At 33.7% G+C, this 72,089-nt stretch overlaps 2 protein-coding genes across 2 annotated transcripts; both read right to left on the reverse strand.

The window, feature by feature from the left end:
• Positions 1-2,601: 2,601 nt before the first annotated feature.
• On the reverse strand, positions 2,602-10,792 carry LOC149421709 (uncharacterized). The gene is made up of 5 exons (XM_089635024.1): positions 10,264-10,792; positions 7,357-7,608; positions 6,613-6,745; positions 5,195-5,352; positions 2,602-3,283 (listed from the first exon to the last, which is right to left on the reverse strand). Exons 1-5 carry the CDS (start codon positions 10,378-10,380, stop codon positions 3,047-3,049), a joined length of 897 nt encoding a protein of 298 aa, XP_089491150.1. The 5' UTR covers positions 10,381-10,792; the 3' UTR covers positions 2,602-3,046.
• Positions 10,793-11,342: 550 nt separating this feature from the next.
• Positions 11,343-27,216, reverse strand: TwdlE (TweedleE). Its single transcript, XM_089635025.1, has 4 exons — positions 27,150-27,216; positions 16,420-16,619; positions 13,362-13,596; positions 11,343-11,901 (listed from the first exon to the last, which is right to left on the reverse strand). The coding sequence occupies exons 1-4, from the start codon at positions 27,162-27,164 to the stop codon at positions 11,791-11,793; spliced, it is 561 nt and encodes a 186-aa protein (XP_089491151.1). The 5' UTR covers positions 27,165-27,216; the 3' UTR covers positions 11,343-11,790.
• Positions 27,217-72,089: the final 44,873 nt, after the last annotated feature.

A 72,089-nucleotide genomic window follows, 5' to 3' on the forward strand; every position in this document is an offset into this window, starting at 1 on the left:
GATCTAACCTTCACAATGCGTCAATTGATTATGATTTATTATTATTGTTATGAATTCTGATCACAATCAAAGATTGCCACAGCTGCACTAAAAACTTGTTTATCAGGGGTTGGTTGCATTAAACGGTTTTTTACATTCATTATTTTAAACATAATTATATTAATCACAATACAGTAGAACCTCGTTAATTCGAAATCCACGGGACATCAAAAATCAAATTTCGAATTAACGAATTCCCACGTAATTCGAAATTTTATGAAAAAAAAAATTTAAAAAATACGCCGAAAATCGATTTTCTCGGCCGCCTCTTCAAATCCGGATGGTATTTTAGTTGTAAATTCGTATTAATACCAATTATTTCTTTATTTTCGCGGCCGATTACCGTAGCGGCGGGCCCTTTAAATTCAGAAATTCGCAATAAATTCGTAAAAATGCTATATATTTACGCGTAAATCGAGATTTCGCTGCCGATTTCGGTCGCAGCCTACCCTTTAAATTGAGATATTCGTAAAAATACGATATATTTCCGCGTAAATCGAGATTTCGCGGTAATTTTCCGTCGCTGCCGGCCTTTTATTTCAAATATATGAATTTAAATTCGTAAAAATACGATATATTTCCGCGTAAAACGAGAATTCGCGGCCGTATTCTGCCGCGGCCGGCTCTTTAAATTCGGATATTCGAAATAAATTCGCAAAAATACGATATATTTCCGCGTAAAACGAGAATTCGCGGCCGTATTCCGTCGCGGCCGACCCTTTAAATTCAGATATTTGATGTAAATTCGTACAAATATGATATATTTTCGCGTAAATCGAATTTTATCGGCACGTTTTCGTCGCGGCCGGCCTTTTAAGTTCAGATATTTGAAGTAAATTCGTAAAAATATGTCATATTTCGGCGTGAATCGAAATTTTTCGGCCGATTTCCGTCGCGCCGTATTTTTTTAACTCGGATATTCGAAGTAGGTACAATTAGTAAAAATACGATATATTTCCGCTTAAATTGAAATATCGCGTCTGATTTCCGTTGCGGCGGGCCCTTTAAAATTCAGATATTCGAAATAAATTCGTAAAAATACGATATATTTACGCGTAAATCGAGATTTCACGGCCGATTTCCGTCGCAGCGGGCCATTTAAATTCAAATATTCGAAATAAATTCGTAAATATATGATACATTTACGCGTAAATCGAAATTTCGCGGTCGAGTTTCGTCGCGGCCGACCCTTTAAATTCAGATATTTGGTGTAAACTCGTAAAACTACGACATATATCCGCGTAAAACGTATTTTCTCGGCCCTTCAAACTCGGATATTCGAAATAAATTTGAAAAAGTACGACATTCCAGTGTAAATCGATTCAGATTTACAAAATAATAATACTAATTAGGACGACGTATAAATACATTTTTCGGCGTTTTACCGCCACGGCTGACTTTTAGATTCAGATTTACGAAATATTATGATTTATTTTCGCAAAAATCAAATTTTTTCGAATTACACGAACAAATTTTCGCGCGCGGACAAAAATAAATTTCGAATTACGAATTAACGAATTTCGAATTAAAAAAAATTTTGTATGAAAAAATTTTTCAGCGGAAATTTTTTTGGCGAAAATTTCGAATTACGCGTTTTTTCGAATTATCGGGGTTCGAATTAACGGGGTTCTACTGTATTATGTAACACTTATATTGTACAAATTTATTTATATTTTGTAAATGAACATCATTGATTTCAAATATAGTTATAAAACTTTAACTTTCGTATGAATGGCAAGTCATTTCTTATGGTTTAAAATTGTTAATATTTATGAAGAAAAGCAAAAAAGAACTAAATCTTATAGCCATAGTGAAATTTGTACGCGCATACTATGTTGAAAAGTTGTTAAAAAAAGGCAATTATTTTTAAATGCTGCAAAACTACCTAGTAGTAAATTGATAACCATAAAGATGGTCGATATTCTGGAGGGAGGGTAAGGCGGGTGATTTCAAAATTCAAAGCGGGTAGGTACCGACTTACTCCCCTTTCAAGGCGTGCTTATTGAATAGGTCTAAACCAGGTACCGACTTACTCCCCTTTCAAGGCATGCTTATTGAATAGGTCAAAAACAAGGTACCGACTTACTGCCCTTTCAAGGCATGCTTATTGAATAGGTATAAACCTGGTACCGACTTACTCCCCTTTCAAGGCATGCTTATTGAATAGGTCTAAACCAGGTACCGACTTACTGCCCTTTCAAGGCATGTTTATTGAATAGGTCTAAACCAGGTACCGACTTACTCCCCTTTCAAGGCATGCTTATTGAATAGGTCTAAACCTGGTACCGACTTACTCCCCTTTCAAGGCATGCTTATTGAATTGGTCTAAACCAGGTACCCACTTACTGCCCTTTCAAGGCATGCTTATTGAATTGGTCTAAACCAGGTACCGACTTACTGCCCTTTCAAGGCCTGCTTATTGAATAGGTCTGAACCATAAATCGATATTCTTTTTCCTCAAAAAGAAAAACGAAATCAACGAATTTGTATAATCGCGAAGTAGAAATTAATCCAGGTATATCGAAAAAATATACCTATAAAGATAAAAGTTTAAATCAGTTTAAGAGAAAGTTGTTTGACAGATTTACATTTATAGATTACAAACATTGTCTAAATTCGAGCATTAGTACCATGTTTAATAATTTTACATTTGGAGGATCTTCAAAAGGGTTTTTAGAACTAACCAAACAGGGACTCCTCAAATATTTAAAATGACGCTGATCATTGAAATGTGACGATTTCAAAAGCAGATCAAACTGGCCATATGTGTTTACAACACATAATTAAATGTCAATTAATAAAGAAGAAAAAAAAACATTAACAAATTAATAACAGTCATCTTGAAGTCAATGGAAGCCAAAAAGCATATTTTTGGAAGTTAATTTGTACTAATATGTAGTTAGCGCAAGACGAATTCATTTTGCTCAACATATTTGGGGAAAGCGTTAAAAACTATGCAGTCTTTACATAATATACAAAGGGTAGATACAGGGAACAGCGTTGATTATTAGACGTCGATGCGACAAAGTGAGCCGTCGTTTCCGGCGATAAAGACTTGCCCCTGTTTCCCCACACAGATCTTATTGACGCACTGCCCAAAATCTACGTCGCCTTTTAACTCTATCTTGCCGCTCTCGTCAATGCTCCACACCTTCACCACCTTGTCCCAAGCACCGCTGATCAGCACCACTGAACCATCGGGCCGCTTTTGAGAAGCCAGAGAGTTGATTATCATATTGTGAGCCTGAAAAAATAAAATAATTTTTATAAGCAATAATTATTAGCTTGAAACACTGGTTGGCGTCATCTTTTATCAGGAGATTTTTCAATGTGGATGATTGTTTCAAGCTAATAATTATTGCTTATAAAAATAATTGTTACCCTTTGTGCTATGCATAAAAAATCTTGTCTTAAACATTTTAAACAGAGGTTTTATACTCTTTTTTTCATATTTTGCATGCATTTGCGACGCCCCCCCCCCCCCCCCCATGGGTACGTTACCTAATAACAATAATTTTTTATTAGAAAATAAAGAACACAACAATAAAAACAAAAATGGAAGCAAACAAAAAAGATAAAAAAGATTTTTTTTTCTTTGGTATTAATGAGAAGGATGTGCTTGATTTTCTAAGCATAGTTTCTCAAAACGAGGTTGAAGTTTCAAAATCGCTACTCTCGTCTCTGCCTCTAAATTTATTTTTGATCTGTACTTATTCTTAATTACTGCAACTGCACACGCTGCAGTGCTGATGGAACGATATTCTTGATAAACTGAGCTCCAAAATTCAAATAGCTTATCCTTATTATATTGCAGCTTAAGGCTTGAGTCACAGGATAATTCTATTAAGGACGGGTTGTTTCGGAGAACTTGAACAATTCTTCAAATTTCAAAGTTAATTTTCAAGTTCTGTGAAAGATATTTTTAAGTTCTGTTTTTATTTCAGTTCTGTCAAGCAACTAGCCTATAATGATATAATAACAGAATTTGAATAGGACTTTCACAGAACCCGTAAATGAACGTTGAAATTTGATGAATTGTTCAAATTCTCCGAAACAACCCGTCCTAACTGTTTTTCTTAAAGATTGCCTCACGACGCCCCTGGGATGATCCCGCGGCGCCCCGAGGCGTCGCGACTCACAGTTAGGGAAGCCCTGTCTTATACAATTAAAAATATGTTCTTTTCTATTAAATAATACAACATGTTTAGAAAAATCTCATAATATTTAGTAGAAACTTCCTTGGCGTCGCCTTGTTTGTTCCAACAGAAGTGGTCACTCCGGCTTCATTTATAATTTTCATCTTTCGCACTCCTGACGAGTGCAACTACTTCATACATTTTCTGCTGTTTTCCAGGGAAATGTGTGAATTGCTTTAAAAGCTGTTAATTTTTAGATAATAATTTTAAAAAACTCTTGTGTAAATAATAATTTGACCACCCATTGTAGATATAGTAAAGAAACAAGGAGATGCGTCATGAACCATTATTAGTAAATTAAAACTGGGGCCAACATTGTTCATCCTTACTTCACCATAGCGGCACTCTGTCATTGTTTCTACCTATGTACAATGCAAGCAGCTCAATTATAAAACCTACAAATATGGGATAAATATTGAAATATGGGTAAATTAATAGGCTTTAAACCACAGTGAGTTTACATGTTACCATACTAATATTCGGAGGTATGATTCTTCGAATAAGTGCGGACGAATTCAAAATCGAATCAAATATTTAATTTTACTGGACAGTTAGGGTCGGGGTGAGGGAACAGATTTTTTTTTTTTTAAAAAAAAAAACAAAAAATTTCACCGGTCACCAAAATTTCATTTAGGTATATACATTTTTTACTCCAAATAATGACAAGAATTACTGGTAGGTGTGTCTGATAATACCCTGTATATTATGTGACATGTGGATATAACAGGTTTATTATTATCCAATTACAGCTATAAAACAATCGGATGAACAGACAAAGGAGTGCCAGGAGAATATGTGACCCAAATATGAATGATAGAAGTCGGGGACATCCAAAGAATACCCGTCCAGAGAAACAGCGTGTTAATAAAATTAGGTTTGGCAACACTTCTCCGTGACGTTGAACGATAATTCCGCACATTATCAAGAACAACTCAATTAGCATGCAAAAATTTTCTTACCTCAACCTCGCCCAACAACTTGAATTTGTCGTCTTTATTATTATGATGACAAACAATATTCTTCCCACATCGACTAGCGAAGCAGAGCTTGTCTCCGGCTAATGTTATTGGTGATTTTCCCACCAAGGTCTGTCGAGTCATGTATCGGGTACTCTCTTCTAAAATATAAATATAGTAACAAAATTATTACAAACCTTCCGGTCGGATCAGCTCAAAAATTAAATGGGTGCCATTTTGAAAGGTTATAAAACAAAGCAAAGAATCTGTCATATCTTTGACGGCCTCTGTGGTAGAGAGGTAAGGCTCTCAACTAGCAAGCTGGAGGCCGCGGGTTCATATCCCGGCGTGTGCAAGTAAATTTTAATTGATTAATTTGTGTTATTTCACAAATTACTCATTTAAAATAATTTATTGTATATGTGCGGAATGTTCCAGAGTGGAAGATACTCTCAGTATCGCCCTGGCCAGATCTGAATAGCCAGGTACTTCCCCACCTTTCTCTTCCCCAACTCTTACCCCTCCCCACTACCTCACAACATACCTCAATTAGAGTTGCCAAGTCTCACTAGCTCCAGGGAGTTGGGAGCAGTTGGGACTCTTTTGCGGCTTCACATTAAAAAATGTATACATATATACATTGCTTTATATTGCCTTATATTATACAAACGTAGAAAAATCACTGATGAGTTATTCTTATATAAAATTGTCTTGTTGATTCATCAGATCTGTTAAAAAGAATTGCATTACGTTGCCCTGAAAGCCACACTAAATCTAACGATTTATTTAGCATACCACATTGTGAAGTATGAGCAAAATTCATTAATTGATGATTCAATCCAATATTGTATCGATATTAGTTTCTTGAAAGAATTGAGTTTTTATGTACATAAAATTATTTACACATATTCATATTCCGTGTCTTCACACCTGCCCACAATTAATCTTAATATTTTAAAGCATAACGTGCAAAAAGTTTTAACCTAAAATATATAAAGTTTGAATTATGATTGTGAAGATTATAAATTTTGTTATGTGCCAACTGATTTATCGTATGTACATTTGTTTTATAATAAATATCAGTATATTACATAAATTTATTTTCTAATTACCTTACGAGTAAATTATATTTAGCTATTTTATCCATGTATTATGTTACACGTAGATACATATACTGTCAATTTACTATGTAAAAGCCCGACAGGGCGTTAATGAATAATAAATAATAAATAAATAATGTAATTATCACATTATAATATATTATTTGATTCCTAAATATAACAATGGATAAATAAATTAAATTTGATCCATGGATAATGGGGGGAAAAGATACAAATTTTCAAAGTTACAAAATTTAGTATGAATTAATCTTAATGCAATGTAAACTGTAATGATGATTTAATAAATGAAAATATGATTACCTGACATAAATTCTGTGATGACAAGATCCACATCTCTAACTGTATACATCAGGTTTTCATCAACAACCAGATCTTTGATTTCCTCTAATAGATTGAATATTAATTTAAGTTTATCGTTGACAAAAACACCAACCTGAAAACAGAAATAATATTGTAATGACAGTTCAATAATATAATACTTGTAAGGGGCAAAAGTCAAACTTGAAGAGAAATCACTAAGGCTGGGAATACACGGACTGCTACAAGCAGTCGATAAGGACAGCATCGTTTTAGAGATGTGATATGGCACAATGTGCATACATGTCTTTTAGTCAGGGATGCTATATGATGCAACAGACAGGGAAGTCAAGTTTTGTATTGTAATAGTACATAGCCTGTCTATTCGTGTCACAAGAACACTTACATAGTTGATAGTGCCGGTTCCATGATATTTCATCAAAATGATAAATAATAAACACACCTTTAAAAAGTGATATAGAGTCATTAAAAGTGATGAATCAAAAACTAGGTTAAATAGTTACCTATGTAACCTAGTTTTTGTAAATCTGTTTAACTGTCATTTTGGTGAGATACCCGGTCACCGATAGTGCCACATGTCACATCTAAAGACTAGAGATGATTTACATTTCTTATTACTGATTTTCACCGAATTCACAAAACACAAGTGTCATGTGACAAAATCATCACGAACCTGTTTTCCCCGGCAAGTGTCTGTCAATGAGTTAAAAAAAAAGTTCCACTTACACTTCCTTTATCGTCTCCGGCATACAATGTCCCTTTATTAACATACAGAACCTGTACTTCGTTCTCGTAGTTGATCAGGTCTTTCTTGAAAGCCCCCGTATCGGCGCACCATGCTTTTATGGTCCCGTCATTGGAGGAAGAGTACAAGGTGGCAGTACTGCCTTCGCCAGTCGGGGGGGCCACGGCCAGGCTGTACACGTTGACAGGATGAGCGGATATCTCTGTGATCAGCTTAAGATCTTCATCCCAGATCTGAAATGTGCATCAATAATAGAGATAGATTAATTCAAGTAAGCATTCGGCATTTCCAGTAAATCACTAACCTCTTTTCTTAGAAGAAGTTATCCCAAATGGACACCCCGGTGGTCACAATGAGATATTTAAGGACCGGATTAAATAAATCATTTTATGGATATTTATATTACTTTACAATATAAGATGTGCATGAACGAGGTCTTTTTTCTATCTTATAAAGAAGTTACTATTATTTGTTGCTTCCGTTAATAAAGCTTCTGCCTTGAAACAAGGTTTCTACATATTGTAGAGAGAGATCCATGTTCTGGGATTCATAAGGAAGGAACGAAAGCTCCATGGCTTTTCTTAAACCATCTCGTCCAAAGTTATTTTGATTCAAACCGACCACAGCAACTGAATAAATTTTTGTACGAATTTGTTCTTTATTGATCTAGTAAAATGCCTAAACTTTTTGTTTTTGTATATATTTAGGATCTTTTTTTTTTCCCGGCCAGGAGCACTCATGTCCCGGTGCGACCGGTACACCAGGGGGCACTGATTTGCTAGGACTTGGAACACGTGCTTTGAGGATGGGAAGGAAGTTGGAGTTTAATCGTGGCAACCTATTGAGCCAATATTGGAATTTAGGATGAGCAAAAATAAAGGAATTGATTGAGCGTTATTTTTCCTTCTTTTTTTATGTCTTATTTCTTCTTGCCTATTTTTGCTTCTTCTTGTCTCTTCTTGCCTCTTCTTATCTTTTCTCGCCCCGTCTTGGCTCTCTTGGTTTTTCTTACATCTTGTTGCGGAGTCTTGGATCTTCGTTGACTATTTCAGTCTCTCCTAGCCTCTTGCCTTATTTCTACTAGCCGCTTCTAGAGTCTTCTTGGTTCTTCCGGCTTCATCTTGCTTTTTCTGTCTTCTTTTCGTTTCTTCTTGGCTATTGTTGGCTCTCCTGGTCTCCGCTTGCATATTCTTACTTACTAGCTTCTTCTTGGTTCTTCCGGCTTCATCTTGCTTTTTCTGTCTTCTTTTCGTTTCTTCTTGGCTATTGTTGGCTCTCCTAGTCTCCGCTTGCATATTCTTACTTACTAGCTTCTTCTTGGTTCTTCTGGCTTCAACTTACTTTTTTTGCTTCTTCTTGGCTCTTCTAGACTCTGTTAACATCTTCTTTGTTCTTCTTGGCTTTCCCAGTCGCTGCAGGCATCTTCTTACTTCTTCTTGACCTTTCTTGCCTTGTCGTGACCTTTCTTGTCTCTTCTTGCTTCTTCTTTCTTCTTCCTGCTTTCTCTTTGTTATTCTAACTTCTCATTGCCTATTCTTGCTTTGTCTTAACTCTTATTGGATTTTCTTGTTTCTTATTGTTACTTCTTGTTTCTTCTAGCCTCTTATTTCTTCTTCTTGAATATTCGAATCAAATAGAGAAAAAGGGAAACTCTTCCGAAGTGCGATGGGTAAAAAAGATCTTCTCTCACATATTGTGCACATTGGTAAGACGGCAATGCATTCTAATATTCACGTAAAATAAACATTCTGTAGAGTGATATAAATTATGGCCGCTCAGAGGAACGCCTTCTAAGATAGCGGCCAAAAATTGTTGCCACTCGGAGGGAATGGGTTAGTACTTATACGAGAACTCTTAGGCTGGGTGCACAAGACAACCAAAATTTGGAGGAATCAATGCTTGCAGCCAGTATAGCAGCCAATATCAATAGTTTATTTACATCTTGGACCAAAGCGGAAAAAATAAACATTATTTAATTCACCCGCCATAACATAGGGTCATCCTTAGCAAGGAGGGTGAAATATCACAAAAAACCACATGTACTCTCTATGTATCAATAAAATAAAATAAAATAAATTGGATTCACCCCCTGCTTCTTGAGCAGCACTGAGGTGTATTTAAAAGTAACATAAGATCATAAAAAAATACCTGGAATCTTTCTTTAACTGTGCAAAAATATTAGTGCTGTCGTTTAACAAGCCGTTGTATACTGTTCGAGAATCAATCATGGGATTTTCCATCACTCTTATAAAACCCTCAGTGTCAAAAGTCATCGTAAAATTTGTCACAGAACACGAAAAAACTACCGCCTGCCACAACAAGCATGTTAGGACTTAGGCAACCACATACATTTTAGCTAGTCGTACTGCCCGCAGCCACGGCTGTTTGCGAAATCGCTAAGTATCAACCGGCCCCCGCAGCTGGCTTTGGCTGTCTAATGCTATGATACATTTTAATACAAATTTGAAGATCATGTTGGCTGCGCGCCCATCCTTAGTATCGACTCGTTTTGACAACAAATATTATTTTGAATTAATGTTCCGTTCACTTGAAGCTGGGATACTTCATTTGATCCGACCTAATCACACAGAGCAGTACTTACTAATGGAGTACTCATTGAGAAGGATTCTTCCATTGAAGATTAGAGGGTAGGTACCAGAAAGTCTGCTAAACTGGGCAGCTGAGCATTCTGTGTACATTAGATTATTATCTGGTTCAAACCGAATACAGAAGTCACCCCATTGAACAAGTACAGTAGTTGGTTTCCCATGGATGATCAGTTCGGTTTGAGATGAATTATGTTAACTAACACAATGAAAAAGAATAAAGTTGGTATTTTTGATGGATATAATTCTGTATTTACTTGAATCTTGACACATCAGGCTTACTTTTATTTTGCCGTCATCTGCCCCGCTGTAGACTTTTCCATCGTAATACGCCAACGCCACAACGTCATTTGTATGTTTGTCTTCTTCTGACACATTGACTGATATCTTGATTGACATATTGAAGGATGTCGTGGACTGCTACTTTTCACTGGCTTTTTCAAATATTACACTATCGACTTGACACAATCAATACATAGGATAAAAACAATCTAAAACCCTCGAAAATATGATTTTTTGGTGAATTGTTTTACTTTGAAGGGTTTGAAAAGTATTTGGCGATGTTTTTGTAGTTACGAACGGGCAGACTGACAGATGCCTCACCGCGGGATAGCGCGCGTCTCGACCGACTCGACTGGACTCGACTGATCGGGATAATTTACAATTTGCTGTACTTTACTGCCGGATTTGTGACATATTCCCGCGTCACAAATAGAAATAGCCGGATATTTTGGTTACGGACGACGCTCAGTTCTACCGTGAATTGAAATAACATTTATCCAAACGGAAAATCATTAGAGAACCACCCATACAGAAAATAATCGGCCTTTTGGCGAAGTTTTCAGGCCGCTCGATGTACGGTTTTCATTTTCTGATTTGGATTAACCGAGACTGAGTAAAAAGATACTACTATTATAATACTGACATATAATATGCCCCAGACACAGGTTAGACTTTTTTACTTAGTGACTACGATGAAAATGTGGTTCGATTAATTCCCGTGCGGTAAATTTGAAAGCGCCGCGTCGGGTTTAAAATAATTATTATACGTACATACGTACATACTAGGTATCGCAGGAAATTTTGCATAAAATGCTCTAAACTACAAACTTTTAAAAAAGTTTGGTTTTTAAACAGTTGTAGGCAGTTATATCGTTGTAAGTAAAGGTCTTAATTCCTACCACATAATGTGCTTTTCTTAGTCTGGCTTAGTTATTGAAGTAAAATAATGTTTTACATCATTATATACTTGTTTTCGAACTATTTTTTTTGACACGGAAATAATATTGAGGATAGCAGGTTGCAAGTAAGAAAACATATTTTTGTAAAGCATATTTATTACAAAATTTAAAAAAGTCGATCACATCAATTTGATGCACTTCATAAAAAAAAATATAATTAAAATGTATATTTACACATGAAAATAATAAATAATAATACGGCTACGGATTTTACAAACATAATGTTATAATAGTCACTAAGAGTTCTCAAATTTCTTCCTGAAACTATTATTTGTTGTCATAAAATTTCTTAAAAATGTTTGTGTTTTGTAAAATTTATATATAATTTTATTGGTTTAGCTCGGCCACATTTTTAACAGTGTTACCATGTTCTGTGATATTTTTGTAGGTAAGTAATATTTACCGACGGGCAACACTTAACATGTAAAAAAATGTTTACGTAGTTCAAAATGTGCTACTTCGATTAATGTCGTCGAAAGCTTCGTATATTTTACTTATTGTTTAAAATATATGAATTTTGATTGTTTGTGGTGATGAATTGTTGGTGAGGTGCAGACACGAAATTCACTCAGTAAGGTCCTTCGGCATTTCCTGATGGAGAGGATCCGAAGTCGGTGCTTGGGGGAGGACCGTATTCCTCCGAAGTATGAACCGCCGGTGGATAACCGCCTTCCTGCTTCTAAAAAATAATAAAAAAAGACGTTGATACAAAATTAAGTTTTTTTCAATCACAAAAAATCTTCAAAACACGTCAAATACTCAAAAGAACTCAGCGACAGTAGGTACCTACCTATAGATTTATTTACCTTTGTAACTGTAATAATAATATTGTTGTGTATGTGTTGCAAACAAACAAACATTTAGATATACATAGATATCGCGGGAAGGGTATGTACGTCGACAAATATGACATTGTGTTTCGACATATATAAATAATGTTCTAAAAATCTAGTCTAGTCATACCACAATATTTTAATACAATAATTGTCTTGTTGTAAAGTGGTGTGGTGATATTATCACAACTCGAGTGAAGAATGCTTATTATGACACATAAGTACCTACTGTTGAGAATTGAGGTAACACTACTAAACTCGTAGATTGAATTATTTCAACGCCGTTACAATGGAGTACTCTCGGAATAAATTATATTTATGTTACTTTCGATCTCGATTCTCTCTACGTGTTGAGTGATTATTAGATACTTGATACATGTATTAAGCGGGAAACAAGCGTAATGATCGTTTAACACCTGCACAATAACAGGCAACCGTGTGAAGGTGTCACATTAAATAGTTTTGTATTAGCGCCAATGAGTTTTTATGTGACAGTGCTAAAGACACGAGAAAGTTGTGAAGTACCCTACCAATAATTAAAAAAAAAATTCTGATACCTCTTCACTTGTTTTGTCAATAAATGGTAATTCTATTACTGTAAAGTTTACATCGAACAGTTTGTAACTTCTGGCATTTATTTCAGCGATAGTGTCATTTTCAGTGAAAACGCTGTGAAGTTGGAGTGTAACATTTTTTTTGATTTGGTATAATTATGCATAGTGTATTAACCACTATTATTATAAAATATTCTTAATTTAGTAAGAATGTAAAGTATGTCCTAATAACCATCTAATCAGCATGTATTTTTTATAATTCTATGGATTCGTTCGTAATCTACAAACAATCTAGGGTTTGTTCAATTACCCTTTATTGTGCATATCAAACTTATTACTACAACCATCCAGTAGCCTAGGTAGGTGATCACTGTAATCAATAATATTGGGATGATTTGTATTTTGTGTAGCGCCGTTTTCATGTAAAATAATCTCGCCGCCCTACGGTTGATGGATGTATTTAATTGACCGAATTCAATTTATATTGGTGCGTTCTCGGGAAAAGTGTCAAAACTCAAATTGGCGTCTTAAAATGACCTTTTACCCCACGGTAGTGTTTTAGCTAGTGTCAAGTAGATGATGATAAGAAATACTCTAGAATAGAGAATATAATATACCTACTTCTAGGACATTTGATGATCACTATCATGGAAATAATATTATGCGAAATGAAATTGGATAGATCGGTAGGTTCTTATTACGATAATACTAGTTGTAAAGTAAGGTTAGTATTTTTTGGGTTGGTACCATACCTGTGTCTTGTATCTGATGAAGTAGACCTCTGGTTTTGAGGGCTGAGTTGGCTGTGGTGTTGGGATGATAATGTCGGGCTGCTCCTCTGGCTTCTTGACCAGCACATAAATGAGGGTCTTCTGCTCGTCCTGAGGCTGCAGTGGGATGATGGGGGCGGTGGGTGTGGGAGGGGTGGGTGCCTTGATGAACACTATCTTGTAGTGCTTCTGTGGGGGAGCAACGTGGATGGGCTTCCTAATGAAACAAGGAAAAACATATTAATCCCCTGTAACAATGCTTACACCCTATGAAATTTGACAGGATACGAATATAGCACAGGCACCTACCCACTTCTTTTAAGAAAAAAAGGAGTTGGTACCAACATATTACAAAAAAATTAAAATGCGGAAAATTGAATTCAGATCTGTATTCTTGATCCACCTAGTTGAGCTATAGTTTATCTGTAATGTTGCAATAGCGAATTTCTAAAATAGGTTCGTACTAAAAAGGACACCTAGACATTGCTAGGATAGCATATTAGTAAGAGTCCCATGTCATATTTGGGGATGCTGTGTGGAGGGTATTTATGAGGAGAGGAAGGAGTGAAAACGGGTCTTGAAGAGTCCCTTTTGGTAATAGGAAGGAAACACGAAGGCTATAAACATATTATAGCCGTCTTCCCAAGATAACATTTATAGTTGTTATGTCTTAATATTATATCTTGATCATATCAAACTTATTTCCTAACACTCTTTAAGACCTGCCTGATCTCCTGATATGACCTCCAAGTCATATTAAGTCGCTATTTCGTGAAATTGACTCATTTCCAACTCAATAAAATTATCAGAACAATCTCAAACATGGCGCGGAACCAAACAGATTTGATATTTCCTAATGTGCCTTGCAATTTCTCAGCTCAGCTACAAATTATGCAGTCATTTGCCGCGAAGCTGTCACGCAAATTCATAGTTCACGCATGGCATGCAGAGAGATGTGCCGGTATTAGCTAATAAATATAGGTGTAGGAACCTACTTTATAATAATTTAGATAAGAACTCTAAGAACTACATACTATAATGTCGTGAGGCCAGAAAAGTTGTCACTCAACATCTACATGAAAATTATAGAGAAAACGGAAACCACTGGAACAGCATCTAAAACTGAAAGTTCGAGATTGCAAGAAGATACCATCTATTTTTACATGCAATAAATATATATAAAGAAACATGATTTAAGTAGATAATTTTCCTCGTTTATTTTACGGCATTTTAGGTTCTAGACAATGAAAACGAAACAGCCGAAAAAATCACTCAGAATACAATAGGCACACATTTAAATAACATGATTTTATCTTTTGATTTCTCTGTGGTTTCGTGAAACATTTTTGAATCATATCGAATGTTTTAAATTTGTTAGAAGTCGGTACTGGTTTTTTTATTGTGTATTCCCATCTCCTAACGCAGCGTCCTAGATGTTTCAGACCTGGTACCTACTTGTTTAGGAAATAATTGAATTGTTTCCACAGAAGGTAGTTATGTAGTCCAATCTAAAATTATGACGTCAGATTGCCTTTCAACGCCCTTAAATGACTTGGCACTAATTTCCTTTCGCATTACGTTATTTCACGACACAGTTACGTGCTTAAAGTGCATTCACGTTTTACTTTTTTGTATCACGTTGAATAATTTACGGACAGTGGCATCTTCGACCTCGCAGTTCATTCAATTATTAGGTAAGTCGAGTCGCTATTTGTCATGAGCTCCTGTCGTGAATAAGCAGAGTTCATTAGGACTGGGCGAAAGTGAAATGTTATGCAATTGACAGGTGACACTGTGAATAATCGCCACATTCATTAAGCTTTACCGCCCAGGAATTTAAATGATTTTACCGATACATAGATGTTGTGTTGCCTCGTTTACGCTGAAAAAATAGCACTAGACCTTGGAATCAACAAAAAAATCAGTCAGCTGAGCTAAATGGGACAATTGCGTCAGTTTTCAGGCTTCTTCCTTCAATCTATGAAACATTTTGTAAAAAGTTCCATCTAGTTCCATTGAGTTTCATTTTCCGTTTACTAGATCTAGTGCATGGAAAATGGAACACATTACTTTTTTCTACATTACAGTGACGAAGCTTGAATAATTGAAGCGATTATTCCGTAGGACGCATCTATCCCGACTGTCCACAGATCGATTTATAACTCGTTTCTCATTAACTCTGTAAGTTTTTAAGTTACAAAAAAATGTTATTTTTGGAGATAATATCTACACTTGTTATGCCAAAACGTTAATTGTATGAATAGATAATATCCCTCGATAGAAAAAAAATCGCAAAGTAAGTTCCGATTATTATTTAAAACACGTTTTGTTCTGTTATTTAATATGTTATAGCCATGAAAAAAGCACAGTTTATTTATGAGATAAATGTAACAAAGCATTTTTTGAGAGATTTTTGCTCTATTTAAAACGAGTCGTGTTTTATTAAATATTTTCAGCATTTTAGCTTAATTATTATCGTTTTTTTAATAAAAGCGCGCTCCCTCTAACATTCGTATTTACATATCTCCCTTTCAAACCATCTGTTAACGCTTACTACGGGGCCTTAAGGTTTTTTCCTAAATTTTAAATGATTAATAGGTTTTAGCACTACATGCAAGGAGTAAAACGAGTTTTACTAATTTATTTAAATTATCGTAATCCAGTTAAAACGGATGACTGAATTGATGGGTTTCCTGATTAACTTTTAGTAAAATACGAATGTATTACCACGATGTCGGAACACGTGTTCATAAAAATCCTAATATTTTCGCATTGCTTCATTATATTAGGTGCATGAACACGTGTTCTAATATATTAGGAATTTACTAAAAGTTTATCAGGAAACGGCCTGCAATCCCGTTTCTAACCGGATTACCAATAATTTGAAGAGACTCTTATAAATTAGAAATACTCATTTTTCTCCGTTTAATCACTGTATTAACGGTGTGATTGTAATTATTTCATGTAATTAATCCCCTTTCAAACAACTTATTGGGCAAACATTCAACATGTTAAATAAGTTTATTTAAGGTCTTCTTACCTGGGAGCACTGTATTCTGGCTCTGGTGGTGGTACATGGACATAAACGTGTTTGTGGATGATGGGACCCTGGCTAGGGGGGCCATACACGGGCGACGGGGGCCCGTACAGGGAGGACGGGGGACCTCCTCTAGGCGGGGCATAGCCTGACGGGGGCTCGGGCCTCGCGCACACTGACGCTAACAACGCAGCGGATACCACCTGGAAATAAACCACGGATTAGCAGGAAATCGTAATAAAGACATTTTGTTGATACTCACAGATCCTTTGTTACTTATCTTTCTAGTAAACGACGCAACTCCTTCCCAACTCCTGGAGTCAGTGGAACTACGGCATCTCCGATTTTGGGAATAGTGTAAGACTGAAGGAAGCGGATATATTAGGGAGATAGATAAGGGGGAGATAGGTGCGCTCCTGCCTGCGCTCATGTCAAGAAACTGCGTGTCGATTCTGAATGGCGGTCAGTCCCAAGGGCGATATTGGGAATATTTACCACTCTGGTTTGTATGCATGTAACAGAAATGGAGGTACCTACACATTAGCCCGTCTAGCGGAGCTCTCAGTTGCAGGAATATATTTGTATCTATCCTTTTACACGTGAAAACTCATCGGACTATTTGATAATCAAGAAAAAAAACCCTAATGTGGCAGAATTCAAGGGATTATAATCGTCTTAATTTATATCTTGTTAGAAAAGCTCACAAACTCAGGAAGAGCTTTTAAATTCGTATTGAATATAAGCCATTTGTTTGCACCTTCAATCCAATTTCTTGAGACGATATACGAGTATGTAGTGTATCTTATTTTGGTCAATTATATACCTTCGCAGTATTGCGATTGCGTCAGTACGTTTTGACCATTAACATGTTTAATTTTAATGAGCGTAGTTGATCGTTTGCAGAAGAATTAGACTTTCAACGGTTGCGAAAAGTTTACTCAATGTACATTAAGCGGAGTTCGTAGATTACCGCACTTGATATTTGACGAAGAGTTAGTATTAATTGCATTGCGCAACACAACGGGAAGATATACGGATTTAGCGCAACTTTACGCAAGACTAATAATTGGGGCCACATTTTGAAATTCAATGCGCTATAAATAATAACACAAACAATCGATTTTAATGCATGTCCAGATATGAAAAGTGAAGGTGAAAACACTAAGAAATAATATATCATGAAAAAGCTGTTCTTTTCTGTAGCTACAATTGCAATGCGCAATTTATAAACATAGGACTACTCATTGTACTTATTTTTTGGTTTGTATCAATTGTATCCAAGAAATTCACGTTGCGAAAAGATTTTTGTGAGAACAGTTTATCTTCAAACAATGCGAAGATGTTTTGAATTCCCCTTCGTCAATTGTTTATATATCTGTTAGGGAAATGTCTTTTCACGCTTTATAATAATGGACTCGAAGAAAGTGAAATTCTCATTATATAGGATGGAATAGAGCCTAATGAGCAAAGTGGCTGCCTTCATTGTGAAACGGGCCTAAGTTTAAAGTGAATACTAAAGCCTAGTCTGTGAATTGTTTCTATTCCAAATAGGTATTTTAAGTTCTCAAACAATATTGCCACAGTATTAAAATGAGTGTTAGCATATTTTTTTATGATTTTATAAGACTTAATTAGGTACCTAATAACAGTATAACTGAAGCTTTTTGAAAAAAAATAACACGAAATATGTGAATTGTGAAGGTGTACCCAATCAATTTTGCTTGTTTTTTAGCTTTGCATGCTTAAAAATATAAAATAATCAATGTTGTGTTAACATATTGTATCTAAAGCGAGAAGCAATTTTGTGTGGCCGCGGATTGGTGTTTTTAATGGTAATCTTGCCCAAATCCGTTATTACGCAATGGTTGTCGAAACGTTATTTAGCATACAGAGCAATTCTTTAGAATTGGACGCTTCTTCTGTACAAACAACCTAATTGATTTTCTTTGTTTTCGCAAGCATGTCTGCATACGTGAAACTGTTTGGAAAATGCTAATGAATTGGCGCCGGAGTGTCCGTGAAATCTTAGCACAATTCACGTATTTATCTGACCTCAAATTACAAAATTATTTTTTGTTCAGTCATTTATTCGGTTAGCTAACTAGTAAACGATTCATTGACTAACGTTTCGCTTTGTTTTAAATATTGAAACGTTATTTAAAACAAATATAACCCAAATATTATTATTATTAAAACATTTTCACGTGACCTTTTGCAATCAGAGTTTCAGAACCACTGAGCTATCGCTTATCTTTAAAAAACTGTAATATTTCTCCTCAATAGATAAAACAATATGGTGTTTCGAAACTTATTAAAAAATGTATCTGTTTTTTTTTCAGTTGGATGCATTCACCTTACCAATGTAAAGGATATGAAATAATCACTAAATTGATGCTTGTAGATATCGCAATCGTCATTTTTTTTCTTTAATCGTTGTGGCCTGAATAATTTCTAAAAAAGTGTTGACTTTTGTAAAAAAATAATTGTTCAACTTGCCCAAATGCACCCGCAACTTGAAGCGACAGCAAATGCAATAATTAGCACCACACTTGACAATTAAATTATTCACTGACTGATGCGAACATTGTTCTAGGAAGTAGCCACTTTTTCCTATACTTTCGCCGAGCGAATAGCTTAATGCGAACGTCACGAACAATTATATGCATTTGTGAAAAATCGCGGCCAAGCTAATAATATTATGCCTAACGGTGTTAGAAAGGAAATTATATACTGCGGTCGCTCTATTTTTACCGCCAGGGTATTTTCATCTTCTCCACGACTCGTGACTTTGACTTTTTGCCCATCGCATATGCAAATGCAGCCGCATACCAACAGGTAAGAATTAATGGCCAACTAAAAAAATGTACTTCTCTCTAAAATAATGTAAAATTAAGGATGTATCTAAAATCTATTTTAAAAGCCTCTTATTTTGTAGTGTGCCATATTTCCTTCAACTAAACTTTCGACTTACAAACAACTCTATACCTATGGCTTTCAAAAAGACACGAACGTAACCTTTTAAAGCGTGGTGTAAATATTACGCGGCGCGTAAATTCACAACGGTGAAAAACTTTACTTATTACCGTTTGTTTGGTTAAAACGGTCTTAAACCAGTCTCGATGCCGATTTTACCACGCCAACGTTAAACGGTCGTGTAAGAATCTCATTACTTAAGACAGCGTTAAACATCAACGAAATAATATCTACATGACCGGTCGGTGGCTGAATTGACATAGCGCTTGGGTCTCACCCAGGCGTAGTGTGTTCAATTCCTAGGCTGGCTAAGTCCGCCATCACAACACAAGCAAAATTTTCCGCTTACTGTGGTGGTAGTAGGAGATTTTCAAATATTGTCAGGTTATTCGTAACCCGGGAATGTTTGTCTTTCTTTTTTAAAAAAAAATGCTGTTGTCGTCTCGTATGTCTTTCAGTAGAATTACTTTAGAATTTTGGTTCTTTTATTAATTAATTTTCACATGTTTCAATTACCACTAGATTTACATAATTCTTTATCTGTAGTCACGTTTTCCACATCTTCATTAAAAAAGAGAATGTGTTCATATCTGCGATCGGAATGTTCTCCATAAAATGATTATTTTCTGTTATGAATAAGATTCAAATGTAATTATTATGAAATGTCAACATTATGACAAATGTCTTCTTCGAAGCAAGACGGCTGGAATAATTAGGTGAGGGGGAGTTATCGTGCCGGTAAACACAACATTACACGATGTATGTTATTCGCTGTCCATTGTCTTGTGGATCTCGTTGCATAACAATACTCGGTCTCTTCCGATACAGGCCCGTGATGGCTAATGGCAGCCCTCAACGGGATGGCGGCGATACGCGCGTGAAAGTAAAAGCAATGCGGAAAAGCACTTTGCTTTTGCGGCAGAACAACTTACCCGAAATGAATTCAGCACGAAGCGTATAACATGTTATTATAGAGCAGTTGCAGTCGTGCGAAGAAATGGTAAAACCATCAACGAGCCGCCCTCTTGCAGAAGACAACCCCAGTAAACGAATTGGGCACTTTCGCCAAAGTTTATACATTGCCATGTCCTACGATTTTGATTGGAATTTTCACATGCAAATTTATTAATTTGCTTTATTTAGTCACTTAAATACAATCATCGTTCCTTTAGATATATTATTATGAATTATTTAGAACATAAGGAAGTGTGTTTTTACCGTGTCCCATTTCTACATTCAATTAAACAAAATCTGATTTCAGATTTATTTTTTTTAAATTTTAAGTTAGATTAATATTATGGTGGCTTATATGGATGCCCTTCGTAATATATGGTTTGCATGCTTGTTTGGCTTGCATAATATATTTTTTGAAAACATAATTTTTTTACATAAATTTGGACCAACATTGAAAAAATCAAGTTTAACATTTCTGATTAAGAATCCGCTATTCAATTCTGTGACCCCATTTATTTATTTTTTACACCCTTTTTAGTTGCTTTTACTTAGGAATAGTGTATAAAATTATATTACAACTAAACCGTTTTTTAAATATATTTTGTATACATAACTGAAGGCCCCAGCAATAATCATCTGTATTTATTAATTGATATATCCGCATTATTACCCTCTATTAGTATTTTGGGCAATGGGGAGTACATATTATAGTAGTTAGTCCCAAAATTTATGCATTGAAATATTATGGCTATGGGAAATATAAAAATGATGAAAAATGTAAAATTTTTGGCGAAAATGCCCAGTTGAAAATTGATTAGAATCTGCACCAAGTCTGTTTTGGTCAAATTTCATTGAATAATAAAACTTTTTTTGGGGAGTTTTCAAGTAGATAGCTAACAAAGTTTTGCATTAATTTCTGAAAATATTTACTAAAAAATTTAATGATTTGATAACCCAGCGGTGTTATTCAACGCGATGTTTTGAAGTGAAATTGATTATCTTCACAAATTATCTAAATATTCTAAAATAATACAAAATCATGTAAAATTAGTTGTTTTTTAATGCTAAATATTATGACTCCCGCAAATATTACAGTTCTTATTTTTTACTAGCTGTACCCTGCCACGCTTTGCTGTTTCTCAGTCAGTGAAACAATAGCGCGTTTTGATTTTAGGTCCAACAGATGGCGATGTTTTTCAAAAGAAGCGTAATTTCTGTCACAGGTGACATTTAACGTTGTGTCAAAATTAATTTTAGTGTAACGTTGTGTCAAAATTAATTTTAGTGTAACGTTGTGTCAAAATTAATTTTAGTGTAACGTTGTGTTAAAATTAATTTTAGTGTAACGTTGTGTCAAAATTAATTTTTGTGTAACGTTGTGTCAAAATTAATTTTAGTGTAACGTTTTGTCAAAATTAATTTTAGTGTAACGTTGTGTCAAAATTAATTTTAGTGTAACGTTGTGTCAAAATCTTTTTTTTTAAATTTTGGATTTTTAAGATTTTGAACAAACGAAAATTTAATTTTTTATTTATGTAGATATGACATTTTCCGAATGAAACTGCTATTAGAGGACGACACTTAAAAACCTAAATTAGAACAGGAATCTAAGGACGGGTTGTTTCGGAGAATTTTAACAATTCTTCAAGTTAATTTTCAAGTTCTGTGAAAGATTTTTTCAAGTTTTGTTATCATATCAGTTCTGTCGATAAACTAGCCTATAATGATATAATAACAGAACGTGAATAGGACTTTCACAGAACCCGAAAATGAATGTTGAAATTTGATGAATTGTTAAAATTCTCCGAAACAACCCGTCCTGAATGTTATTGGTTTCAATATTACAAATCTGAAGAGAACTGATTTCGAAATTTTATTATTATCATAGTAAAAATAATAAAATCAATCAAGTTTCAGTAATGTACGTTCGCAGTTATATTTATAGTAATATTATGTTAATAGTGCGTAAATAACGTAAACAGCTATTGCAAAAGTAATAGTGGCTCTGAAAGCATCTGCATTCAAATCGAAACTCGGTAACTGAATATTGGATATAGATTCTAGTAGGTAATCATATGTGTGAATGCATATCGTTATGACCATACCTTCCGGTTATACCATTCACCGTAGACTTTAACCCGTTTTCAATATTAAAGCTATTAATCCAAAAGTGACATCAACGCAAACCTGACTTGAAAATAAGAAACCCAATATTTTTACAACCAATGGTTTTTTTTAAATTTTTTTTTTATGTGACACCTCACAAGAGTGTCCCTGCCTGTGCAGTGTACAGACAGGGGAACTATGTCACCACCCGGTTGGGCGGCGTTGTGAGGCGGAATAAGGTAGGGGCTGTAGGAAGGGATTTGTTAATGCGAGCCTTGAAGAGGCTCGGATTATAGGAGGGAGGAAAAACAAATGCCGGTAGCTCGTTCCACATACGAGCCGACTTACACAAAAACGAGTCGTAAAAACGGCCCGTTCTCATGAAGCCAACGTCAACCGTGAACGGGTGTTCAGTTCGTGTCCGTCGAGTTTCGCGCACATGCACCGGTGCATCAGGAATCAATGCTGCTAGCTCCTTGGAGCAGGCTCCATTGAAATACCTGTAGAACAGACACAGCATGCCTACATTGCGTCTATGCATTAGAGAAGGAAATCGGTCTGTTAACAACGGATTGTCAATCAGACGGATCGCTCTCCTTTGCACAGATTCAAGCAGGTTTATCAAGTATTTTGGGGCACCAGCCCAAAGGTGGCTCCCAAATTCAATAGTTGGGCGGACTTGAGACTTGTACAGGGTCAGCAGCTGGTCACTGTTGAAGAATCTCCTAGCCCGGTACAAGACCCCCAACTTTTTGGAAGCCTGATTTACTCGGGCTTCTATGGATCCCCGATACTTGAGCTGGTCTGATATAGTAACTCCAAATGCTGGCATTAAAGGATTCTTCGAACGTAATCCACCTTTCTTATTAGATTTTTAAGCGTTGAGTCAGCTTTGGTATATTTATACCGTGGCTAAGCCAGGTTTTTCATTTCGCGCCGAATATATCGAGAATACGTGTTCTTTTCCTAATAAATATCATGAAGTAATACGACAATATCAATATGTCAATATCAATATCAGTATGTCAATATCAATATCAGTATTTGTATAAACACGTGTTCCGCCGTCCTCATAAAACATTTGCTTTTAACTGATACTTCTAAGGTCTGCAGTCCCGTTTTTAACAGGAAAACAAATAATTTGACCAGATTTTTAATAAATTGATATTATTTTATATCATTAAGTTTTCTCCGTGCGTAAATGGAAATAAAATTTTCGCATTTATTAAGTGCCTACTTTTCCGACCTTGAATTGAAATGGTGTTGATTGCTTGACACACTGACCCTAAATGTGAAAATAGAAGTGAAATATTAATCCGGGAGTTTCCTCAAAGTCGAGCCGCGTACATCTGTTATCGTCGTGGTGATAATTTTAAGGTAATGTGTAAAACTAATACCGACTTACTTGCAGTATTAGGACTTCGTGACCGCAAAACATAAAGAAAGTTTCAATGTTATGTTTTCACGGCAATAAAATTGAAGACATCAATGAAATTATTCTGTTTATGATGATTGTTTTTTGTACCAATAATTTAGTTTTCTTTTAATTGGACAGAAACTACTACAAAGTATCAGCTTTCGTACTTGAATTTGATTTGACTGTGTTTTTTTCCCAGCTATGGTGAATCTTTCCACACAATCTCGTATTTTCAACTGCCAGAAAATGAATGTTTTTTGCATTCTTGACTCGCGATATAAAATTTATTGTGACTATGGATGAAAAAATTCCTGTCACGTTAAGCGGCTGTCCTTGTGACATTTTCGTTTGTCAGGAATTTCAAATGTCTGTTTTGTTTGCAAGAAAGTTAAAATTTTGGAAATTACATCTCCAATTAATATTTTATATGGCGAACATATCTATTACATATTTTCAATGGAAAGTTCGAAGGATTATATTCATATATATTTATATATATACGAGATATACATAGTTTGAAAAGAATTTACAAAAAATAGCAGTAACACGTTCTGTAAACGAATCATCTCATTATGGTATCCGTTTGCGTGTTTTTAATTAAACTGTTAAAAACACAACATTAAATTAATTATGGGTTAATAGTCAATAAACGATTAGGTATAAATATTAATTGTACATCTTCATGCGACCAGAATGCTAAATAAAAAAGTCAAAAACGCTTCATTTCTTTCTTACTGCGTGATTCGTTACATCAAACTATTTTAACTGTTCGTTGTTCTGACTTAATTGAAAGAATCTATTAATTAATAACTCTAATTCCCACCGGTGTTACGGTTTACGAGCGAGGTAATGAATAACTCGGGCAGTTGAATTGAAAAATCGGTTCATTTATTACAAGTGATTCGATTGAACGAGATTACATCTATACGATTCATGGTGGCGTCTATCCGTCTTGCTTCGTGTGATTCACCTGTTGTAGAGATAGAGGAAGCGCCATAATACCGAGATAGTTAGTGAAATAATGTATACGCATCGAACCAGTTTACTTCCGTGTCCTATTAATTACGAATTCCTTCAGTACCATCATTCGATCTTGTCATAATCCATTTGAAAGTTGATATCGAGCAATTGGATACTTTCAAAAAACGAAAGTGGTTTTTCGAGTTGTGTACAGTTATAAAATAAGGACTTATTTTTGTTGTTTGGTCCGGATAATGACCGATTTTAATTAGTGTGCGGTCGACACACCATTTCACTTTTACGCGTGCGGGCATCTGCCATGCCGGTTGCTAGACTAGTCTGTTATTCCTTTTTAACCGCTACTCCAAAAGTGAATTGTTTCGAATTAATATCGAGAGTGAATCTGAACTTTCTAGCCCGTGGTTGTACAAGAATCTGGACGGGAGAAACGAGGTCGGCCACTACCCCGACACGTGGCCACAGGGCAATGTGAGTTGTGAGATCAACTGAGAAGATGTGACGAGAAGCGATGGGGAAACCGACCGTTTCAACACTATACTACCTGTTCCTGCTACCGCTCTTATTCCCGTTCGTGAACTCTTAATGGACTTTTACTACATTGACCAGGAAGCGTGTTTTACCTCTCTGAAGATAGTATCTTGATTCTTCATTCTACGCGTCATACGACCGGTTTTTAGTAGATGTACGTGAAAATACGCATTCCAATTTGTACTTTAATATTGCGTTTTATTCAGTTTCTGCTATGCAGTCAACACAAAACCATTACATCTATTTCTAGCTGACGTGTATCCGGCGTTGCTAGGTGTTATCCTTAGACAAATACCATTGCAGACTTTTCTACAGGTCATTTTAAGATTCCTAAGGTTAAAGCCAGCGTTAGCAATGTAAGCGCCCGAAAACATTTTTTTACAACTTGATTACAAAACATTGACTTTTCTCTACTTTCTGTAAATATAATATGCATGTATTATATATTTAAACCTTTCAGAAGAAATTTTCTAAATGATAGTGAAAACCCTATCAAAATCTGTTGCGTTGTTTAGAATAACTAAACGCACAGACATACGAGATATGCATTATTTAAATCTTAGTACGAAGATTAAACACATGTTAATGATTAAAATAAAGCGTACCTCTGCAAAGCTCTGGTCGTAACGCTAAAAATATATAATGAAATGAGCTTTATGCAGTTTAATAAAAAAACATACCATAACTTTTTATGAATTAATGTAACATTTTTTCTACTATCGTGAAATAGTATATTGCGTAAACACTGTGTATAAAATAACTAAAGTACGTTAAAAGTGTGAAAATGTGTTATAGAATCTTGTGATTGGAAATAATGGTTTTCAGCAGGGCAATACTGGAGGAATCTTTCTCCCTGATTCCCAAATTTTAAAGTGCCTAAGATGCTCTAATTTTTAAAATAATTATCATTGCATAATTTGGTCTTCTCGATGTTCGGTGTTATTCCAAAATCATATTCCAAAAATGACTGATCGACTGATGACAAGATGAGGAAAGTAGATTTACGACACACTTACCCGTATTTTTAAGCAATCAAATCATAAATAATTATTTCAAAAGTGCCACTTTAACATCATAGTAAAGCATTTCAACGTGATATCTAATTTTCCATAGGTACTTATGTAGCACCTTAAACACAAGTAGATTAAATATAATCGACTGTGATAAAATATTGTTTCCTTCATTTGGCATAGTTTTTAATTTGGAAAAATGATTTAAATATCGCTTACAAAACAAAACATCATTTTACATATTGATAGTAATAAAAACAGAAAAACATAGGTACTACAAATTAGCATCGATCTTGTGACTAAGATTATTTAAATTAATTACTGTCACCAAAGTTTTTGTTAAGGAAATAACAAATAACTGATAAAACAACATTTAAAAATAAGACAAAAATTATAATAAATGTTACCAAGTGCATTTTTTTTAAGTTTGTGAAAGGATCAAATCCCTTTATTTCATTCGTAATATGATATTTTAAAAAATAAACATAAAAAATATAGGATTCAGGTTTTATAAATTCCATTATACTGTCAAATTTTATTGAATTTCAATTAAATTTTTGAATTTTCGGTGGTACGACTTTAGAGTATTTTTGTATTTCAGCAAACTAAACTACAGATTCGCAAAATGTGTGTACGATTTTTAAAATTCACCTTAAAATTCGCGATGTACATACATTAAAAAACTAAATTATACTGGTATGAGTCACGTCACTTGCAAGATCACCTGCTGAATTCACCACTCAAATACATGATGGGGTACCTACCACGAATAACTTCATCTCGACGCGAGTATGTACTGTAAACTAATCGAACTTGGCACGAGACCGCACTGGTAACAAATGATAATCGTTTGCCTCGGAGGCTGGCTTATATAGTGCGGCGGCAGGGGGCCGTCCGGCGCGTGATGCCTCTTCCCGCATTGCCATTCTATTCGCGTACAGTCAAAATATGTGTGATAACGGATGGGGGGGAGGGCGTCGCGACGCCGCGACGTCTACGCCGGCGTCGAGAGTCGAGCGTCGAGCGCTGCCATCTCACTAGGTGGACACTGTCCGAGCATAGATCCTGAGCCAGCATTACTATGTGATTTCTTTAGCTTTATTTACGTGTTTTGCTCTAGGAGGGAAGCTATCTATGGATGCTCTCTTCCAGATGCATTATATGGCTGTACTAATCATTTTCTACGTGATTTGCTCTAGGAGGGATGCGATCTGTTGACGTGTGGGCAATACAAGTTAACCCTAATTTTTATCCCTGGTTAAGAACCGGTCGCTTTTTAAGTAGAGACACTTTAGTATTTGATCGGGTGATCATCATGCATTCATTTCCTACCCATTTCTCGGGATGGTGAGAATCGATCATTTCGTATAGTGATAAGATATCATCAGATGGGTGGGGCCATAAAACATTGTACTGGAAGATGGTGTAAGAAGTTATAATTTAAATTAAAAATATCGTTAATATCTAATGGTGGTAGTTTTCAAAACTCACCAGTCACCACCCAGGCGTAGTGTGTTCAATTCCTCGGCTGGCTAAGTCCTCCATCACAACACAAGCAACCTTTTCAGCTTACTGTGGTGGTAGTAGGAGATTTTCAAATATTTTCAGGTTATTCGTAACCTGGGAATGTTTGACTTTCTTTAAAAAAACAAAAAAACATTTGATTTGGGATTGTGTATAATTTGGAATAAAGTTTTGAGGTTGTAAATTCTATGATAGACATCGACTTTTCTCTAGTTTCTATGCATGTAAATACATTTAGAGATATTCCTATTAAATTTACAGTTTATTTATAAACAAGTTCTGCTGTGTAAATATTTTTACGCTTGATATATGTTTCGCCCTCTGAAGACATTATCAAAAACAGGTCAACCAAAAATCAAAATGTAGATATACAAAAATGAAGAAAAAAAATAACACGTATTTAATCACTCTTCACATCGTGAATCAAACTTCCTTAAATTTTAATGATTGTTTCAACATTTCTGCATTAAATTACTAAATCTTCTTAATCCTCCTCCAATCCTCCAACAGTTTTTTCATCTCAAAAAATTTCTTCCTTAACGGTGATCTCAATTTGTACTACTTTACTATTTAACGCCTTTACACAAAATAAATCATTTACATGAAATAAGATTATATATATTTTTTAAATTTATTACATTACCCTCTTTTCACTACATTTTCCAAAAAAATGTTAAGGTCAAAGTCCGGCAATGACATTGAAGGGAACTCGAATTGCGCCACGTTCCAAAATACTTTCAGTTTTTATTTGGTGTTGCAACACCGATATATTAATTTACAGAAAGTGTTCATCAGCATTCCCCAATCACATTCATGCGTTACCGTGAATACATCTCCTGTCAATCGAAAAGATAATTGTGACTCCATCTCAATCCAATCATTCCATCCAACCTTTCTTCGGAGTCTTGTGCAATGGTGACAGCATTCCAGCTCTGGGTCTTCGACAATCGTCTTCGGAACAACTCGTACATCGTAACTGTAATCAAGAAGCTATTCATAAATTATTTAATCATTAATTATTGTTCTATGCAGATATCAAGAGAGTTTGAATCAACAACATAATTAAATATTAAACCATCGACATACCAATTAAATATTTTTAAGCTGCTGAAAAGACATTAATGAAGGCAATACTTAATACAAATGTTTCTCCGCCCTCTAAGAAAAATGATTTTTTAATAAACCCACATTTTATAGTCATTGTGTCATTTTATAGTCACGTGAAACAGTAATAGTGAGAGCTGAAACATGCAGATACCCATGAATAAGAGCGTGGTAGGGAATTTTTTTTTACATGTTGACCAAACCGGTTTCATTCTGCGGGCATCTTTCGAGTGGTACCTTCAGAATTGAACAAAAAAACACAATTTTTTTAATATTTCACATCACATTTAATTTAAAAACGTCCTTACAACGTCACGAAAAGCATACGATTTTGACAACAGTAAAAACCTTTTGTTGAGTAATTATTAAATTGTTATAATTCTAATCAAAAAATTTGCCGTGCATTGTAGATTGAATCCCAATGGTATAAGCTAAAAGTCACGTACAATAATTAACGCTTACAACTATTCCACCTACCGAGATACTGCAGCGCTACGGAAATGTTCCTGGAGGGAGGAGTGCACTCTTTCAGAGCGCTTCTCCGCCACCACATGGAAAGGTGCAGAGTACGCCAATCAAATAACACAATCATCGCTGCCATGGTTGCCTGGATAGAGTGCCCTCTGGAGACGGGAGAATTTCAAATATCCACCTTTTATTGTTTATCTTTCTTCACTTAAATTCCACATTTTGTGTGCCTATCTATATATTATGAATTTGTCTTATTCTAATTATTTTATATATTATTTCAAAATATGTAATGTATTGCATTGCACTATCCCTGCATATATTCTGGAATAAACTCTATTATTATTATTATTATTTCTCTATGACCAACGGTAGGCTGTATATAGTTTTTAAGTTCGGGCGTGAATTGTGCATTACATATTTGAAAATGTCAATTTTATGTCATCTTCAGCTGATTTTTTATGTCAACTGAATAAATGAGTTTCTAAGTTCCTAGCCAAATTCATTTTTTACAATAAAATTGTCACCCTTTTAAATCCTTCTATAATTTAGTCTTACAGTTCCTATTCTTAGAGTAGGCACAGCTGTTTAGCAATTGTAGACTGCACACTACTGCTATCACCAGACTTTAAAAATAATAATAATAACTAATTACCCGAAATATTTATTTATTTAACGCCCAGAGGGCTTTTGCATGTAGGTGGTACAATTTTGATGACAGACAATTTTGAAACATGAGAAAAAAAAAATAAAAATAAAATTACATTACAAAATAATATATGAAAGAAACAAAATTAAAAAGAACAAGAACATAAATAAAAATACAGCGATTTAACAGGTTTACAAAAATACAACTTCCATTTAGGAATAGTGTTGAAATAAGTCTTTTACATGATCCACAAAATTCGCAAAGTTAATATTAAGGCTTTGCCATACGTAGTAATGCAAAATTATTTGTTTTTGGTTTGAAAATTTTGGCCTATAAATGTTTCAGATGCTTTAATTAATACTGCGAGTAGAATACATCTTGGCCTTTGAAATAATCGAGTATTTTTTAGATAAGTCTTTTTATAAGCCCATAAAAATATAATGTTTAAGGCCCATGAAAACTGCTTTAAAATTTAAATGTGGCAAATTAAATTATTTATAAAATGATTGAAAAAAAAAATATTTATGCCTGAACATCCACAAAATAAAATAAAAGACACTTTTTGCCCATGTTTTTTTCTTGCATAAATAAAAACAGGCGGATGGCGTCAAGTGGGAATTTAAACCTTATCGCCATCTACGTAAGGGTTATTATTGATAGCTGCTCAATTTTAAATATTACACGACGTAGTGCATCGCCTTATATCATAAGTATTGGTTTCCCATAGTGTGAAACCGTGGTATTGGGGAGTTCGCAATGTAATTTGCAGCGCTTATGTGTGTTGCAGTGGAATATGATATGACATTTAATCTATTTTTATAACTAATAAGGTAGGCGACACATTACGCGATACGCATCATGGCTTGGCCTATTTCAGCATATCGTTCGTCATACACAACTAATGGGAATGTGTGGAGAGCGATATGCTGAAATAGGCCAAGCCACGAAAATATAGTCCGTTTATAGCGTCGTCTGTCACAGGCATTAAAATTTTTTAAAAAATACACAAAAACGTTAAATTAAAGTCTTTTCATTTTGCTCCGTTGTTAAAATCCCTACCGGCCAGATATCATGGGTGGGGGGGGGATAAGTTCTCCAAAAATTCGGGCGTTTCCAATTGAAAATATGCATTAATGAATGACAGAAAAAATTACAAAAAAGTCTTAATAATTACTCGTTTGTGTTATTGACCAAGTGGCTTATGTAAATAGGCAAATGCATTTAATCATATGTTTCATTATAACACTTTTACTAAAATCCGAAATTTCCCAATATACGAGTTCGTAGCTACAGTGCAAACTCGATAATCTCATACCAATAAAAGTCCAAACACCACAAGTCCAGTATGTATGAAATTATTGGAATTATGCAATAAAAATGCACTGTGTGCTCATTACATTATTACATCTTACAAGTACCGATGTAATTTTTGCTTAGGAGTTTTGCCATAAAATTGAAGTTTGCATCCTGCATGCGTAAATCGTATTAATTAAGTCCTACCTTAATTTGCACAATGCGTAGTGCGTAATGTATTCATAAGTATTCGTTGCACTGTCAAGCTAGAAGTAATAAAACGTCCGATTACTTGGCGTGTCTAACTATCGATCGTCCGATTACCGAGCTCGTACTGTATTGCATAATAATTTATTGTGTTTACTCGTTGAAAACGAATGGAAAACTGTGACTGTATTAGGCCCCGGAGAAGTGGATTTCACTCGAAGTAAGATACATTTTACCTGACTTAGGCAGATGGACTCTGGATACCCCCATACAAGGGTGTAGCTATAGCATTCACAGGAAGGGGGTTCAACTGGGAAGGCAAAACAAAAAGGGGTGGGATGGAAAATTTTGGGATCCCTATTTACCACAACTTATTATTTATATCACATTGATAAAAAATACAGTGCAAATAATATTATTCTATTTTCCAGATATATAATCTACGAGTACTATTCTCTTTTTTTCCACGCAATACTGAGGTTGATGGGGGGGCAGGTTGAACCCCCCCCCTCCCACCACCACCTCCTTATATATGCCATTGATCCCACAGCATAAGGTTAATTTCTTCACTGTTTTAAGCATTGCTTATTCGCTAACCCCTTACTAATAAACGTGTTTTAAACTTTACACAACAGATGATCAACCATTTACAATACATGAATGATTTTTTAGCAGTTGTATAAAATTAAAAACACCTTTAGTCGTCCTGTGTGTAATATACCTACTCGCGTACACGTTTTATATTTTTGATTTTATACCGATTGGAAAAAAACTTATGCCATTATATATCATGAATGATTTACAAACCTTTAGATTTCTAGGCCCCAAAAATTGATTGAAATCTATCAAAACATTGACAAAAGTTTTATTTACACCGAAGTAAGGTTGACCTTACTTCGGGTACACCGGACACGCCCACAACTCAATCCTATCGGTTTGTATATTCGTTGGTTGTTTCTATTTTATCCCGTATACCCACCTAAATCATCAAACATACTAATTTCGGGAATTTTCGGTGCGTGATTGTTTGTCGCCGTGAAATCTGATTCATTGAACTCAAATTTGCTTTGAATTTATTTATAATTTTCACATTTGGAATTCAGACAAGCGATAAAGTACTTGACCATATCATAAGATTTTATTATTTAAAACATTGGAACCGTTTTATCAAAAATCAAGAATTCATCTACTATCCCGTGATTTTTCTCTCGCGTGAGTCTCCGCTAGTATATACGAGTACATAATAAAAAATAAAGCTGTTCAAAATTGAAATGTTTTATTTGTTTATTTATTTAGGATATCCAACAGGTTTTTTATAGACTTATAAACAATACGAAAAAATCTTATGACCCATTTTCAATCTGAACAATCCATCAAACTTCAAAAGCTGATTTTCAAGTTATTTGTAGGTTCTATTTTAGTTCTGTCACTATATAATTATAGGCTAGTTGCTTGACAGAACTGAAATAATAACAGAACTTGAAAAAATCTTTCACAGAACTTGAAAATTAACTTTGAAATTTGATGAATTGTTCAAATTAGAAAAACCCCGTGGGCTAAAACATTTACAAAAATTAAAAATGGCTAATTTTAAATAAATAATAAATTAAGATATAAGAACACAAATTACAAAATATATTAACAAATTATTCTCACTACACTAACAACAGCAATAATCATTAATATATACCTACTACTAAATGTTTATAAAATTTAGTGTATGCAACTGAAAAGGATTCATAACAACAACATGATGACTTGTATGTTATTAAAAATTATTCAATTATTATGTTAGCTAGAATATATTTTTAAAATGTTCTTGAATAAATATGTATAAGAATTTCAATATCATTTTAATTCTTATTAAATAAGTTACACGCTCTGATAATAAAAACGTTTTGTCTGTTATTAGTAGAGCATTTATAAATATTGATTTATCTCTGTTTTTCGAGCTTGGGACTCTAAAATAAATCTCAGACAAAAGGGACGAACAATTAATAAAACCATTGATAATTTGATAGAGATACATCATATCTGCGCAGTCTCTGTAAATAGTCCATTGAGCTTTTTATGTCATGATTACAAATATTTATCCTAACATTTAATTGATGAACAAATTTTCTTTGGATGGGTTTATGTAAATATTGTACTGCGGATTCCATATGGGAGAAGCAAATTCAAGATAACTGCGAACATAAAACATATAATATTTTAAGTTTAATTATTGAAGACAATTCCTAAACCAAATTTTAAAATAGGAAAAGATACGGTCACATCAAGGACTTGAACCTAAGGCCCGGTAAGGTAAGGTTTCTGGGTTCAAGTCCTAGATGTGACCGTATCGTTTTTCTTATTTTTTTGTTTGAAATTTTCGTTTAGGAATCGCTAATATTGTCTTCAATAATTAAATATTATAATTTGAGGTTTTACTCATTAAGTTATTCCAAAAATAAAATATTTGACTTGCATAAAAAGTCAAAAGATGTCACACAGATAAATGAAATATAATATAAATTTATCTAAGACACTGTCTAGTTTGCATTTAGTTCTGGTTGAATCTTGCGATCATACATAAAGAAAGCAGCCAATAAAAATGTGTGGTGAGAAAAGGAAGACAATTTTGTAGTTCTTATTCGAAGTATGATACAGTTAAATATTATGACTTTAGCTCAGTTGGTAGAGCGGTGCCCCGACAAGGCAAGGGTCCTGGGTTCAAGTCCTAGATGTGACCTTTGATCTTTTTCTGTTTTTTGTTGAGAAATCGTTAATATTCTCTTCAATAATTAAATATTACAATTTGAGGTTTTACTCATTAAGTTATTCCAAAAATAAAATATTTTAAGTGTTTTAATTAATATTGATTTGTTTTCCAACATTTTATAAGAATTCTAACATTCTAAGGACTTTCTTCGCAATCATATTAATATGCCCCTCTAATGTAAGTTTACTGTCAAGCAGAAAACCTAAGTCACGAATTTGTTACTAGCATTAATGCCATTTTTGAAATAATTCATTAAAAGTTAATCTCTTTAATCATTTTCATTTAATTAAATGAAGTTCCTTCTACAAGTACAGATAATTTGATGTAAGACGAAACTCATATTAATTAATCATAAATTCATAATTTCTACTGGAAATCCAAAAAAAAATCACTTTAAGTTATATTAGTGGTATATACTCTTAGGACGGGTTGTTTCGGAGAATTTGAACAATTCATCAAATTTCAACGTTCATTTTCGGGTTCTGTGAAAGACCTATTCAAGTTCTGTTTTTATATCATTTTAGGCTAGTTGCTTGACAAAACTGAAATAAAAACAGAACTTGAAAAAATCTTTCACAGAACTTGAAAATGAACGTTGAAATTTGATGAATTGTTCAGATTCTCCGAAACAACCCGTCCTTAGACGAGTTTCAGAGAATTTGAACAATTCTTCAAATTTCAAAGTTAATTCTCAAGTTCTGTGAAATTTCTGTTAATATTTCAGTTCTTTCAAGTAACTGGCCTATAATGATATAATAACAGAACTTGAATAGGACATTCACAGAACTCGTAAACGAACGTTGAAATTTGATGAATTGTTCAAATACACTAGCTAAAGTTAGCAAATGAAACGTTCCTTGAAATGGCTTTAGCTGTGTTTGGTGATTAGATCTGAATAGTCAGGCACCCAACATTCCTCTTTCTCTCTTTATTTCCCTCATCCCTCCCATCAGCCTCATACACGGAGAAAACTAAATGATATAAAATATTGTTAATTTATCACAAATCTTTTCAAATTATTCGTATTCCTGTTAAAAACGGGACTGCAGGTCTTCAATAAATGAATTGATTGATTTCTTAATAAATTATCAGTGAAACACGAATGTGTTATGGCGATGTTGGAACTCGAAACACGTGTTTATAAAAATTCAAATATTTTTGTATTTCGTCATTTTAAAATAACAGGATAAACGCAGCTGCATGAACACATGTTCCTATAGATTATGAAAGTACTAATAGTTTATTGGGAAATTTCCTTCTAATGTAACGTATAATTTAACGGGATTTTAATAAATCAGCAATACTCATTTTTCTCCGTGTAATACGATATGCCATATACTGGCTTTAGACAGTTGGGACTCTTATGCACAAACAAAATTACATACAAATTAATTAAAAACACATTTACATTTAAAAAAATGTCCAAAAACTTTAATCTTCACTTCGTAGTTTTTCACAATTAGTATTAGAAACTACAGTCCAATAGCCATCTCTGGAAAAGGGCAAGGATTATATCGTAGTAAAGCGTACATGAAGTGAAATATCATAAAAGTGTTATATTATTATTACTGCATCATAAATAAAATAACGAATTTATTTATATAGACCTATCATGTCTTTTATAAATAACATGCATGAACCAATGTATCTTATTTGGTTATTTCGTCACTAAAATGTTTATTGCAAACACCAATTATTTTTCTAATCACGTACCTACTTAGTTAAAATAAAATTATTTTCATAAATGTCGTAACCTCTTGAGTGCATTTCTGTTCACAAAATCTTTACTTCAACGCACTGTTGTCAAAATAATATTCCATAAGCTATATGTAACCAAAATCCTCCAGACTTTAAGTACTTGAAACCGGTTCGTGAAATAAATAAAATAAATTTGTGAAATAAAGATTTTAAGTAATGGGTTTTATATGAAAATTCCACACGCATGAAGATTTCCAAAAATAGAATTAGGTAGGTATAGGTTTGACCAACACATACCTATTTATTATTGTGTGTATCGCAGAATATTTATACATTTCCAATAGTGTATGAATATGGAAAGAGAAAAGTAACTTATATACAGTCTTGTTACTTACACCTTCATAGTGTTACTAGCGGAAAAGGGACAACTATGAATGAATATATTCGTTTTATAAACAATCGAAAAATTGGTATTTTTGTTAGTTAGAAAAAAATTGACAGCCGAAAGTTGTTTCTTTCATAATTTTTTTTTTTTAATTTAGATTACGATGGAATTTTCTTTGCTGAATTGTGTAATATTCATGTATATTTTATCCATATTTCACGCATGAATTTCCGTGACATAATATAAAAATACAAGATGTCGTTTATTTAATCTGGACTATTTGAATTTCAACGATAGTGTTAAGTTATTTTCTAGTCTCGTAAAAAGTGCAGAGATAATAAAGAAAAATAACATTTTTGTCGAGAATAATATAAATTACAGACAAATCAAACACATGAAACACTTAATTAAAATGATATCAGTAATGAAATAATTTCACATATTTAAAAATGTGTTTTCTAGATTTTATCAATCTTGACTTTTTATTTATTTTTCGGAATAACTTTATTGAGTAAAACCTCAAATTGTAATATTTAAATATTGAAGACAATATTAGTGATTTCTAAACGAAAATCTGAAACAGAAAAATCAGAAAAGGAAACGGTCACATCTGGGACTCGAACCCAGGACCCTTGTCTTTCCGGGACAGTGCTCTACCGACTGAGCAAATGGGACCCTATTCCCCTCGGTCACTTTTAACTGTATCATACTTCGAATAAGAACTACTAACATTGTCTTCATTTTTTCACCGCACATTTTTTATTGGCAACTATCTTTATGTATGATCGCAAGATTCAACCCGAACTAAATGCAATCCAGACAGCGTCTTTTTAGATAAACCTATCTTATTTTTTATTTTTTATGTGCGACATCTGTTGACTTTTCTGCAAGTCTAGAATGAATATTTATTTTTCGGAATAACTTTATTGAGTAAAACCTCAAATTGTAATATTTAAATATTGAAGACAATATTAGTGATTTCTAAACGAAAATCTGAAACAGAAAAATCAGAAAAGGAAACGGTCACATCTGGGACTCGAACCCAGGACCCTTGTCTTTCCGGGACAGTGCTCTACCGACTGAGCAAATGGGACCCTATTCCCCTCGGTCACTTTTAACTGTATCATACTTCGAATAAGAACTACTAACATTGTCTTCATTTTTTCACCGCACATTTTTTATTGGCAACTATCTTTATGTATGATCGCAAGATTCAACCCGAACTAAATGCAATCCAGACAGCGTCTTTTTAGATAAACCTATCTTATTTTTTATTTTTTATGTGCGACATCTGTTGACTTTTCTGCAAGTCTAGAATGAATATTTATTTTTCGGAATAACTTTATTGAGTAAAAACTCAAATTGTAATATTTAAATATTGAAGACAATATTAGTGATTTCTAAACGAAAATCTGAAACAGAAAAATCAGAAAAGGAAACGGTCACATCTGGGACTCGAACCCAGGACCCTTGTCTTTCCGGGACAGTGCTCTACCGACTGAGCGAATGGGACCCTATTCCCCTCGGTCACTTTTAACTGTATCATACTTCGAATAAGAACTACTAACATTGTCTTCATTTTTTCACCGCACATTTTTTATTGGCAACTATCTTTATGTATGAGTCCCAGATGTGACCGTTTCCTTTTCTGATTTTTCTGTTTCAGATTTTCGTTTAGAAATCACTAATATTGTCTTCAATATTTAAATATTACAATTTGAGGTTTTACTCAATAAAGTTATTCCGAAAAATAAATATTCATTCTAGACTTGCAGAAAAGTCAACAGATGTCGCACATAAAAAATAAAAAATAAGATAGGTTTATCTAAAAAGACGCTGTCTGGATTGCATTTAGTTCGGGTTGAATCTTGCGATCATACATAAAGATAGTTGCCAATAAAAAATGTGCGGTGAAAAAATGAAGACAATGTTAGTAGTTCTTATTCGAAGTATGATACAGTTAAAAGTGACCGAGGGGAATAGGGTCCCATTCGCTCAGTCGGTAGAGCACTGTCCCGGAAAGACAAGGGTCCTGGGTTCGAGTCCCAGATGTGACCGTTTCCTTTTCTGATTTTTCTGTTTCAGATTTTCGTTTAGAAATCACTAATATTGTCTTCAATATTTAAATATTACAATTTGAGGTTTTACTCAATAAAGTTATTCCGAAAAATAAATATTCATTCTAGACTTGCAGAAAAGTCAACAGATGTCGCACATAAAAAATAAAAAATAAGATAGGTTTATCTAAAAAGACGCTGTCTGGATTGCATTTAGTTCGGGTTGAATCTTGCGATCATACATAAAGATAGTTGCCAATAAAAAATGTGCGGTGAAAAAATGAAGACAATGTTAGTAGTTCTTATTCGAAGTATGATACAGTTAAAAGTGACCGAGGGGAATAGGGTCCCATTGCTCAGTCGGTAGAGCACTGTCCCGGAAAGACAAGGGTCCTGGGGTCGAGTCCCAGATGTGACCGTTTCCTTTTCTGATTTTTCTGTTTCAGATTTTCGTTTAGAAATCACTAATATTGTCTTCAATATTTAAATCTTGACTTTGCATGTGTTTTTTTTGAAGTGAAACTTCTTTAGGCGCGTAATGGATTTTCGGGGACGGAGTAAAACCGAGTCAGAATCGACACGAAAATGCGGGTACCCCCACCACCGCTCACCGTTCACTGTCCCTCTCTCACCATATGCGCTTGTTGAGGTGGGGGAGCCGCTCACGAACGTTCTCTCTCTTCTCTTCTTTCCTCTCTCTCAGACACCAGCGAACTGCGCCACGCCAAGCATCAGCTGCTTGGTTAGTATACTGCGTCGTGAGTGTAATACGAGTGAAATACGTAATTGATTGTGGTTCATACGGTTAATTTGAAAATAGAGAGAGAGGAATAAATTAAATTTGAAAATAGAGAGAGAGGAATACTAGAAGTTTCACTTCTGTCTTGCGTAGGCTTGACACACCCACTTTTTTTTATTTTTTAATACAATATGTTCTTTATTTTCGTCCCATACCAAGGGCGTGTGCTTAGTTTTTTTAGCTCATATATTTATTTATTTAGGGGTGACCCTATTGAATAAATATTACATCAATGGGTGACCCATTTAAAAAGAGCTTAGTAGTAATAAAATTGTAGTCTAAAATAGGTTCCTTTATTTAAAATATCGAGGGTTCTACTAGCTCTATGATTTAAGTATTATGTTTTTTTGCAACAAAGGGTTCTAAGGAGCTTTATCAGTAATAATTTTCAATGGTGCAACAGGTTATACATTTTATAAATATAGAAACGTCATTTAATATAATTAGCTCAACAAATTGTATTGCATCAGTGTTTAAAAATATTCTACTGATTTTGCAATACGTCCTTCATTTGAGAAGAAGATAAGCTGTAACAAGTCTTTAGTAACATTCTCGCTCTAGTTGAAAGATCGTCAAATTTTCGGGCGTCGAAATATACAGTAATGATGCTAATGGACCTGAAAATGGCTGGCTGCAAATGAAGTGTATTTAAAATTCTTCTACAGAAATATTAATTAATTCCTCTACAGAATTTACCCGTAAAAATGTTTTATAGTCGTGACGGTTAGCTTGAGCCAGGCCCTAAACCAAATGGCAACGGATCATTAATTAATTTTGGCATTAAATAATAATGCACATTACCTTCGTTATTTTACACAAACTTTTTATTTATTTAATAATATTATTAAGTTCAGCAAGTATTTTTTGGTTTTTGTTATTGTTACAGCTGTTTCGGCTTTCAAGGCCATTTTCAAATTGTCATAATATTATTAAATTTGATTTAGATACATTAAATTAAAAAAAAATAATAAATGGAGTTCTACGAATTAAACACAAAAAGAATTAATAGTTTTGTTTCATTTTATGAATTTTCTGTATCGATTCACACAACAGAGTTGGTATTCTAATCGGACAATAATTAATAAAGAAACTTAAAATAGCACACATTATGAGCAATGGTTAGATGTATCATTTATTCTAATGTATACATAATATTAAAAAAATAATTAATGGCAAAAGAACTTGAAAATATTGCGTTCTGATAATGCGAATTTTCCAATTATCATAGGAATAACTCGAAATTTGAAAATTTCATACAAATAACGCAAATTTTCATGTATGTCATGCGATTTTATGTATTTTTAAAATAAGAAAGTAATATTATACATTCTCAATATTTCATTGTCTATTGGTTTTCATAAACTTGAATAGACATGGAATGCAACGTACTCTCTCATTTACTAATGTAATGTATGTTAACATTACTAATGTTATTTTTCTTTCTATGGACCTTGTTTTCTAAGAACCTTGGAACGGACTGTAACAGCGGTCCGCCATTTATTGGCTGCAAAATATTTAAAAAATTAACACAACGTCATCTTTGTTGCAAAATACCACATTGCGAAAAAACAACACAGCTTTTCCCAAAAAATCTACCAAGTAAAATAACGCGAATTTCACCAACAAATAACGCGAATTTTTTATGTCCCTTGCAAACAATGTTAAATTACAATAAAATTTCAAACGACAAAAAGTTTATTTTCATACGAATTTCATATATTTTCTACATTAAATTAACATTTTTTGTCATCTTTCATATTAGTCTGTAATTATTGTTATACGAATGGTGGTCAGGCAATCGCTGACATCTTTGCTTTTTCGAAAATTATTTCGATCCCCGCACAAGGCGAAAAAAAAACTAAAATTTTTCATTTCAAAATAAAATTTCATTTACCGACCAGAAATACGAGAGAAAATGCTACCTTTTTGAAGTGAAACTTCTTTAGGCGCGTAATGGATTTTCGGGGACGGAGTAAAACCGAGTCAGAATCGACACGAAAATGCGGGTACCCCCACCACCGCTCACCGTTCACTGTCCCTCTCTCACCATATGCGCTTGTTGAGGTGGGGGAGCCGCTCACGAACGTTCTCTCTCTTCTCTTCTTTCCTCTCTCTCAGACACCAGCGAACTGCGCCACGCCAAGCATCAGCTGCTTGGTTAGTATACTGCGTCGTGAGTGTAATACGAGTGAAATACGTAATTGATTGTGGTTCATACGGTTAATTTGAAAATAGAGAGAGAGGAATAAATTAAATTTGAAAATAGAGAGAGAGGAATACTAGAAGTTTCACTTCTGTCTTGCGTAGGCTTGACACACCCACTTTTTTTGTGACAATTTTAAAACAAACTATTGGGCTCAACACCTATAAATCGATTGCATTATTTTGGTAATAGATATTTAAGAATGTTATAGACATATTTCGAAATATTCGTATTAGTGATGAAACGAAAATTTTCAAGTATACGAGTAGTTTTCCTTTAATTTTTACATTTCATTTTATAATTCGGTATTATAAATTATTTTTTATTTTGCAACCACGTAAATGGGTAATTTACACAGGCATTTTAGTTGCTACTACTTTGCATATTTAATTAGCTAATCTTCGAAAGGCAATTAATTTCAATCCGATTTGATATAGATTAACTTCGTTATTTTTATTATTTACAAAAAAATGTATCATATAATATTTCATATCTTACGAGTAGGTACATCTGAATAATTATTGTATTACTATGTCAATTTGGGAGGCGGGTACGGGTACCGCCGCCCCTGGAACCATTTATTGGATAACCAACACCCCTGCCTTAGGTCACCTAAAGTGGGTCGCTACACTTGGTGAGGTTTGTTTGTCTTGGCGGTGGATGCGTTTGCCCACCTACTGCGTGGCGGATCAGATCGGGAGAGACTGGTTAAGGAAGACCTTTTGACCTGTCCATCCGGACTCCCATCGCCTTGCACAACAGTGGGAGGGATGGATTCATACGTCCGTCACTCCTGAACATATTGACCCCAGATTCCAACCCACCCCTCATACCCTTTCCTTCCCAGAACTTTCTCTGTATAAGTGTGTTGTTCACTTGGCCTGCTCTGATTGAGATTTGTGAGCTGGGGTAGCTGATGTTAGCATACAATAGGCGAGACATCGCTGTTAGTGTCCAAATTTTGTATTTTTCAAAAGGATTTTGTTAATTATGAGGGCGTTTCTCCCCTTTGGTTCCCTTATTTATCTGGCGCTGATTGCTGCTCACACCTTTGAAGATACAAAAATAATACAATAATAAATACTTTGTATTACATTGTAGAGTGTAGAGGTTGCAAAACTTGACTTGGCATAAACTGCACTTAACAGAAGGCTGAAGCTTGCCTCTCTATTTTTTTATCCACGCGCCAAGCTGCGGCCATCGTCTGGATCTGGCGACCCTGTATGTATGCGAGTGTTGTGTGATCTAAAATCTCTCGAAAATTTTGCAACAAAAGAATGTCTTGCTTCTCCCAATAGCTGATGAGAGTGATGAGCTCTGCCACAGTCGGTTGGCAACAGGGCCGGGTCTAGGGCTTTGCTGATTTGGCCACTTATTTGAAATATTATTCTTCTTTCTAATACACTTTAGGATAAGGTTTGAAACTATTGCCTGGATAAGCAAAAAGTTGAAAAAGTTGACTATGAAAATAAATATAAACAAAATAATAAGTTAGCTTTGAAGTACTCCATCATAAGAGCAACGATAAATAGAAGGCCACTCAAATATAGCTAAGAGGAAGATATTGTTTTACTGTATGTAGGTATCTAAGAAACTGCGTACATTTACTGTACACATGAATAGTAACAGTGCAGTACAATAATGTGATTTTTCAAGCAAAATTAAACCAGAAAACTAGAACCGACCTTCACGGTTGAGTGGTCACGAATCCGGAGGTCACGGGTTCAATTCCCGGTGTGCGCAAGTAATTTTTATTTGATTATTTTTTATGTTATTTCACAATTTATTACTTTAAAATGATATGTATAATATTTTCAGCAGTTCCAGAGAAGTAGATATTTTCAGTGCCGCCCTGGTGAAGCCGTAGTCTCAATGGCTCCAGATGGTTGGGAGCAGTTGGGACTCATATAAAAAGAAGTAAAATAAATTATTTGCCTGTTTCCTGAAACCTTCAAAGTTTATGTTGAAGATAATATCAAGAGATGTGTTATTTTGAAGCACCACACGCCGTGTAATGCTGCGCGAGGCAACACATCTGTTCTGCCATTTGGTATGCAAAGCAAATCGTGACAGGCAGTAGTTGTTTGGTACAAACAACTTAAAGCATTCCAGGAGGCATGCACTATCTATCAAATTGTTCATCATTTTATAAGCTTTTACTGCATTGTAAGGGTCCCACTCCTTCTCAATTGGAGACTGTATCCTCGAGATATATGAGATATTTTTGTTGCTACATTTCTATGTTTTTATTTTGGTGTGGGGCCCATGGCATAATCATAATGAAACACAGCAGAGGAACACGCCGCACACGATGGCTTTAAAATCAACGCGTTTGGCAAAAAACTGGTAAAGTTGCGCAGCGTTATTTCGGGGCTAATTGCAGGGTAAAGATTGCCCTGAAAATAGTAAATCTCCGATTGGAGACATGGCACCAGAGGAAAATATATCTTTTGGTTTTTTATTGCTAGTTTTAGACAGCTGTATTTAATATGTGCTTACACACATTTTTACCATTTAATATGGGGATTGCACTAAGGCAGCCGAGTACTAACCGCAGTTACTTGTTGCTCGCCCCGGCTCTGCTGTATATGTACCTGATTAGACTGGTCACTCAGTACATCTAAGTATCTTCTCTTGTGAATGCAATGATATGGAATGCATTAGATGAGCTCATCACCATGTTCAAAGCTACATAAAACATCGGTTGATATTAACCAAATTTTACTAAAGTTGTAATATTACATCATTTGACATTCCCCAAGTTTCAGTCAAGTTGAAAAATATATCTTAAAATTTTTAGATAAGTTGAAAAACCACATCACTTGAGATTCGCCAAATTTTAGAGAAGTTGAAAAACCACATCATTTGACATTCGTCAAGTTTCAGAAAAGTTGAAAATCATTTTATTTGATATTCCGGATGTTTCGGGCAAGTTGAAAAACTGCATCGTTTAACATCCCTCAACTTTTTAGAGACATTGAAAAAACACATCATTTGACATTCACAAAGTTTCAATTAAGTTGAAAAACTACATCGTTTGACATTCCCCAAGTTGAAAAACTACGTTAGCGTTTCCCAGTTTTCTGGGTCATGCAGGAAATATCGCTTGTGTTACATCAGAGACATTAATAGGGGACAATGTCATATTATGCTCTGTATTGCCAGGGCCGTATCTAACACTTTCTAAATCCACGGAAGACGGTATTCGGCAGTAGGTAAAACTACCTCTTCGTCTGTCAGCAAGTAATGTTTATTACACAACATTATGCAACCAGCAACAGATTTAGAGAGTACGCGTGGCTGGGTCTCCTAATTAACCCTGCAGACCAAAGTTGAGGAACTGTACCTACTTTATTTTGTTCTTATCTTGTTCTTGATGCAGTTGCAAAGAGTTGCTCTCTCTTTACATGAACATAACGAGATGCTAGATATTGATTTGTTTTTTAATGGACCTTCATTTCCCGGAAGCTTATCTTTCATATGATCTGACTCTAATTTTGTGAGTGCTTTTAAAGAAAATTGTTTTCTAATTACAAGTGCTAAACATAAATAGGTTAGGATTTCGACAATCTGAATTTTCTAAAACTTCCCCAGCGGAACTAATCTCTATTTTGAGAGTGCTGTGAGCGATAGAGAAAATTGGGGAGAGGAAGAGAGGTTGAATACGTTAAATGTTCCAGTAAAATCTCAGCTTACCGCTCTGCCACTATGTCGCTTGGTTATATGTAATTAAAATTGCTTTTATCCAGATATCTTCACGAATAAAAGGAATGTAACCTCGACGCGAATTCATCTTCGCGTAAGTTATATTTGGTCACTTTCGAGAGGCCAAAAACCGGCGTTGATTTCAAGCATTTAAATCAAAGATTTAGATCATATTGGATATTCCCAGTTACACTATTTTTCATTGATATACAGAAGTTATTTACAGTACAGTAATTAGTACAGGTACACAAAAACACCTTTTTATGAAGATACAGCTTTATCGGTTATTTATATTATTTCGTACGTTTATAATTTGTTTGTAATAATGTGTTTTAATTACAAGTCTGTATAAATTACATTACATATTTATATAACAAATAATATTTATTTATTTATTTATTATTTTATTTACGCCCTTATGGGCTTTTACATGAAAATATACATTTACATTGATTACAATAATTGAACATAAGAAGATAAATGGAGTTAATTGTAAGAAAGCAACACATATAATAAAATTTTGTGCAAATTAGCAAAACACTAATAAGATGGATTCAATATAAAATATACCCAAGCATGAAATAGTAAGTAAAAGAAAGTTCAACATAAAAAGTAAGTAAGTGGGTGTGTTTAAACCCAGTATTAATTGTGTGTTTAACAAATCGATAAACCAATATAAATTAGAGTGTAACTTACTCGTGAGGTAAAGAACATTATAACAGAGATTTAAAAAAAAAAAAAAATAACAAAATAAGAGTTGCACCTGTAAAAAGCAAAAACTAATAGAATTTAGCAATATCGACATGAATAAGAAATAATAAGATCTGAGATGGAACATAGTGTTATGTATAAAAAGTAGTTAGTAGGTATATGCATACAATTATAAGTGTATAGTAGAGCAAATAAAAAACAAACAAATATGGATATAATTTACTTGAAAGGTTTCGAATGGGAGAAGATGTAATAAAATTATTAAAGCTATAAAAGTTAATTATTAGCCGATAGAATCGAAATAAGTTGCCTTTTAAAGCTCACAAAATTGTCAAAACCAAATATATCTATAAGTTCACAGTATTTATTCGCAAGGTTGTGAATTCTAGGAATTGGTGAAAAAATAGAATAATTAGTGTTGAGGTTCTTGTTAAATTTAAAAGTATCTTTACTGCGAGTTTGCCTAGCAGGAACATTAATGCAAATAAGTTCCAACAAATTAGGGCTGTCAATTAAAGATTTAATAATTTTGAATAAAAATAGCAAATCAATTAACACTCTTCTATCAGATAATTTAAGAAGTTTAGTTTCAGCAAGCAAGTTATTGTAATTTATAAATTCGATTGGAATTTTCATTTTAAAATTAATGTACCGAAGGAATTTATTTTGTACCTTTTCTAATGATTGAGAATGGACCTTGTAGTACGGTGACCATACGGTGGAATTGTATTCTAATTTGCTTCGTACTAACGAGCAATACAGATGTTTTAATGTTGACATACTTTTAAAATTTGCTCCCATTCTCAAAATAAAACCTAGTATTCTCATCGCATCGCTTGTTATTTCATCGATGTGTTCGTTAAACTGTAGACTCTCGTGGAATATAACACCAAGATCACGAATCTGTGATACACGAAGAAGATTAGCACCATTCATAAAATAGGAAAAATTAAGTGGATTTTTGCCTTTGTAAAAACTGATAATCTGGCATTTACCTAAATTTAGTTGCAAATCATTGACAGAACACCACGCACATAGTTTATTAAGGTTCAACTGCAAAATTGCGCGATCGTCATCGTCTTTGATTATTCTGTATATCTTCAGATCGTCGGCAAATAATAGGACTTTAACATTAGTAAAAATATTAACAATATCATTGATAAACAAACAAAATAAAATTGGGCCCAAGTGAGATCCCTGTGGTACTCCGCTCGAGGCAGCAAATGTATAAGAAGTGAACGAATCTATCTTGACTGCTAAGTACCTTCCTAATAGATAACTCTTAAACCATTCCAACATACTCCCTCTTATTTATGTAAGCATACATAGAATAAAAGTGCTTATTTGTAATAATATTGAATAATTTTAATAATATATTGCCGTGGTTCAAAGGTTTTATGATATACAAATGGCCACCGTGGTCGAGGAGCGACGCTCAAGACTAGCAACTTGATTTGAATAATTTGTGTTACTTTACAAGTTATTAATTAAAAATAATATATAGTGTATTTACACCTACCTCTTTCCCGTTTCCTTCCCCTCCCAACTACCTTTAGCCTCAAATTTTTCATGCCGTGTGAATTAGGGTCACTGGCTCTATATGATTGGGAGCATTTGGGACTTTTGTGCGGTATTTAGATTTAAAAAAAAAAACAATTAAAAACTGTGGTGTTTGTTTTAAACCGTCAATTTGAAGTAGTTATGTTGAACCTGTTTCTAAATTCTGATAAAGTTATGTATAGTTAAGTTTTGTAATATAATATAATCAATTAATAATTAAGTTATATACAATAAATAATGTATATTTCTTAATATTCTCACGTAAAAGGCCCGAAAAATGGCGTTGATAAATAAATGTGATGTTATGTTTTAATGAAAATATGGTTTAACCTACTTATACTACAAATGAAACAACTCGGTTTTGGTATGATTGTGGGTACTCGCATGGTGGTGGATCCGCAACGTAGGTCATATTTATTAAACTCTTATATATTTTGAGAGTCACAGGTCAATCAGTGTAAATCATCATTATCGAAATAAAATATTATTCAAGGCTATTCAGAACCATCAGGTCATAAAATCTTTATTTGACGGCTTACATTTTTTGAAACAGCAATATTTTAGTGCCCGCCCATTTGTAAATAAGCGAATATAAAAATATTAGTTTTTTTAAGTCAAGGTAATTTAAGTACCTATAGGTAGGTACCTACATTTAAAGTTTACTTTAGTTTGTACAATTACTTTTTATTTATATTCGTGAAGCACCCTTGTTATGGTAGACTAAAATTATTGTTTTTATACTTTAGGTCAGATTTCATTTTAGACGTTTATTTTTAGCAGACGTACATAATTTAGAATTTTCTGAGAGTGTCGTAAAAAAATCTTGTTTTTCTCTTATAAGGTATCCTAATATTCCTAATAAGTAATACATAGTATACAACTCGTTAATTAATAATATATTTATATAGAAGTTTGGGTACAAGTGATATAAGCTATATTAAAAAACATGAAAAATGGTTGTGTACCCCATTTTCATAAAAAAAAAAATAATTTTGAATTTGAGGCCAAATAACCAACCAAACATAAATAAATCGATTTTTCATGATAGTAAAAAAGTCCTACCTACTATGTAAATATGATGGAATATAAAGAATTTTATAAAAAACATTTTGGGGGGCAAAAATTTATATAAAAAATTACTAATGACCGATTAACGTTGGAACATAAATAATAAAACATCGTAAAAAAACCACATTTTTTATTATATTTTTCTTATTTTTTTTCATTCCATTAACACAGTATGTTGGGCAAGATTATTTTTTTAGTAATTACTGTTAAAAGTTGCCTCTTAAATTACAAAAAAAAATTAATGAACCAAATAAATAAATAATAAAAACACAAATTAATAGAATAGCTCACATCCGTAATAGATATTTGCATATATTTAGATTTATTTTTTAATTTTTTTGTTGGGTATTTTGCTCTCATATCCAAAATTAAGTTTTGCTTGAAAAGATCGTAGAACCGTTTCTCTTAAAACTGTTAAAAAATCCTCGTCCCAGGATTTATTTTCACCAAGATAACTTATGGACCAAAAACGACTTCTGACGTTTTCGGTAGGCGTCGTACAAACTTAATTGAAAAATTTGTTACTATTTGACAATTCGTTCTAAGTTTGAAAAGGACGTCATCTATAATAATATAGTTGATGCAAGCTGAAAGCGTCACAAATTATACTTACTTACTATAATTACAAACTCACAGAAACTGCAATACTCCATATGATTACAGGTTCAGCAGCAAGAAAACAGAATGAGCTCATTGCCGCAGTGCGGAATCTGAACCTACGAACTGCGGGTCAAACGGCAATTCTTCACCCGCTCTCCCATCGTGCCAATACATTGCAACATTGCATACATACAAAGTAATCGCACTTTTCAATTCCATACAAAATTTCATAAGTAGTATCCACATTCACAGCCTTGCTGGTCAACCAATCCCCATAATGTAGCGATACCCGTTTTAATTATTGCAATGAAAGTTGCTACCACTTATGGTTTATTCGACATGCTATTAAAAAGGATGAGTTTGACCATTATTTGCATACTTCATATCTATCATATCTAGGATCGCATAACATAACTATGCGTGTTTTGATAAAGGCTTCTCTGTACCAACATATCGTGTTTCCGCTGGGATATGCAGAGAAGAAATCTATTATAATTAAAAATGTTAATTCTCTACTCACCATTCGATGTACCCACAATAGAAAAGTTATAAAAAATATTCGATAAAACATTTTTTTAAGGTGAATCAATTAAACAACTTACGAATCGATATATCGGAATAATATTGAAGTCCCAAAATTTATACCGAACACATTCAAAGTTCTTGTGTTGTCAAGTATGAAGTGAATACGAATCTCACTCAGGCATTTGCGTCTCTGTGCGTGTGTTTGGGTGAACGGTGGTTCTATAGGGTAGTTTGATTTCACAAAAGGTTCTAAACAAGGGTGCGTAATGTCACCGTGGTTATTCAATCTATACATGGATAATTGTATGCAAGAATTTAAAAAGGTGGGATTGGGCGCAAATTTGAGTAATCTGAAAGAATGTTGCCTGCTGTATGCTGGTGATGAGGTGCTGATTGTTAACAGTATGAAAGATCTACAGTCTCTCATGTCTAGGATGAACAAAGTACAAGCTGTTCCTCGCTACACGTTGCTATGGCTCAGGCTGTCTGTGCAGATAGATAAACAATAGTGCATTTTGCTTTTAAAATAACTTTTGGAGATTTAAGATTTAATAATCGAAAATTAACATTTTAAGTATACATAATATTGAAAGTTTTAACAGAAATAATAGACACACTTCTACAATGTCAACTTTTTAAACTTCGAATTTTCATTGACAGTAACGAAATACAACATTAAAACTAAGCCTTACACACTGCACACTGCAGTGCACCTCAAGGTAGTCATAATTTCACTTGACGCTGATGTAGTCAGCCGCACTATAGGGGTTAAAATTCTATTTAACATCTAAATACCAAAAAATAATTTAAAACCATGAGTAATGTGCTTGGGTCTACCGATCCCAGAAATAGGTACTAAAAAAATAAATCAATGGTTTAGTTGGTTTCAGCAGTATTATATATTTCCGTTAGGTACTAACATTGATGTGATATTTATAGTTTTTTTAACTCCAATTTACCTCCAACGCTCCCAACGCTCTAACTAGAACTATTGCTTATCACTATCACGTTGTAATAGCGGACACGTTTCGACGAGATATTAGTAAGTAATAGCGCCTCTAATCGTATAGCGCTATGGGTACTTACTGATTTCCATCAAGAGTCCCAATTGTTCCCAGTGGTCTTGGAGACAGTGGGACTATGGCATCCCCAATTAAGTTTATTGTGAGACTAAAGAGAGTGGGGAGGGGAAGAAGATAGAGAAGAGAATGGTTGGGATACTTGGCTATTCAGATATAGTAACCAAACACGGCTAAACCCATTTAAAGCATGACCATCGCTTTAATTCTGAGTGGTTATCTTTCGTTGGGGTGATACTGAATGTATCTTTCAATACTTAAAATTAATTTTAAAAAATTACGTGGTTATGTATAGGTACCTATTTATCTTAATATAAAATTATATAAAGTAACGTTGCAGGTGTTGGAGTATACCGAGCTACCATAATTATCGAACAAACAAGGTTAAGGCTACATTTTTTTCTGCAACAAAATAAGTACTTAGTAATTTCTCTTTCACGAAAACATTGCCACATTTCGTATAATAATGCAATTAAATTATAATAACAACACGTTTGCTACTATAATAATAATGTTGCGATAAAAGTAGTCTTATTGATTACCTATAACAGTTTTAAATAATATCTAATTATTATTCAGAGTTATACAGTCTGTCTACAAATGTAAGAATATGAGAAGAAAAAAATCTTGCTACTTGATTTTAGAACATAAAATATTATATACTCGTGATATCATAAATGCAGGATTCGTGAAGCTGAAAAAAAACATTTTAAGTCAATTTTAGAGAAGATTATAAATTAACATTTTAAACACACTTGAAACATTACGATAACTGTAAAAAAAATAAACAAAAGAAATGCGCTTTTCAAATATTCAATTATGTATTGATCATATAAATTGAATACTTTTGGCACCTACTTTATCTCTTGTATGAATTGTTCCCACAAACAGATAATTTTGTTTGATTGACATTTAAATTCAAAGCAAATCCAAGTTCCAAAGTTCATTGAACCGGAGTTAGAGACAGAAACACAACCGAAATTACTATTTTTAATTATATTCGAATAAGAGTTACTCTTCCAAATGTAATAGATTTACTGGTCGGGAAAAATAATAATTCAATACTTATCTTTAGTCGTTTTTTTTTAAATTTTTAAATGCTTAAAGAGTTTGCTTCTTCCACGTAGTTATTTTAATTAATCATCGAATAAATGGCTTATTTTTTTAGTATTTCAAAAATCCAAAAAAAAAAAATTCTATGCAATTATCTCGCTAAAAAAACAACTAGGTAGTTAGAATATTAAATTTCCTTAGAATATGATGTGGATATAAATTAATTAATATAAGCAATACGATTTAAATATCTTTTCAGGAATGACTTCTTGTACTTCTTTCCATTCAACGGTCTTGGTGTTCCCATTTAAACCATTTTTGTGTCTACTATTTGTTGACAGGCTGTAGGACTGTAGGTACACGCCATATCAAGTGTGTTATGCAGTATGTATAACAGTATACGGGGACAAACCATTATTCGGTGCAGTCATAAATAATAACAGCGTAAAAGTGAAAATAGGCGCCTCCGGAAGCGTAGCACGACGCTAGGTCTAAGACTGGGATACGTAACCTTTTGCTGGCGAGCCACTAATTTTTACAATTTTTTTTTATGCCGTGCAAAAACAATTTTTACAGTGAATACATTTTTTGTATTATGGCGGGTATTCATGATTTAGATATTATTTTATCAAATGATCTCGTCGTCAATTCTCTCTATTTTTACAAAATTGAAGACTTTTATACCTCTTTGTGTGCCAGAAGTGCCTATCAACAGCGAAAAATTTGTATCAATATGTAATATTGTAAAAATACTTACTTAATTTCAAAAATATTTTCGTGTTTCTTTAAAATATTTTTTTACAACATGAGAGAGAAAAAAAACATTTCTCTGAATATTAGTAGCTAGTCTAATATTAATATATTGGTAGACAATACAATATTTTCATAAATATATTTTAACAATAAAAAAACATTATCTGATAAGACGGCATAATTTTCTAAAATATCATTATTATCGAGAAAATAATCGCCTCGGCACATGACGGTGGAATGAGGTTGCGGATGCTCGGTGTTCTAAATTTTAAATAACTTATTTCACTTTTCTAGTATTATATGAATAATTTTCTTAACCCATCATGCTAATTTACCTATTTGGTTAAAATTCGGTCAAAAAGTTACTACCCGTAGAGTCGATTTGTTCTCTGTTCTAAAAGAAATCGTTGTGACTCCCTTACCTTCATAGTTAGAAATATAAACTAGACGGCGTTAGAAAGAGAAAACACCGAGCTTTATGTCTAAAATATATAATTTAACCACCACCAAATAAAGTATTCACTTCTATGGTTTTATGAAACCAAAGGTTCCGACCGCAATTTGAGAAAAAAATATGAAATTTTGTGAATACACTTTCCAAAAAATTTCGTTTTTTGTAATTTTTTTATTGGAAATTTGTTTGATACATACAGGTACATATATAGTTATACAAAACATAAGGCAGTAACACAGACATATGAATATTAATAGACTAGAACTTAAAGGTGAGGGGTAAAATCAACGGTTGGGGAACGCAGAGGGGAAAGCTGACTGTGATTCGTCAATAAATCAATCTGACAGTATATAGGCATCTCGCATTATAATATCACCATTTAGTTCTTAATAGTAAAATCTTCTTTTGAATGAATAGACATTTTTACATGGGAGCGCAAATTACTCGCCACGTTATGAAATTCGCCAAATTCGGCAAAGTAAATTTCTTCTATTTTCAGAGTCGAATATTTTGTTTACGTATTTAGTTAAGACACTTTTATAAATGTTTCATAATTTACTTCCCTGTAAACAACGATGAGCACACTTGAGAATCGCTACATTCGACTAATGTTGGAGGGTTGTCACAACCGCTCTGTTCCTATTAATAATAAAATAATTAAATCTTTAAGAAAATATATAACATTTCACTTTTAAGAAGATAATAGAAAAGTAAAACAACTAAAAAAACAAATAAAATTATATACACACAGCTTTTACCAGCGATTCCTAAGAGTATTTGGAGTAAAAATTTGGACATCATTTTGCCGTCCGATGACACTTTTTCAATTAAAAACAAAAAACACGATTTTCTATCACACATCGCCACTCGGTATAACCTAGCGCATTACGTGCAGAGATGTGCTTTATTTCAAATAAATCCATTTCAAATGGAAATGCAAAATGGGTATTTTCCATTTTGCATTTTAATTGCTTTTCTAAAAACCATTTTGCATTTTAAATGCTTTTCTCAATGCATTTTCCATTTTTAATGCTTTTTTGCAACATTCTTCCTACTATCTCCACTCATCTTTTTTTCATAAGCCCCAAATATCAGTCGGTCCTCAACATCGCTATGAGAGATAATTTACATTTGTCAAGTTGCTCCAAGTTGCTCCCTGGTATGAGCCCTGGCAATTGAGTGATACCATTACAAAAAATACTGATTCAAATGCTGAAAATGGGGCAATGACGCTGTATTATTAAATGTTAGATTTATATGTTTTTACTTTGGCAACATTTGTCCCGCGCAAATTTTTTGTGGTTTCATAATCTGTAGTCGTAGTGTTTTTGGATTTACCATCATGTAATATGTTTGTTCTACATTGATTTCCATTATTAAATGACAAAATTGTTCTATAATTATTTTAATTGTTTGACCTGAGAAACCATTTTGCATTTTCAATGCATTTTGAAAATAGGTATTTTGCATTTTGCATTTGAAATGCTTTTCTAAAAACCATTTTGCATTTTGCATTTTCAAATGGAAAAGTTTTGACCCATTTCCATTTTGCATTTCAAATGGTTTTGGGTACCCATTTTGCACATCTCTGATTACGTGATATGCACTCCTTCTCGTTCCAGCAGTACCGTACATACGAAAAAAGCGCATACCTAACGCATGGTTCGTTATGACGTGTGATAGTATGATCCAAAGATAATATATGATCGGTGGCGACGTGCAATAGAAAAATATAATATTTTTAATTTTAATAGATAAAAAATATCATCGTACAGCAAAATGACACATACATTTTTCATTCCAAACATGCTCACTGTATCTACATTTTACTTCCAAACATACCAATTTTTCATAATTGATAACCAACAATTTATCCTATATTAAGTGTTGTTTATGAGTTGTGTAAAATTCAAAACTCGTTTTGTAATAACGCCATTAAAGTGGAATAAATTTAAAAATGATTGGTTTATTATCCTTTATTAATACGACGGAGTTCCAGCAAGATATAACAGATTAAAAAATAGACGTTCCAAATGATACGATTATGTATTTTATCAAAGCGCAAAAGGCGAAGGCACATCCCTGATTCTTATACAAACGGCTTAGTGTTTTGCGTCCAGATTTATCTCGATGTGATAGTATATGTTTCTACAACTGATCCATACTATACAATGTGAATAAGCTTAAAATAAAGTAAAATAATGCTTACATATGGAATGTAATACGACAATTGGGTTTATTCTCTTTTTCACATCTATTTTTACAAGTTTTCATAGCACAAGCCACCATTTTGCCGTGTTATTTCGTAAAATGAACCGATGATGCCTCGACCAGAGCTCGACGCTAGTTCGCACAAGAATGATGACGTCACATTTTCTAGATTCACGGGAGGCCATATGCGAGCCCAACCGGCTCCAATGGAACCGGTATGGGGAGTGGGGAATAATACGCTTTTATCACTTAGGGCAGGTCTACTAATATGCATATGTCTATGGGCAGTAACAAAAAATCCCACAAAGGCGAAGCCTGTGCGTATGTATTTTGTTACATTCTCTTTTCTTTTGTATAACCTCTAAATTTCAATGATAAGTGTTACTGTGTCCATTGATTTTTTTCCAGTACTCAAATAAAGACAAAAAATCTAACGAGATAACGAAAAGCATCATGTCCAAAATTTTAAAATTTACGTAATTATAAGACATAGCCTCATGATAGCAAACGTATCTTATTTAAAATATTAACTAGAAATAATTTATTCACTGAGAGTGTTGAGAGATTTATTCATGGTTCGGTTATAAGCAAAACTTTTTATTATTTGCCAAAGATATTAATTTCAGATAAAATAGTCGACCCCTGATCTGACGATAATAACAATATAATTATCTCTTCTCGACAAAGAATTCTATTCAAGACTGGTATGGTTATTGTCTTGTTTATTGTTTTTCGTTTCACTCGGTGGACGTGTGAGTAGTCACTAGGTTATTCCATGGTAGGATTCTAGCTATGGAGAAATAATAGTAATTTATTTACGTACGATTACACATGTAATTACCAATTTGTAAGAGATTTAACTATTTTATATTGTGGGTGTTTCATTAACACAAGTCACAAATTTCAAGATCAGACGTAATAATAGCGGTGAATAGACGAGTACATTTATTAGGTTTTTTAAAAACTTGAAAACTGCAATAGACCCAGATATACGGTGCCTAGTACTTAACTATTTCAGATCTGGTCACCAAACTCGCTAAAGTCATTTCAAGCAACATGTCTCGATTCTGAATGTTCTTTCATTGAAGTATTCTTTCATCAGGGCAATACTGAGAGTATGTAAGTCTCTGTCTGGGATACTATTGAATTATTAAATAATTTGTGCGGGGCCATGTTGTTATTTATTCATACGAAATACAAAAAAATATATTTTTAAATAGTCCCAGAGAACAATGTAGATTTACAAAATAAGTTTTGAGTTGATTTGAGATTGCTGTTAAAGAGAGGCAAAAAGTTAAACTATTATTATTCAGTAGATATTTATCTAAAAAAATACTGCACATTTACAACCATTGCAAATCATTATTGTGGAACCACTTAGAACTAGGCACATTGTTAAAACCCAAACTAAAAATAAACGGAATCATCAAATTATAATAATTATCAATAAATTATAATAATTATTCCTCTACGTTGTTTATCTTTGGTTGGGGTTTTTTTGTATGACATTGGATCAAGTACAATAGGCTTGCAGGAACCTTTGTGACAAACTTGAAAAAGCAAGGCTGGTCCATTCATTGGCGAGATGTCAACGCAAGGTTCACGCCATTACAGAGTAAAACGACTGCCATTAAATTTTATGTTCAAATATGAAACAACCGAAGATGCACGAATTTCTAGGTCATTTTCAAAATTTTGCATAATCAGGAAGTATGGAAAAATCTGAAACTGAGATTGCTAATGTTGGCTTAAATTACTTCATGAAGATGATTTTCTAACACTATAGTTAAAATACTATATTAGATCACACATCTTTTTAATTTTAACTATCCCGCAGCCAAGTGGGGGAGTAGATAGTACCCAAAATTACTATCCTCCTTATATTCGCTAAAATACTTGACATAAGATGTTATTATTTTACGTATTCCTGCACAAATACATAAGTTACCACTAATAATTGACTGAATAATTGGTATTTCTATAGTTTAAAAGCCCATAAGAAAAATTAATGGGGTCGTCGGAAGCCCCACTTGGAAACAGACGTTTTGTTTGGCATCTTGGCCTATCAAGAGTTAACGGATAAGAGATTTTCAATACTAAAATTGAACAAAGATACCATAGTTTTTTATCGTAGTTACCTCAGCGATGAAAAAGCAAAAGAAATACTAATATTAGCAACTTTTTAGGACTCTTTGAAACACTTCACATTAAAAGGAATAGGCATTGTTTTAACCATAGAAAAAAACAAGGATGAGCCATGAACCATTATTAGTATGAAACCGTGTCCAAAAGTACAAAAGTGTCACCAACGTTTTTCACCACACAGACCGTGTTAATTTCTAAAAGCATTGCACCGAATGCACCACTTGTATTGGCTTCACCGTGCAATATTTCTAATATCTATGGTTTTCACCCAAATCTTTACTTTTATTTCAGATTTCGACAAGGTTTAATATGAGGCGTATAGAAACAAAGACAGCAATCTCCACTTCTTTTCATTTTGAGTAAAATGCAATAAATGTTTTTTTTTGTATTTTTCCAATACCGTAACTATAAAGTATAGTTTTTGTTAGTAAATGTTTCCTTTAGTAACACTCTGTGTACATTTTATTGCGATTAATTGGTAGATTATTGAGTTATTTTCAATTAATAGATGGATATTGCTGCTTTTGTTCTGGAAGGTTGGACACTGCCGGTTTTATTCCAAACACATTTGGATTTTGCTACTTTTGTTACAAACTGAAAAGGCCATTTTTTTTAGGTTACAGTAAAACACGGAAATCAGTAATAAGTATCATTTTACATATTTATTCGGAAAGACATATTTTACAACACAAGACAATTTACATATTGGAAAGACAATTTTACAGAATGTATGCAGCGGTAATGCAATGCGATAGATTCCATATTTTGAAAAAATTAGGCAAAGTAACAACGGTACAAAAAATAAGAACAGAACAGAAAAAAAAATCTAATATGTAACTCTTAAAATAATTAATTACACAAAACAAACAAAATAGTGACGAATAAAAGACACAGTATCCTGACATAAAAATATTATTATTTTCTAAAATTTCTGAAATATTTTCTAGTGAATTTAATTTTAAATTAAAAAAATACAAAAGTACCTTATCAAGTAAATTTTAATTAAGTATAAAATAATATTGAAAAATGGTCATAATAAAGAACAAAAGTTGTTGAGTGAGCAGGAATTGTTTTGCCGAATATCTGAAAAAAAAATGTATATTAAATTGGTTAGTACCAAATAATAAAAGTAAGATAAATATTTCAGTATCCTCTTTATCACAATATTACACTTTATCTTAATATTTCACGGGTACTTAAAACATATGTATGGGCATTTCACCAAACGGACAAAAGTTTGATGTTTACAATAACATTATATGCATTACTAACCTCTGTTTTTTGGCAACATTGATCTTCGACATTTCTGGTTTTTTCGCACGCTTCCTTGCCATTTCTGGTGTAACTTCACATGGAAAACATTTCATCTTTGATTTCAATAAAGTTTACAGTAATATAAATCACTTTTTCACCACAAAAACATTAAAAAACCGAGCTTGTGTATCACACCAGCTGTTCACACTTTGTATGGGGTGGCCATTTTGAATATCATATTTCTGGGTCTCTGATTGGCTCAAACAAAAACTGCTGTTTTTGTTCCGTAACCAAAAGGAGATTGCCATGTTTGTTGTGGAACTAAATATTAAAATTAAAAAATGTATGGGAAATTGTCGTTTATGCTCCGAAACCTTTGCAGCAGTCGATAGTATTTTTGATTCTCTATCCATCGCCATATCTAACTCATTTTACACCAATGGTGGAGATTGCTGTCTTTGTTTCAACACGCCTCATATGTAGGTACACCAACTTAATTAGTACTCTTATAGTATATTTATTGTAAAAGAAAATATTATATTACAATTCCACACTAATTTAGTGAAGGTACCCTTAGAGAACCCTGCGAAATTTCCAATTATTATGGTGTTTTAACCCAGATTCTTTTCCTTAGTTTCTTAGAACCGACAGATGATTACTAAGATTTGTATTTTTTTACCGTAAATATTTCTTAGGAAGAAATTACTTATGTCCATCAAGAATCAGCTATTTCGACAAAGCGAAAGTTTTTTTTTATCCTTAATATTTTATTAGCCAATATATTTGGAATCACTCATTACATAGTAGGTACCGTAATTGATTAAACGGAAAATGAGAGACGCACCGCTGCTGTGATTGCCAATTAGTTTCCTGTAGTTACGTACTGAACCCTTTCAGCGAACGAATTGATTGAATATATAAATATTTAATCAATAATTATAAATTATGTTACATAAAATATCTCTGGAAAGTTCGTGACATATGTTATAAGAAAGTCAGAACGCGTGTTCTTACAAATAATAATATTTTCGCATCTCGTCCATTATATTTATTCGGACAAGGCCACCTGCTTGAACACGTGTTCAGATATATTCTGAATGACTAAAATTTTATTAGTAAATGGTCATGCAGTCACATTTTTAAAAGTATCGTGATAAACAAGACATTTTAAGATAGATATTTTTGATAAAGAAAATTTAAACAAGGGAGATAAACAATGAACCATTATTATTAAGAAATCGTGCGTATATTGTATCTAAGAACATCGACTCCTCGCATTTATTTCTGCCTATCTAAACGCATATCTTCCATTGGCTCCGCCGGCCGCTTTGATAGTCCACGCAGTTTGGTTATACCTTGGCGATACGGCACGTTTCCATGCAACATTTCCCTTTGATTCTATTATACCTATACGGATGCGACATGTTACTATCGTACGTTCTTTGGCTAAATAATATACTGCTGGATTTGGTTTTATTGACACGGGGAGCAAATAAAACCACACAAATTTAGCTATGTACCTACTCATTTGTAGTTAAAATTAATCTAAATAATAAATGTGAGAGGATGGGACACTCCACGACTCTATTCCCTCTAGCACAAGCACATCGATAAAGGTTTTATTGATAAATCAGTAACTTGTCGTTCCTGAGCACGACGGCGATAAAATCTTTATGGGTGACCTGGATATCTAACGCGATAAGGTTTTTATCGATAATGTCGGTTACTTTTCATCGTTCCCTTATTATTATACAAAAAGACCGTTTGAAAATGTACCACGTTTTTACATAACAAATTTCATTATGTATCTGCCGACAAACTACAAAAGTAGTTTGGCGGCTTATAAAGATACGAAAAGAAAAATTAAGGTGACGAATACGTAGTTTATAAGATAAGGGGAGGTTGGTATTATAACGCAGCCATCAGTAAATACCTTTGGTACCCAAACGAGCAGGTGTTCAATGTCTGATGAACTCTGTATCGTGCATTGTCTATAATTTGTATTTAATCAGATAGGAATGTAATTATCTGCTCCTCTGACTTTCAAGTGGGAAGATCATATTGAGAGGTAGTTAAGACGTCACTCATCATTGACAGATGAAAGTGGCCATTGTGGAAGCTCAGCTTTGTGTGTCAAGTTTAAATAATTGGTTACTAGTAAATAATGGTAAGTAATTTATCCCGAACGTCATCTTAGATGAACGTGGAAAGTTTTTCTTAATACCTAACTAAATTTTAAGAATAATATAATATACAGGGAGTATCAGCACGCACACACTAAATCTGAGTGTAGAAATCGGAGCAAAAAATCATTCCTAATTCAACAACCCTTGAGCAGTGGGCGGCAATCTTTTAGCTGGAGACTTACGAATCCGTTCAATTATTTCATCATCATATTTTATATAAATTCTTCAGCATTCATCTTCGAGAAACCAAATACATCTTCCGATCATAGATTTTTTCTGGATAAAATAAAATAAAATAAATAAAATCTGGGGACAACATTCCACATGGCTATTCTAAAACTTAACAGACCAGTTAGACAAGAAAACTTAAAAACTCCGACAGTAAATTCAAGCTTTGGACAAAGACACTACCAATACCATGCTATAAAAGCTTTCAACAGTCTTAAGATTGAAATTAAAATTGAGGAAAATAAAAATAAATTCACACACAAAATTACAAAATGGATTAAAGAACAAAAAAGACAATATATTACCAAAATGTCATAGCATAAAATAAAAATAAAACCTACACGTAACGCACTAAACCAATATAAACACAAATCACTCACAAACACACAAGATTATAATATATTAAATGTATTATTTTATCTTATATTGTAGATTGTATTTAGATTATATTTTCATATTATAAAATGAAGGCATCAGCACGGGCAAGCCACCCAGTGAGGCCAACATTACTGGAAAACTTTGAAATGTAAAAAAATATTGTACCAAATAAAAATAATAAAAAACTATCAAGATGAATATTTGTGGAAATCAAGCGTAGAAGATTTGCTGTGGACAAGCAGTTCTTCAACCACGCTTCAAACCGTATCACACACTTTCCATAACTTAACCATCGCCTTGACCTTGACAAAATACTTAAAACATTAGCTTATGGGTATTTTCCATATTAATTTTAATTAAAACTAGCTGTACCTTCCCAAGCATTGCTGTGGCTCAGTCTGTCTCTGCAGATAGAGACATACTTTGTTGTGATACTTTACACAACAAAAAAGCATGTTCGTCCAACAGATAGGGTTGTTTAAAAAAAACGTGTTTTTACCTGTCACAGGTGACATCTATATAATACAGGTATATAAAAACATACGCGTATTCGAATGTAATGCAGTGCCAAAATTTCCACGTTTAAGATTTTGAACAAACGAACATTTACACTGATCTCACGGTAAGAACTACATAATAATGTGTAAGAAAGAACTGTTGAAAATAAGATATACGATGTTTGTTTTAACCAAATGAAAAATTTAACAACTATCACACATCTCCCTCACATGCATTAAAGAAATGAAACACAGTTGCCGTTGCCGTTGCCGTAACTAACTAAACTTTCAAATAACTAGACTTAACTAAACTTAACTAGACTTTCAAATTCTTAGGTAGTATTTAATTTAAAGATGGACAAAATTATACATCTATTTTCATTACTTTTTAATGATAAACTATTTTGTACAAGACAAAGTTTTTTATGCATAGCACAAAGAATAACAAATTATTATAAGCAAAAATTATTAGCCTGAAACAACCATACAAATTTTAAAAATCTTCCGAGAAAAAATACATGTCGCCGACGGGAATTTCAAACCTTCAAACTTCGTATCCAGGGACTAGAGTCAACCGCGCTTACAACTGCGCCAAATCCCTAGTGGGTGGGACCGACTTTATTTGCTATATTAACTGTAACTGTGTACGTGATTAACACCAAAAATGATTAAAAGCATTTTCATCCTCAACGAGTCTATCTGCAGAGTTTTAGCTCCATCGGGAAATGGGTTAATTTCCTCTTCCAAGATTTCCACTTCCCGAAGACAAAGGTGTAATTCAAATAAATATATTTAAAAATGTCACATTATGTATGTTGTTTTAATATAAATATGATATTATCGGTGTTAAATTAAATTTATAAATGAAAGAGTTGCTTATCAAATAAATATTCGATATATCTGTAACTACTTTAAAATGTTCTATGGATGAGCCTGACAGCCTTGCCTCCGTGTTTTTTCGACCTACTTAAAGTACCAGGTAATAATCGCTTTCCCATCACAGCCTAGTTGTTAGCAGCTGTTATAGAAGGATGTACGTGACAAGATTCTACAGTTTGGACGTTCTGTTATGTTATTATTTATTATACAACCGGTAATGACATATAATTCCGGATATAGATAAATAATATAAGCGATGTATGAATTAGTTGGATTCATACGACACAATGCTGTAATATGAAAGCTTAAGTTATCATGTATCCGCCTACATAAATTTGATAATAAATTAAACATCTTCTTTTGTTGATTTTTTAAAAATAGAATTAAAATGCTGATATGTCAGGGGCGTGCCGTAACTTAGCAGAAAAGTTATTTTAATATTTGAATTCATTAATTTAGGGAATTTATCCCTGGGAAATAGAATATGTCGATACAAAAGTTCCAAACAAACATATTAAAAGTAACAAAATATGTTAGTAATTTCAATAAGCGAGGCTATTTATGATGAAATACATTTTTAACAAAAAAAAATATTTACATGGATAGGTTATTAGATATGGGTACTTTTGGGTCAGTTTTTGCCATATTCTCATAAAATAGTCCAAAAATCTAACCTAACCTAACCTACTTAATCTAGTTTTCCTTTTTTTGATTACTTTTCATGACTTTCACTTTGTTCTGATTCGCCACTCTTCTGATTTGTCCGGTTACCGGTTTAGTGGTGGAAACTGAATAATATTTTCTATTAAATTAAAATTGCTAATTATTCATATTTTTTTTATTTCCAGGAGACAGGAAGGTACATAATATTTACGTCGGTATACAAATTTTATAGATTCTCCAAAAAGTCCTCCACTCCTGCTCTACGAGAATATTGTTTTTTCGGTTAGATTCCAGAATAATAAAAATAATCCGTAAAAAGTTATGACACGCCCTGGTATCTACCAATTATGCATTCCATATTATTTAATTAACGTTTAACGTCCACATTATGCACCTGAATTTACATAACAATGTCATTGTTGCGCAAATTATCTGAATTTAAATTACATAAAAATTCCGCAAGATTTGCTAACAAATCAAACGAGAAATTCATTCAAAGACAATAATTAAATTACACCACATTCACTTTTTACATAATTCTACGTGCAACGTTTCAACTTCAAACTATAACCATGATGAGAAATTAGTGAAATGTCACTGAGGAAGTAACAGTCACTTTTCAGCAGAATCTACTTAAATATGTAAAATCGGCAGTTTAAATTTTATTGGATAGGGTTCTAACATCACTTAACATTGTTCTGAGGTATGACGTGTCAAAATTTGCAAATATGATTTCTCATAATCTATGGACCAATATCTGATTTTGAGGTTGAATCTTATGTAAAGTACTATCTTTAACATATTTGAAGGGAAAAGATTTAAATAGGACTTTCACTTACCATTTTAGAACTACCTAAACGTGCAGATAGAACCATATGAAAAGAGCTAACTTTTTCTGACTACATTTTCTTATTTTGGAACTATTTTTCTATGGAAAATAAATGTAAGCTTTAAAAACTTGATGTTAGAATTTCGTCTTACACGTGTCCACGGAAAAAAAATACAACGCAGTTGGCTCTGAAAGTTATTTTGGTCATAGAAAATTCATTTGGTTTTGGATTCTGTGACGTCTAAATCACGTTAACATCTCCTCCGGCATCTAGCTCAGAATCATAGTTAAATATATTGCTGTTCTTATACTTACCAATTCGTATGTTCTGCCTTCTCACCAATTCGTGTCGCTTGGGTGGGGACTAGGGAGGTGAATTTAATTAAGAACATCTAATAATTATAAGTCTTGATTTTAATAGGGTTTTTCAAGGGTTAATACTAAATTTAAATTATACTTAGATCTACTTACATCTATAACTTAACTAGTTGTCATATGGTTCGGATTACTTCTTCACTATTCGCATTGTCATTGTTCACTGTAGCTACATTGTTGTCACTGAGTTCATTTTGTTCGATGGCCTTAGTAAGGCCGAAGTCCTAGGTGGCAGCTTCTGCAGTTCTGCAGCTCAGGCCCTCCCGGCCGCGTCTGGTCATCGCACTTTCTTCGCCTCCCGCCCAACATTACGTCGCCGGGCGGAGGATAACACTTTTCTTCGCCTCCCGGCTGCGTCTGATCACCGCACTTTCTTCGCCTCACGCCCAGCATTACGTGGCTGAGTGGAAGATAACATATCTTGAAAATCACTTTCTCTAACTCGACTGTAACTTCTTCATCCACCGCCCAGCATCACACCGCTGGGCGGGGACGCGTACTTCACCACCACTCCTGGCTCGGTCTCCTCTCTCTCCCGCCTCGATCTTGACTGTCTTTCTTTCTTGAGCTCGTAGGACCTGTCGCCCTACCCCGCACTTCTCACTTATTTCTTTTCAACCCCCGTCTGTCAACACTTTCTTTGTCTTTGGGCGCACACTGCGGGACATACTTAGTTTAACGTTCAAATTTATTTGTGACGAAATTTGATTCGTCACAACACCCCCTTCGTTACAAAAGAAAATTATGGTTTCCTACAAACATAATTTTCTATTTCCATTTTCCCATATGACAACCTTCTTTACTCTTAACATGGTAAATCTTAAATTATAAACAATTCAATATTCTAAATTTAACATTTCTTATCATTACTTATCCTCATCATTTTTTTCTCTTTTTCATCATATCTCATTTTCAACGACAATCCTTTTCGCTACACGCTCTTTCAAACCCACAACAAAACTCAAGTCAAAACATTTAGCCTATCAACATAAAATAACATGAAAACAATAAAAGTGACAATAAAACACATTAAAATCAACGATGAATACTAACACCTCGACTAACATAACACTTCTTATTTTAACCAAGCGATCCAATCCTCTCCAGACACTTGAGGATATAAACCCTTTCAATTTTTGTTTACAAATTTCTTCCCAGGCATGTGACCAAAAACTAATGACAAGATTTTAAATGACAACATGAAATGACAACATAATTAATGACAATATTAATGACAACATAAAATTTTCAAAGAATCAGGATAGGGAAGGAGTTGGGAATTCATACCTACCACTTCAGTTTAATCTCCCCTCAGTTCTGCTGGCATGTCTGAAGTATAATAGAATTCCATACTTACATACGCATAACTCCTTATCAATACACGTTGATCACTTAAACCTAAACCTTAGTTGTACTTTGCAAAAGAGGCCGTTACTAATCTTTATTCACTCCTCATTTACTTAAATCTATTAACGCCTACATCTTCGATAACAAAACAAGAAATCCGGTGTACATACATAGTACATCTGAAATGAAATGAATGATAAAAAACTAAACAATATATGGCAACAGAGTTGTAGTGTATCTCCCGACGTGATACACAATGGAAAATTGAGCGCCAGATAGTTTCTATTACACGGAGAAACCACCAAAACCGGATACTCTGTCTCTCATTCAACCGCTTTTAAGATGCAACCTCAACATGTCACATTTTATCATTCCTGCTGGCTAATGCTTCAATGCATCATCCCATTTTATTTAAATTTTTCGCACTTTTACATATTTTACAGTCTTTTATCACGCGCGCAGAATTCTTTTCAGATATCGAGACTTTTAGGTACACACATACTAATTTCAACGAACGCGCGTATTTGTTCCACTCAAATCATGGAACGTTCAGTGCTCGCTTTTGTTTTCGCATTTTCGCTTGTGGACGCACTTCTACCAATACCGGTCTTTTATCACGCATGCAGACTATTCAGATATGGAGACATTTAGGTACTCTCATAGTAATTTCGTCAAACATGCATATTTGTACCACTCAAATCGTGGAACGTTCAGTGCTCCTTTACGTTTCCGTTCGCATTTCACATTTTTTAACTTGTGGACGCACCTCTACCAACACCGGTCTTTTATCACGCACGCAGATTACTTTTTAGATATGGAGACATTTAGGTACTCTCATACTAAGTTCATCAAACGTAAGTATTTGTACCTCACAAATCGTGTCGGTGGTAAGTGCTCCAATTCGTAACTAACGCAGTTCGTCATCACATTCGCACGCGCCCTTTTATTTTCTCATCTGCGCAGACTACTATCCGAAACATTGCGAGACTTTAGATACAAGATAATGTACGGTTTCGCCGAACGAAGATATTTGTTTTTTCTCAAATCGCGTTAAGTGAATGCGCCTAACCCTTTCTCTCCCCTCTCTATCGGTCGCCTTCCGCCATCAATTTTTAATTATCGGATTTTTACCGAACACATAAAATTGATCGAAATTGTGGTATGAAAATGAATTTCTCCGAATGACATATAGAAAATACATTGTTATTCTTATGCCGTTCACACACAGCAAATTTACATTTGCTGACTCAGCTCACCACAATCTTTAATTTGATGACCTTTGTCAACGGGACAAATAATATATGATCCTTACTCGGGGTCAAACACCCCTGCCTAAAACGCAACAAAAAATAAACTCCAATGGGTACCCTAAAATCACTATCATTAATACATTTTAACAAAAACAAATTAGCCACTAGACATCTCCCGACTTACTTGTTTTATAAAAAATATAACATTCCTGAAAATATCTATCGGTGATGGGAGGATTAACGATCTCCAGGTACCTACAGTCCCAAATGTGTCAAAACCCCGAGTTTGTTTGATAATGATTTAACTGCCCCCCGACAAAAAATAGCACTTGACATGCATCTGACTTCATCACAGAACATTTTTTTACGCTATACAAAAAACGAAACACCCAAACAACGGTATGTAACTCGAGACAAAACATGACAAGAGCGAGAAACAGTACAGAAGATTAAATATAATAAGAACATGCAAATATTTACCTTGTTTTCAGGGATGGGTTTAAGGAATGTCAATAACATTAGTGATAGATATAATAAAATATCTAAAACCGCCCCACGTTGGGCGCCATTGTGACAAAATCTTGTTATCATCTCCTCCGGCATCTAGCTCAGAATCATAGTTAAATATATTGCTGTTCTTATACTTACCAATTCGTATGTTCTGCCTTCTCACCAATTCGTGTCGCTTGGGTGGGGACTAGGGAGGTGAATTTAATTAAGAACATCTAATAATTATAAGTCTTGATTTTAATAGGGTTTTTCAAGGGTTAATACTAAATTTAAATTATACTTAGATCTACTTACATCTATAACTTAACTAGTTGTCATATGGTTCGGATTACTTCTTCACTATTCGCATTGTCATTGTTCACTGTAGCTACATTGTTGTCACTGAGTTCATTTTGTTCGATGGCCTTAGTAAGGCCGAAGTCCTAGGTGGCAGCTTCTGCAGTTCTGCAGCTCAGGCCCTCCCGGCCGCGTCTGGTCATCGCACTTTCTTCGCCTCCCGCCCAACATTACGTCGCCGGGCGGAGGATAACACTTTTCTTCGCCTCCCGGCTGCGTCTGATCACCGCACTTTCTTCGCCTCACGCCCAGCATTACGTGGCTGAGTGGAAGATAACATATCTTGAAAATCACTTTCTCTAACTCGACTGTAACTTCTTCATCCACCGCCCAGCATCACACCGCTGGGCGGGGACGCGTACTTCACCACCACTCCTGGCTCGGTCTCCTCTCTCTCCCGCCTCGATCTTGACTGTCTTTCTTTCTTGAGCTCGTAGGACCTGTCGCCCTACCCCGCACTTCTCACTTATTTCTTTTCAACCCCCGTCTGTCAACACTTTCTTTGTCTTTGGGCGCACACTGCGGGACATACTTAGTTTAACGTTCAAATTTATTTGTGACGAAATTTGATTCGTCACAATTCAAATGTCATTTTTGAAAAAAATGTCAGCAAGAACCTTTTCCAACTGAGGTGACGATATGTAGTAAAGCAAAAATAAAACCAATTGTGGATTTCCTCCTTGTGACTTTGCATCTAAAAAGACAACATAAAAAAAATAGAAATAATGAAATTGAATATAAAATTTTATACAAAAAAAATTGCTCGTGAAAAGTAAGAAAAATATCATATTAAGACAAGATATCATATTGTAATAAAAATAAGACAGGATATGACATAAGTTCAATACAGAATTATATAAAATTATATAATTGCTAACCATAAGAAGATAAATATAATTTACATAAAACAAATTGAATTCATAACAGTATTAGAAATATAAAAAATGGAAGAGTTTTATTTTTTTTATTAAAGGAATAAAGTAAATACATATACAATCGTATTTAAATTGGGTTTTTACATATCAACATATATGAATACTGCTCTTCCATAGAATCGTTAGCTTGTGTTTGGAAGAGGAGTGCACATTACATCACAGTAGTTATTTTTTTTATTTTTTTATTTATTGTTTTTTATTTAATATTTAAAAAAAATATATTTTTACATAGATAAGTATACAGGATATAAACAAGATATAAAACAATAGAAATTAAAGTAGCCTTTCCTCACCATAAAGAGACAATGCTCTTGTGTTTGGTGAGGGAATTCTAGTTCAATTATGTACATGTTAGTATTAAGGTAAATAAATAAATTTGTAAGTAATTAATAATATGATAGGTATTAATTACGTGGTCTTATAATACTCATCATGAAATATCAGAGAAATACTCTTTTATGTACTTTTTAACATTTGTTAAGCTGGCAATTGAAATTTTTTACTTTTTATATTATGTTACTGTAATTATCAAGCAAGTAAAAATTTGAAGAGTAGTGTACACTGTACATGTACATTTTATACACGTAACAATTATGTAACATGTAACAATTGTTATTATCTTTCTGATCTTTACATTTTAGAAACTATTGTGCTATCTTAAGTTTATTATTATGCTTTAGGTTCATTATTTAGGTACGTCAAATAATGTATTTTTTAAGCCACCTATAAACTAAAATGGCGCTTCTCCACAATTCACTCACGAAAAATTATTTCTCAATTGAGTATGGCAGTTTTGTTTAAAATAAACATTTTGCAATTAGCCTCGAACTATCTGTATTTATAAATCTATTATAGTAGTAATATGTATATTAAATAAAAAAAATAAATAAAAAGGCAAACATTGTATTCGTAACATGTAACAATTTGTAACAATTGTATAACACGTTACAATTATGTTACTTGTACCAACTATGTAATATGTAGAAATTATATAACAATAATGTATCATGTAACAATTATGTAACATGTTAGCTATTAAGTATCGTGTAACAATTTTGTAACATGTAAAAATATTACGTAATATAAAACAATTAATCACCTGTAATAATTATGTCATATGTAATAATTATTTAACAAATATACAAATACAAGTCGAAATCCGACGTCCAATTCTGTGGTTGAAAAGCTTTGTTTTGTGACTGAATCTGAAAACGATAATTTATTGTGAAAAGTACATTACATCTTGGCACACATTCACATTTATACATCGTCTCATACATACTCTCCTGTTATTCTCACTCTTGACACGACCAATGTATACTTGCAGAAGGTATAATGTACATATATTATTTTCGATATACTTTACTTTCAGCTACAAACTTCGTGTTTTTTTCAATGGCAAACATTTTACCGAGATCGCTCCAAGCGTAAGTACCATCTGCATACCAAACACATAAATATTATTATATGCCGCAAATAAAATATGTTTGAAAGTTGTCCGTCTGCTTATTATTATTTCGTAGAGTGTAGAGATCATTGCTTCTTATCACGAACCCAATGCTGTAAAATTTTATTAACATATTGTGCTTTGGCATGGACATGGATTATACATACATCAGTCAGTCCCTATCCTCGCTATAAGAGATATTTACTTCTTCTTGGCAAGTGATACTATTACAAAAATACTGATTTACCGGGCCATAGACATTCGCGCAAACATACAGGGTTTTCCAATAAGAGGTGTTATTTTGAATAGCCCGCTATTTCAGTAGATGTTACTTTTGAAGCTGTCATTTTTTGACATTTGACAAGTAGAAACTACGCCATTAATACAAATGGAACGATACATGCTTCGACAACGCATTAAAATTATTAAAATTCACTTGAGTGTAATGAATGCAAACATCTTGAGTGATGAGGCTCATTTCTACCTCGGTGGCTTCGTCAACAAGCAAAATTGTCGCATCTGGGGCTCGGAAAACCCAAGAGTTATTGTAAAAAAACTCTCTATCTTCGACGTGTGACTGTTTAATGCGGTTTATGGTCCGGCGAAGTCATTGGACCTTATTTTTCGAAAATGAGGCTGGAGCAACAGTTACGGTGAATGGATTGCGCTTTCGAGATATTATTAATGATTTTTTATGGCCGGAATTGTATGGTATTAATCTGGACAACGTTTACTTTCAACTAGACGGCGCTAAGTGCTACACAAACAACGAAACCATTGATATGATATTTTACGATTGAATATCGAAATAACACCTATTATTGGAAAACCCTGTAGTTTTAGGACCTAATGCGGCTGTGTTGGCTTCAAAATCCGATACTTAACCTGGCAGATCACAGATACCATTTGTAAACGATGATTCGGTGCAATAGATTTAAGCATAACCTAAAAAGCACTTAGTCATATTACTAATTACTCATTAACGTTTACACGGTTTTTAACGGTAGATTAGTTATGATGTAAGCCAAAGCGTGATAAATCATGGAAGATAGAAGAAGTCGTTATTTTAAGAATAATATATACACGGTGTCTGGAAACTCGTAATTCCTATAAGTGGGAAACTGGTGTCGATTTTGTAGTGTCACTTTTTTGATTTGAGCTTTCGTTGTCGAGTAAATTGAGTTTGAAGATTTTCAGAACAAATTTGCAAAAAATCGGCTACTAGGGGCTTAGTAGCTGTTCAATGTCTTCTAAAAGAAGTCAAAGCTTATACCCGGCAAAAAAAAATAACCCACTAGTTTCCGAAAAAAATGAAAAAAAGTTTCAAAAAATCGAAGGGGTCAGATGGAAAAAAAAGTTTTTTTTAGTTCTCTACGTGATGTAGATTCACCAGTTTTCTGCTTGTACTATGAGTTTCCGTACACCGTGTATATATGATATTCGAAACCTTTATAAGAATTTTTACAATCAAAAAATTATATGCATCTCTTAGGTGGATTGTAAGGAGGTTGAAGAAAGATCATCTGATGTATAGAGCCAATGTTCCACAGTGATGAGAATAATGCTCACGAACTTTGG

This window comes from Hesperophylax consimilis, chromosome 8 (assembly GCF_061612785.1).
Source record: "Hesperophylax consimilis isolate HC1 chromosome 8, BYU_Hcon_1.0, whole genome shotgun sequence".
NCBI classification, from domain to species: domain Eukaryota; kingdom Metazoa; phylum Arthropoda; class Insecta; order Trichoptera; family Limnephilidae; genus Hesperophylax; species Hesperophylax consimilis.

Excerpts from the sequence above, each read along its gene's own strand:
- LOC149421709 (XM_089635024.1), bottom strand. The coding sequence starts at position 10,380 with ATGTCAATCAAGATATCAGTCAATGTGTCAGAAGAAGACAAACATACA. Across the intron at positions 5,353-6,612 it reads CATCACAGAATTTATGTCAG|AAGAGAGTACCCGATACATG; the intron begins GTAATCATATTT and ends TTTATATTTTAG. Across the intron at positions 3,284-5,194 it reads AGTTGTTGGGCGAGGTTGAG|GCTCACAATATGATAATCAA; the intron begins GTAAGAAAATTT and ends TTATTTTTTCAG.
- TwdlE (XM_089635025.1), bottom strand. Across the intron at positions 13,597-16,419 it reads CCAGAATACAGTGCTCCCAG|GAAGCCCATCCACGTTGCTC; the intron begins GTAAGAAGACCT and ends TTGTTTCATTAG. Across the intron at positions 11,902-13,361 it reads TCATCAGATACAAGACACAG|AAGCAGGAAGGCGGTTATCC; the intron begins GTATGGTACCAA and ends ATTATTTTTTAG.